This window comes from Lathyrus oleraceus, chromosome 1, assembly GCF_024323335.1.
Source record: "Lathyrus oleraceus cultivar Zhongwan6 chromosome 1, CAAS_Psat_ZW6_1.0, whole genome shotgun sequence".
NCBI classification, from domain to species: domain Eukaryota; kingdom Viridiplantae; phylum Streptophyta; class Magnoliopsida; order Fabales; family Fabaceae; genus Lathyrus; species Lathyrus oleraceus.
Window position 1 is genome coordinate 225,651,796 of NC_066579.1, and position 72,089 is coordinate 225,723,884.

General features: G+C 36.0%; 2 protein-coding genes, 1 long non-coding RNA gene and 1 other non-coding gene across 5 annotated transcripts in view; 2 read left to right on the forward strand and 2 right to left on the reverse strand.

Annotated features, from left to right (window-relative positions):
- Nucleotides 1-7,533: 7,533 nt before the first annotated feature.
- On the reverse strand, nt 7,534-7,640 carry LOC127115965 (small nucleolar RNA R71). Its single transcript, XR_007800961.1, has one exon. It is a non-coding gene; the product is annotated as a small nucleolar RNA R71 (small nucleolar RNA).
- Nucleotides 7,641-27,490: 19,850 nt separating this feature from the next.
- On the forward strand, nt 27,491-31,605 carry LOC127128640 (sucrose transport protein SUC8). The gene is made up of 4 exons (XM_051058012.1): nt 27,491-28,812; nt 30,773-30,836; nt 30,915-30,958; nt 31,238-31,605. The coding sequence occupies exons 1-4, from the start codon at nt 27,562-27,564 to the stop codon at nt 31,412-31,414; spliced, it is 1,536 nt and encodes a 511-aa protein (XP_050913969.1). The 5' UTR covers nt 27,491-27,561; the 3' UTR covers nt 31,415-31,605.
- Nucleotides 31,606-58,679: 27,074 nt separating this feature from the next.
- On the forward strand, nt 58,680-61,051 carry LOC127115628 (uncharacterized). 2 transcript variants are annotated; one of them, XR_007800815.1, is made up of 4 exons: nt 58,680-58,928; nt 59,416-59,757; nt 60,572-60,652; nt 60,761-61,051. It is a non-coding gene; the product is annotated as an uncharacterized LOC127115628 (long non-coding RNA). The 2 variants fall into 2 exon arrangements; XR_007800816.1 differs by lacking the exon at nt 60,572-60,652 and having other exon boundaries at nt 58,685-58,928.
- Nucleotides 61,052-64,853: 3,802 nt separating this feature from the next.
- LOC127100950 (uncharacterized) overlaps nt 64,854-72,089 on the reverse strand; it is an 11,459-nt gene continuing 4,223 nt past the window's right edge. The window contains exon 2 of the mRNA XM_051038262.1: nt 64,854-65,797. Coding sequence (XP_050894219.1) covers nt 64,854-65,797 — 944 coding nt within the window. The remainder of the gene's footprint in view (nt 65,798-72,089) is intronic.

Genomic DNA, 72,089 nt, shown 5'->3' on the forward strand with positions numbered 1-72,089 from the left:
TCAGTTGAACATTGCTTTACCAATTATTTCTATTTTTCTGCTTAATGTCGCTTTTTATTTTTGATAAGATAAAAACATTAAAATAGTGGAAACGACAAAGCTTTTAAAAACTTTAATTCGTTTTGATTTTGAAAGTATAAAAGGAATTTTTGTTGGTTTACAATAATGAATCTGGTTCACAAGACGTGGGACATTTCCTAGATCATTATAATCTAAAGCAAGTTTGAAATGGATTTTCTTCCAGAAGCAAGAAGTCCTCATTGAAGCCCGTTTGGCGGAAAAGCAGAAATCAGAATTTTTTTTGCAACAAAAAAATCATCTTCATGGTGACAAAACTATCCAAGACAAGGCGTTGGGGAATCCGAGCTTGATACCCACAAAATGCATAAACTAATATATTCATGCTTTCACATTCATTTTGCATATCATGTACAAAATGAGATCATGCATAAACCTCAGCCAAATTCAACAACCTCTCAAGAAAGTTCAGTGTAATCCTTAGCAGACGAAGATGCAAGAGGTGTTCTCAAGAGTAGAGCAGTTATCTTCTCCAGTACTATAGTACTTTCAGAATACAATCATTGTTGGTATTGATTCTTAAGAAGAGTTTCTTCCCCAGCAAGGTGATTGATTTTCTTCCGTTGGAACTTTGTTGTAAACAGAATTTCTGCTTGGTTTCCCCAGTAGATATTTCCACACAGAGTTTCTCCAACATTGTATTTTTCTCCAACAAAACTTCATGAACTTCCCAAGCAAGTTTCATAGCAGCAGGATTCCTTGAGAAAGGTATCCCCAATAATTTTATCTTCAGCAAGTCTCTTTGAAGTAGCTGTCTAAGATGGACATCTCTTCATAAGTTAGAAATCTCCCCAATGAGTCTAATGGACGAGAGTTCCATGAACAAACAATTTTTACTGAATGTTCCTCAGTATATCTCCAGCGAGCCTCCTGTGTGTTTATTTCCCAGAGAGTCTCTTGTATTCCCCGACAGGTTTCTTCAATCAATCCTCGGAAGAGTTAGTGTTCCATGTTGATCTACTATGCGATGGAGCATTAGGTTAGACCTGTCAGTTCGATAATTGAGAGTAAGGTTAATCCTTTTGAATATCATTAAATTTTCATCCCCAGCAAGTCTCTGGGATCTTCTCATTCCCCAAAAGAGTCTTCTGTTAGCCAAGAGCAGTTGGATATGCGGTTATTCCCCAAAGGAAGCATTTTGTTTATTTCCCAGCAATTTGCATCAACCAAGAGCAGTTGAATGCATTAGTTTCAGCCAAGAGCAGTTGAATACTATTTTATTTTCCAGCAGTTTACTTCAACCAAGAACAGTTGAATGCATTAGTTTCAGCCAAGAGCAGTTGGACACCATTTTATTTTATGCAGTAGTTTCAGCCAAGAGCAGCTGAACACTATTTTTATCTCCCAGTTTTGCTTCAACCATGAGCGGTTGAATGCAGTGGTTTCAGTAAAAAACAGTTGAACACTATTTTATTTTACAACTTTTGCTTCAACCAAGAGTCGTTGAATGCATCAGTTTCAGCCAAGAGTTGTTGAATATGACATCTTTAGCCAAAAGCAACTGAATATGATCATTTATTCCCCTAGGAGTATCTGCCTTCAACGAAGAATGTCTGAAGACCAGTCGAGCATGTTACCTTATAACAGATCCATCACAGAGATCTAATGTCAGTCAAGAGCAACTGAACATGATTCTGTCATCCCCAGTCATTTGCATGTCATCTGAGAAATCAAGAGCATTTCCCATTTACATTCATGATTAAGGAATCAAGAGTATTTCTTAATTCATCTGCATTTTCATGATTAAGAAATCAAGAGTATTTCTTAACTTATACATATTTCATTTACATTCATGATTAAGAAAACAAGAGTATTTCTTGACTCATATGCATGTCATCTGAGAAATCAAGAGTATTTCCCAGTTCATTTACATTCATGATTAAGAAATCAAGAGTATTTCTTAACTCATACATATTTCATTTACATTCATGATTAAGAAATCAAGAGTATTTCTTAACTCATCTTCATATCATCTGAGAAATCAAGAGTATTTCTCAATTCATTTACAGTCATGATTAAGGAATCAAGAGTATTTCTTAATTTATTTGCATATCTTATGAGAAATCAAGAGCATTTCTCAATTCATTTACATTCATGAATAGGGTTGTCATACCCTAAATTTTACCCTAAGTTTTTTACCTGCATCAGCATAGCATAATAGATCTATTTTGTCGCACATTTCATCAGTTAAAAGCATTCATCAGGATTTAGATGAAAAGTCAAGAATTCTGACATTTTTATCTAGTCTTGATGACATTCATTCAGTCATTTGTTGATTGAGTAATCAAAACATTTGATTTCTCAAATCTCAATGCATCATTCATTTTGTTGCATATTGTTTCAGAGGTTCAGAAGATGATAATCAAGAGTGTTGTCATCGTCTAAATCTTTATAGGAATTTGTTTGTGTTTGAGAATTAGCAGTAAATGGTCTAAGGGTGATTCAGTTACATATGATTGTTTGTTCATGATTATTCAGTCAGCAACTCAGTTCATTCACAATAAGTTTGCATTTTCTACTTGTCACAACATGCATTTTGTGTCGCACAGTGCTTGGAATATCAGCCAGATAAAATTTTCAGACCTACAAACAGATAGGTCGAATCGTTTCTTAAATAGTGCATCAAATTAGCGGGCGAAGAATTTCAAAATTGAGCTTTCAGACGTCATTTTTCTTAATCTACGGTTCACGTAGTTTAACCCAGTGTGCTCATTTTAATTTTTCGAATGCATTTTATGTCGCATTTTTATCCGCCTGAGCCTTTTAACCGGTCAATTTTTATTGCAAAATTTGATCAAAACATGTATGCTTTAGAGAAGCGTATTTCACGTTGATCCTTTTTGTGCATTCAAAATATTTTTCCAGGCACCTTTGCGTCCGATTTTTATTCATTTTATATGATTATTTCTTTTCTTTCTCTATTTTCAATATGTCTATGTTAATTATTATTTTAAAAAAAAATCACGCTTTTATTATAAGTTAATTATTTAAAATAGTTTAATTTTGTTTAAATTAATTTGTATCAATTATTAATTATTAAATATTATTTAATTTAAATTGTTTCCATGTATTAATTTAATTCCACTTAGTTTAGTATAATTTATCATTATTCATTAACTCAAAACTACTATCAGTTACATATATGTATGTATATATAATATAGACAAGTGATTATAAGAATTATCAACCACAAGAACAGGGCCACGCGGCCATTTATTGTCCAAGGAAGCAAGAAAAACGTTTTTTCACTTTCCACAATAGATCCAAACATGCCTTTTGGAAACACCACATGACCTATTTAGATATTTTCACACAGAACACTCTCTTGACAAAAAGCAAAGGCTCACTTTATCTTGAAGAAAAACACAAAAATATTATCTCCACTTTCATTCAGCAGATACTACACCCATCTACCTCTAACTTCCTCCACCATCTCTCCATCAAACACTTCATCTTTTCACTCACAAACAATCATCCACCATTCCTCTTTTTTTTTGCCAAACAACCATGGTTGCACACTCTTTCCGTCGCCGACAACAATGATATTACGAACCACATAAAATACCGGAGCCGACGAACGCCGATACTGGTTCAACTCCTCACCAACTCGGATTCAACAAACCACTATTCCACAACTTGATACCACAGTGCTCAACATAACCTCATCTTATTTCCGTCAAACACCGTCATTCCGCCATGTAAAAGTGTTTGTGCTTAACTTTTTTTCTTTGTTCTTTATATCTATGTTTGTGCTTTCTTCTTATTGATTTGTTCTTTTTGGGGTTTCATAATATTTCTTTTTTATGATTTTGCTCTTAGCTCATTTTGTAGCATATGCATTATGATTGTGAGTTTTTAAATATATATTATAAGTTTGAGTTTTATTTTAAGTTAAATATATAGTTTAAGTTTGAGTTTTAAATATGCATTATAGGTCTGCTACTTTAGTTTAAGTTTTCATATATTATCTTTTGGCTTTGAAGCCTTTATATATACATATACGTGTTTCTGGTACTTCTCCGTTAATTATTTTTATTTTTTATTTATTTTAATATTATTATTAATTATTATTCTTAAATTACTAATTATTACTATTATTATTATTGATTAGTACTATCATTATTATTATAATTATTATTGTTATTCATTATTTTTATTATTATCATTAATTATTATTGTTTATTATTATTTTTAGTCGTATTATTATTATTATTATTATTATTATTATTATTTACAATTGTTAATAGTTATTGTCTATTATTATTATTTTATATTAATATTTACTAATTAAATTATTGTTGTTATTACTATTATTATTTGTTTCTGTTTTTAACTATTATTGTTAAGTATTATTATGGATTATTATTGTTTATTGTTTTTATTTATTTATTTTATTTTTTGTGTCGATTATTTTTGTTAATTATTATTGATTATTACTATTAATGTTAAGTATTATTATTATTATTATTGTTATTTATATTTTTGTTTATGGATTAATTAATTTTTTATTTTAATTATTAAATAAAAAAAATGATTTATTTGTCCGATCGGTTTTTCACAGATGCCTAGAAATTTTGGAGTTAAAAATTCAATTTAACTTTAGAAATTGCTTAAGTGCATAGAGTCTTGTTGACCGACCTCAAATATGGTGATTTGAGTATGAATCACTTTACGATTGCTTAACATTACGCTAAATTATGTAATTAAAATTTCTGATTTCATTTCGAGTCCCTTGGCTTTCTCTTGGGCCTTCTTACAACGAGATTCTTTTATTTTTTTCAATTGTCTTTCAAAGCTTATATAATTTAATTATCGTGTTGTATCCCCATTCGATAAACTGTACCCCCATTCCTAAACATGTGTAATAAATTTATCGCTTCCATTTGCCTTACTGTGCTAGTTGATTGTTAACAGAAGATTAAAATCAACCCTTTTAGAAAAGAACAAAAACAAATACTCGATCCAACGTCGAGTCTTTTTTTTTCCAAATCAAATCCAAATTGATTGCAAAGTCGAGCACTACCCCCGCCACATCCAAACTATTTTCATAAAGTCAACTTCAGACGCTTGATCCAACGTCAAGTTGTCCCCCTATTTTCAAAAACTTTTCACAATAAAAATGGAAGAAACTGATTAAGTTTAGACTTTCTCTGTTTCGAATGTTAGGATACTGTTGTAGAGCTCAATGTTCAAACATTCGTCTTCCATATTAACATACAGTAATTACCAGAATTGGGTCATTTCTCTTATAGAAGAAAAAGATTGATTGGGTATCGACCTTCTCTTTCTCGATTATTTGGACACTGATGTAGAGCTCTCTGTCTGACTAATCGTCTTCCGTTAATGAACTTTGGCCTAATTTGCCATACATTTTCATAATAAATTTTGGATGAAAAGAGAGTGATTGGGCTTAGGCCTCTTCCTTTTCGAGCATCTGAGTACTGCAGTAGAGCTCCCTGCTTAGATGCTTGTCTCCGCTTAAAATCAACTCAAACTCATCAAACTTGTTTTCCGCCCTTGTGCGACTCCGAAAACATTTTCAGAAAAGAGTATGAAACATCCATTTTGATGCGAAACAAACAAAGACTTCAGCCTCCAAGAGTGAGCAGCAAGTAAAGGTTTAATCGCTCAAATGTGATCTAAGCATCAATCTCTTTAAAAGAAATCTACTCAGTAGTTCTCAGGGGTAGAACTACGTATGGCTTGAGTTCTTCATAGCACCTGGAGATACGTAGGAGCAGGATTACGAAATCTTGTCAGGCACATTAATATTAAAAACCCTAAGTCTTTCCTTTCTTTCTTTCTCTTTCCTCACCCGATAAGTAGAAGATCGCAAATGATATCACGCTAACACTCTAACACGAAACTAACTAGATGGGTCCCATCGAGTACGATGGATGTGAGGGGTGTAATACCTTCCCCTTGCATAACCGACTCCCGAACCCGATTTGGTTGCGACGACCATTTCTTTTTGATTTTTGTGGGTTTTATCGATATTTCCCCTTTCCCTCTTTGGGAATAAATAAAGTTCGGTGGCGACTCTGTTTCATTTATATTTCGAGCGTTCCTTACGCTCGGGTATTTTTCGCGCCACGACAAGGGTGTCCCATTGGGTTGAACATGGTGACTTGTAACTGAAGAAATTGCCATTGCCCGAGTTTTGAACTTCACTAATCTCAATGCGAAGCCAAATTAGAACTTTTTTGGACCTAAACATGTTTAACCAAGTCTCCATAAGTTAATTGACCCTTTAAACGCATCATTTGGCTGAGTTTTGATGAGTTTCAAGTCACACTTTTCACACACCGGATCAAATTCTTTTTGCATGAATTCTACATCATTGCACATGTATTTGGATCCAATCACATTCCCTATAAATAAAGGAAGCTATTACCTTCATTTGCAAGCTTTCGAGAGCCAAGAAATCCCTGCTGCAACTTGAAATTTTTCCAGAAAATTCAACTATCGTGTTTTGAGTTTCAATTTGTTTCAATCTAATTTCTTGATTCCATTAGCACCTTCGGCATCCTCTGAAACTTTTGCAACAATTCCCAAGCTCTGAGACCTCCTGAAGTGCTTTAACCAGATCAAGCTTATCAACTTTTGATCACCATTTGGACAAGGTAGTTTTGAGCATCATTAGAACAATCATTCGCCTTAGATTTACATAGTAACCTCATACCACGATACGTTCGATTATTAGTCTTTGTGGGTTCAATAATCTTTAAAACTATGCGATAGGATTGTGCACTTGCAGTCACGATTCACATAGACTTACCAAAGTCGCGATCAAGTTTTTGGCGCTGTTGCCGAGGACTAATTTAGTCGATATCGTAACTCTGGCGTTACCCAGTATAGACTAAGGCAAACAATTCTTTGTCCCTTTCTACATCTATTGAGTGTATGCCAAGTACTCGCTCTCAAGGCGAGAAATTAAAGCTATAACTCGACGAACCCGAGCGTTATCTTAGGTTAGAACGCAGGATACGAGACTTGATACGGGAACATCGTATCAAGCTAAATCTTCCTGACCTTAACATTCCTACTTCTGCATCAGTTGTTCAACTAGATATGGTTGAACCAGTGCAAAACCTTCCTCTTAAGTATTATGCAATCCCTTCACATGATGAACCTCATAACAACATCGTTGCCCCTGCGATCGAAGCCAACAACTTTGAACTAAAACCCTCACTGTTGTCATCCGTACAGCAAAACCAGTTTTCAGGTAGTCCCACGGAGGACCCGAACCTACACTTATTAGTATTTTTGCAATACGCAGACACGGTAAAAGCGAATGGTGTCAGCTCAGAAGCTATAAGACTCCATCTTTTCCCATTTTCATTAATAGATAAAGCTAGAGCTTGGCTCCAGTCTCTACCATCCAACTCTGTCACTACGTGGAACGAGTTGAAGAAAGTCTTCTTAGCCCGATATTTCCCACCTAGTAAGACGGCTATGCTAAGAGCCTAAATAAACAGGTTTAAACAAAAGGATAATGAATCACTTTTTGAAGCTTGGGAGAGATATAAAGACATGATGAGGCTATGTCCACATCACGGTCTAGAAGAATGACTGATAATCCACACCTTTTATAACGGTCTCTTGTACAATACAAGATTGACAATAGATGCCGCCACAGGTGGCGCATTGATGGATAAACCATACAACGAGGCCTATCAACTCATTGAAAGTATGGCCCAAAATCATTACCAATGGGGAAGTGAAAGAACCTCTGTAGAAAAACCTCAACCGAAGGGCGGCATGTACGAATTGAGCAGTCTTGACAATGTCAACGCCAAGGTAGATTCCCTGACTCAGAAGATAGACAGCTTGACCATAACACCAGCAGCCACCGTGGCTGCCGTAACACCAAACTACGAGATATGCGGAGTTCCAAGGCATACTCCCCCAGAATGTCAACTCTTGACAGGAACTTCCATAGACCAGGTGAACTATGCTCAAGGAAACCCCTACTCAAATACCTATAACCCAAGTTGGAAGAACCATCATAACTTCTCATACAAACACAATAATGCATTGTATGCACCTAATCAAGCACCTGATGTACCACCAGGATATCAAAAAGCTGCCACAAATACTCAAAATGCTCATAGGAAATCAAACTTAGAAATAATGATGGAAAACTTTATAGCTACCTAAGCTCAAACAAATAAGGATTTCTTAAATCAAAACATACACACTAGCGAGCAAATCAAGCAGTTAGCAAACAAGGTAGACGCTTTAGCCACCCATAATAAAATGTTGGAAACTCAAATATCACAAGTGGCTTAACAACAAGCACCTACCGCTTCTCCTGCAGGCACATTTCCTGGACAGTCGCAACCAACCCCGAAAGGTCATGAAAATGCTATTATACTACGAAGTGGGACAGAACTAGACGGACCGACCGACCCTAGAACTCAAAACCCATCCATGCATCAAGACCCAGGTAAGGTGGCCGAGAAGGAAGACGAACAAGAGGAAGATAAAAACGAAGAGACCGTAGAGAAAGAAGAACCTTATGTGCCTCCACCACCATATAAACCCCCTATCCTTTATCCTCAAAGACTTGTTAAATCTAAAAGTGTTGGGCAATTTAAAAAATTCGTAGAGCTTCTAAAACAATTGAGTATCACAATATCCTTTATAGAAGCCATAACTCAGATGCCCTCATATGCTAAGTTTCTCAAAGAAATCTTATCTAACAAGAAGAAGATAGAGGATAACGAAACTGTTATACTTACTACTGAGTGTAGCGCCATAATACAAAACAATATGCCTCCTAAGCTGAAAGACCCAGGTAGTTTCTCCATACCCCGCGTAATCGGAAAGTTTGTCATCGACAAAGCACTATGCGACTTAGGAGCTAGTATTAGTTTAATGCCCTTATCCATATGCGAAAGGCTAAAAATGGGAGAACTAAGACCTACGAGGATGACTGTACAACTTGCAGACCGTTCTGTTAGATTTCCCGTAGGTATGCTGGAAAATGTTCTGGTGCGAGTAGGACAATTCTATATTCCTACAGATTTCATAATCATGGATATAAAAGAGGATTCCAGCATCCCTATCATATTAGGAAGACCATTCCTAGCCACAGCCGGAGCTATCATAGATGTTAAAAGAGGCAAGCTAACCTTCGAAGTTGGTGAGGAAAAGGTCGAATTCATTTTGACACAATTCCTAAAGGCACCAGCCATAGACGACTCCTGTTGTCTACTAGATGTCATCGACGAATGCATAAGAGAGATGGAGAATGAACAAACATCATACTCCGAAATACGGAAAAATCCAAGGCCTCCTACTTATGAAGATGAAAATTTAAGCAAGGAATACCAAGATGACAACCTAAGCGAATGCCTAGCACTAATGCCCGATCATATGCCTTGCCCAAAGAAACCAGCCGTAGAACTTAAGACGTTACCAAAAAATCTAAGGTACGAATTCCTAGACACTGAACTTGAGCGACATGTAATAGTAAATGCAGATTTAGGGCAGATAGACACCGAAAAGCTTCTACACGTTTTGAGAAAATACCTAACCGCTTTAGGCTACAATATCTCAGATCTAAAAGGAATAAGCCCTTCCATATGCATGCATCGCATAATGCTAGAGGAAGACAGTAAGACCTCTAGAGAACATCAAAGAAGGATAAATCCCATTCTGAGTGATGTGGTAAAGAAAGAAGTGCAAAAGCTGTTAGAAGCAGGTATTATCTACCCGATATCCGATAGTCAATGGGTCAGCCCAGTACATGTCATACCAAAGAAGGGAGGCGTCACAGTTGTTAACAATGAAAAAGGAGAATCTATAGCACAAAGAGTAGTTACTGGAAGTAGAATGTGTATTGATTATAGAAAATTAAACAAAGCCACTCGAAAGGATCATTTTCCTTTACCTTTTATCGATCAAATGCTTGAAAGATTGGCTAAGCATTCTCACTTCTTCTACCTAGACGGTTACTCGGGATTCTTCCAAATTCCTATTCATCCGGACGACCAAGAGAAAAAAACCTTCACGTGCCCCTATGGTACATTCGCCTACCGACGAATGCCATTCGGACTGTGTAAGGCTCCCGCAACATTCCAAAGATGCACGATGGTAATTTTTGTAACACCCTAAACCCCACACATAATTTATCGCGTAAATTAAATATAAAATAAAACCATGTAGGGTGTCACACATTCATAACACACATGACCTGCTCCGTAACACGGGTTTAACAGTAAATTTCAATACACACGTTTGTAATAAGGATGTTTACACGACATCCCACTTATCTGAATCATACCTGGGATGTTTACACGACATCCTTCTCATCTGATCGGTACTATGTATTCACATAATAAGAGATTCACAACTTGTCACTACATGCTCACTTCCATTTTAAAGTATCATCGCAGCGAAATTATCATCACAGTTATGGAAGATAAAGCAAGTAATAACATTTAGTCTCAACTTCAATTTTAATAACAAAATAAGAGAGTTGTAATAAATCAACTCAACATCTTAAGAATTCTCAGCAACAAAATTAGTCTTATGACTTCAACATGATCAACATACGGAATAAAGTAAACGTTTAACCCAACCCGATGTTACATGATCAAAGCAAGGTACCACTAGTAAAAGCGACAAAATAAAGAAGTAATCCAAGAGCTACCTTTCACTTACTTCAGCAATACTACTCTTGAGTATCTGCATGATGCCCATGCAAAAGCAACATTCAAACAGAAGGGGTGAGAATTCATTTCAATAATAATGATATAGAATGAAGAATAGAGTACAACATCTACACAATCATGCACAACAATATATCACATTCTTACATCTAAATTATAATCAACATCATACATGACAACTTATCAATTATCATCAACATCCTACAAAACCACATCTCATTTATCATTAACATCATATGCAACAACATCTCATCCAACAACACATCAATAACAACCAATACAAATGCAACACTTATGCAATGTACTTAACACCGACTCAACATGCACATGGTACCAAAATGAACACTCGGGTTCATCTCACTCCATGATCCCCACCATAGGATTGATTCCCTCTTGGAACCGGAGCACACCAAAATCGCTACCATCACCATAGGTAACGCTTCACTAATCCCCTATAATAGGAATGAGCTACTCGCACCCGATCCATCATCATGGGATTGAGGCTCACCAAAATTCGTTACCATCAACATATGTAACGCTTCACTAATCCCTCATAATAAGAATTAGCTAATCGCACCCGATCCATCACCATAGAATCGAGGCTCACCAAAATTGGATCGAAGCCCGTACACCAAGATGCATGACTCTCAAATAACATGCATTAACATAATAAGGTTCACATAAAGGATCCCCACACACATATCATCATTTATGCATCACACCATTCATCATGCAACAAAAAATTCATGTTACCACATGAATAATATCAACAAATAACAACAGCTCATCAACATTTTAGCATCATCAACATAACAACATAATTATCACACAATGATATTACAACAATGCCACGATTCATCAACCAAACGTATAAACCAATATATTTATCAATACAGTAGGCATGTGAATATTATTTAAACATATCAACAATCACTACCATGTTTTAGGTCTAAGCATTATCTTTCTAACGCTTCAAACGCAATCAAAATCGGACTTACAAAATGAAAGTTATGACCGAAATCGTCGGGATGTGTCAACAATTCATTAACCGAACGTAAGAACAAAAACTTCACCAACATAGTAGGCATAGGAATAATACTCAATCAATTCACTTATCACCATCACATTATATCTCTTAGAGTCTCCCTTCTAATGCTTTAAACCCCAACCCAAAATGATTCACGAGTTTCCAACATAATTTTCATCTTCTTCAACCCCAAAAAAGTCCATGAAATAATCTCCAAAATTATTTTATTCCTGAAATAAAGTTATATCCCTCTTTTTCAAATATCCAACACTTCAAACGACACTCGATTTGGACTTACGGATCAAAAGTTATGACCAAAACGATTTCGACCGAAAAACATAAAAAAAATGCTCGCGATTGCGACGGGCAGAATGCAGAATTTTCTGCATTTTTCATCGTTTGAGGCCTTTTGAACCTCCGATTTTGATTCCGTAAAAAGTCAAACGCTCATAAAATTACAACCCATGTAATACTACAATTATATAAAGTTAATTTACACTTTTAACCCAATTAAATAATTTAATAACAACTTTAAGATTATGCCCAAAACCTTCGAAATTGCAACAATGGTGAATATAAGTTTAATCATCAAAACAGAAAACTACACACATGTAAAACACATGAAATTCATTATATCATCATCATATAATAATCACCATAACATCCAAATTCAAAATTATGAATCAAAACACTCAACCCTAAGGAGGTTAAGGGTTCCTCCATTCTATCCTTCTATCATATCATTTACTATTGGAACAAGTTCTCAGCCTTACCTTAGATTTTTCAACAAGATGCATACTTCAAGCTTTAACAGTGGAGTTTTCCTTTAGCCCTAACTCTTGCCTCTTCTCACCACAAAATTCTATTTTACGTAAAATCCTCCAAACTCTCTTACTAACCTTTTTATCATTAAGTTAATTCCCCCTCAATTAGGAACTTCCACCATTGCCCTCACTTATCATCTTATTTACCACCATATCTCTCTTGGCTCTAATTTTCTTTTAATAATATAATACTAATAATATTCTTCTTTTTCTCCATACTATTTCTACTCTTCTATTTTATTCCAACAAATAAAATAAAATAGTTATAGGATAATTATTAAAAATTCTCATTATCCCCATTAAATAAGTAAAATAACCAAATTTCATTATTTAATTAAGATGCTCATATTCTAGTTATTTTATTATTTATTTAATTAATTCGAATAAAACACTATTTATTTCAATCACTAATTAAAATTCTAATTAATTATCAACAACTATATCAAACTCTTACTCCCTCCATACTTCTATTTCAAGGATACATGCCCCCACAATCATACACAATTAATTTAAAATACTCATTAATCATAGAAAAATCTAAATAATTCAAATTATATAATTAATTAAATTCGGGGTGTTACAATTTTCGCAGATTTCATAGATGACATCATGGAAGTCTTCATGGAAGATTTCTCTGTATGCGGACAGAGCTTTGAAGGCTGCTTATCGAATCTTGAAATGGTACTAAAAAGATGCGTAAAAGTGAACCTAGTGCTAATTTGGGAAAAATGCCATTTCATGGTCCGACAAGGAATCGTGCTCAGACACATAGTATCCAACAAAGGGATTGAAGTCAACAAGGCCAAAATAGAAGTTATAGAAAACCTCCAGCCTCAGAAAACCGTAAGAGAAATACGAAGCTTCTTAGGACACGCCAGTTTCTACCGACAATTCATTAAGGATTTCTCAAAAATCACAAAACCACTGACTGGTCTATTGATGAAAGACGCTGAATTCATCTTTGATGAAAAATGTCTAGCGGCATTTGAACAACTGAAAACAGCTCTTATTACCGCATATATCATGCAACCGCCCGATTGGAGATTACTGTTTGAAATCATGTGTGATGCTAGTGACTATGTTGTAGGCGCAGTCTTAGGACAAATAAGGGACAAGAAACTTCATGCAATATACTATGCAAGTAGAACCCTAGACCCTGCACAGATGAACTATGCCACCATAGAAAAGGAACTTTTAGCCGTAGTGTTCACTCTGGATAAATTCCGTTCCTACCTAGTAGGAACAAAGATAATTATCTATACCGATCATGCTGCAATTAGATACATGTTAAACAAAAAAGACACCAAACCAAGACTCCTAAGGTGGATATTACTATTACATGAGTTTGACATAAAAATCAAGGATAAAAGAGGCACGGAAAACGTTGTGGCCGATCACTTGTCAAGAATGGAAGGTATTGAACCTAAACGAGTGCCTATAAACGATGATTTTCCGTACGAAAGACTCATAGCCCAATTGGAAAGCAATACAACTAAAGATGCGTTAACCCATAAGGATACCAAAACAAACGAAGTAGTGGAAGCAATTTACATCCAAACCACACTACCATGGTACGCTGACTTCGTCAACTACTTAGCAACTAGGGTACTTCCGCCAGACTTAACCTACCAACAAAATAAAAAATTCTTCCATGATCTTAAACATTACTATTGGGACGAGCCTATACTTTTCAAGAGAGGCGCCGACGACATTTTCCGCCGATGTGTCCCAGAAGATGAGGTAGAAAATGTAATTTCCCACTGTCATTTTTCCCCCTATGGAGGACATGCAAGCACCTCGAAGACTTGCACTAAGATCTTGTAAGCAGACCTCTTTTGGCCCACTCTGTGGAAAGATGTCCATATCGCGATCACAAATTATGACCGGTGTCAACACACTGACAACATATCTAGACGCGACGAGATGCCTCTTAAAGGCATTTTGGAAGTAGAAGTCTTCGATGTTTGGGGAATCAATTTTATGGGACCTTTCCCATCTTCTTTTAGTAACAAATACATCATTGTTGCGGTCGATTACGTATCAAAATGGATTGAGGTCATTGCCTCTCCAACGAACGACACACGAGTGGTAATTAGACCCTTTAAGCGAATAATCTTCCCTAGATTCGGAGTGCCGAGACTTGTCATCAGTGATGGTGGCTCCCATTTTATTTCAAGAATCTTTGAAAAGTTATTAGTTAAATATGGAGTCCGGCACCGCGTAGCAACACCCTACCACCCACAGACGAGTGGGCAAGTAGAAGTCTCGAACCGAGAAATTACACAAATCTTAGAAAAGACAGTTGCCACCTCTAGGAAAGATTGGTCCTCAAAATTACCAGAAGCTTTGTGGGTATATAGGACAGCTTATAAGACCCCAATAGGAACCACACATTTTAAGATAGTTTATGGAAAATCATGTCATATGCCGGTAGAATTAGAACATAAAGCATATTGGGCCATTAAGACCCTTAATCTCAATTATACTACCGCATGCGAGAAAAGAATATTAGATATCCACGAACTAGAAAAACTTAGGTTAGATGCGTATGAGAATGCCCGAATCTATAAAGAAAGAACAAAAAAGTGGCATGACAATCGCATATTAAGGAAAGAGTTTAAGGAAGGCGACAAAGTACTCCTATTTAACTCCCGCCTCAAACTCTTTCTCGGAAAACTTCGTTCTAGATGGTCCGGTCCCTTCGAAATTACCAATATCTTTCTGAATGGAGCAATAGAGATAAAAGGAGAAACGAGCGAACCATTCATAGTAAATGGCCAACGTTTGAAACATTACCACAACGGTGATAACAACGATTTCATTGTAAATCTTAAGTTTGCAGAGCCTCACGCTCATTTGAAAGAATAACACCTATCCTATTTTTGTCGAGCTTACGATAATAAACAAAGCGCTTGGTAGGAGACAACCCACACTCTGTCTTTAACTATTTAATTTAATCATAAATTTATAATTATTACTATTGTTTAATCTTCATTTCTTTATTTTCTTCTTTATTTATTTCTCTTAAAGTTAATCAGTACATTTCTGTATTATTGACCATTATTAACTTAATGCTATCATCTACTTGATTTTATCTAGCTACTGACTATCACAATGCAACAAGTAGATTACATGGATATAGTCTTCAGAGGCAGAGCTCAAAGGAGACGTTTTGAGGCTCTAGCTCAGAGAGAAATGACACTAACCTTGTACCCAGATGGACGCTCCATGACCAAGTTAGATATGAGAGACAGTGTTACGTTCCTAATTAACCAACAAGGCTGGGACACCTTCGCTATGAAGAGAAAATTTAGTTCCTACAGTAGGTTGACCTTAGAATTCCTAAGTTCCCTAGTGCACCTGCCAAACCATGGTATTGGACTTAACAAAGGCCTAATCACCTTTAGGTTGTTTAATATGGATTACCGCTACACCCACAGAGAAATGGTTGAACTCCTAGATTGCCCTCATGGTCCTGATACCTTTACCATTACCCAGGAAGACAGGCTAGTAGACCATCAATTAGATCTCTTCTGGGGTAGCATCACAGGAAACGACCACCCCGAGCCAGACCTTATGCATTCAGAGAATATCCATAACCCTGTGACTCGTTACTTCCATAAGATCCTAGCTCACACCTTGTTTGGAAAGGAACAGAATAAAACCTTTGTGTCCAAAGACGAACTTTTCATAATGTACTGTGCATCACAGGCCCGACCTGTTAACGCTGCTACATTTATGATAGCTAATATGTACCGTATGGCACAAGAGCACTATGGACCAATCTTAGTGGGAGGTTTAGAAACCATGATAGCAAATGCCATCGGACTGAGACAGCCACTTATTAGGCTCACCCCTTTAGGTGGAATACGACCAATGAATATTGACTTTTGCTTCAACACCGGTATCATTAGGAACCTAGGTCCAGACGTGTTTGAGTTTCTAATCAATCGCGAAGTGGTACACCTGTTTACCTTGCCAGACCCTAGGACGAGTGTACATGATAGGAAAAATTGGCTCTATGATTTGGATGGACCACCAGATGCACCACCCTCTCTACCAGAGACACCCAAATATACGACCACTATGACAATTATCTCTCTGATGCTGAATCACATGCCCCAGTTATACCTGTTGCACCTCTCACCGATCATGTTGTTACCATCGAAGCTGTTCAGACAAATGTCACCAATCTGAGAGGCGAGCTGAGCACCCTACGCGTGGAATTCCACGACTTTATGGATGTAGTGATAGAGAACCTGGATCACATTTACCAGCACTTCTACTCGTCCGCTCCTTCTACTAGCAGTCGCCGTAATGGCTAATTTATTATAGAGTTACCGATTTACTGACTTTCATTTTATTTTATTTTCATGTTGGAACTTTATTGTTATTTACTTCTACACATTGGAATTTATTTAACTATTTCATTTACTTTTATTTCAGTAGACAGATTATTTCACCTTTTCTCGTCTAACCGATTCTTTTATTCGTCAATGTTGCAATTAAATTCCATTCCAATGTAGCATGTTTATTATTTCCCATACACTATATTTATTGGTAAATCAAAAATTGCATGGTCAAAGAAAAATATAAAAGCACACGCATGGGAAGCCACACTACATGTGGCGCCTGCCACACGCAGTTGTGGCACCCATGTGAGGGTTGTGGCGCCCGCCACACACATGAAAAGTGGTGCAGGCTACTACACAAGCCTGCACGCACAAGTTGTGTTCTTTGGTCCATTCAACTCACCTTTAATGAAATGTTCCTTGCATGCAGATAATGCTTAATGTCATTCAACCAATTTTCAAATCTCGTGGACCAAGGCATTGAATATGATTAATGTTATTTATCTACCAATTAATTTTCCAACCACCTTAACCTCTATATAAACCACCCACATTACCTAAACAATTCACAACTATCACTCACATATTTCTCTCCTCTCTTGCTCTATTCTCACTATATTATACAAGGGGTGTAAAATCCATTATGGCACAGATGAGGGAATACGAAATAGTGTTCAAAAACGGCGAGTCGGGCGAATTACAAGAGGAGATGTACACGTCTCTAAGCGCCAGAAAGATTGAATCGACAAGGTATGCCGATGAACACTGTTTATATGCCTTAGGAATTCAAGATAGTGTTAACTATATGCTAGACATTTTAAATTTAAATTATTTTCTATCTCTCAAGGACCCTGTCTATGCTCAACTAACATTAAAATTCCTAAGCTCATTAATTTTTAGTCCCACACCCAACACAAACTGCTCTAGTGGGAATGTCCATTTTTATTTATTTAACGTAGAATACGCCCTTACATTTTCCCAATTAGCGGACCTGCTACATTTTCCCCATGGGGATGGTGTAGTAAGTGAGGTCCTAGATATTGAGGGTTGGCAACGCACCTTCCAACCATTTTGGAAGGCAATAACCGGTTCAGTAACCCATAGTTTTGAGGGAAACCGAATCACTTCAATTCAAAATCCAGCTATTCGATATGTCCGCCAATTATTGGGGTGCACCATTTTTGGCCGAGCAAATTCTAACAAGGTGAATGAAAAAGAACTCTTTTATTTGTTCGCCATATTTTTGCCACAAAAGGTGAATACCGTCCCGTTTATGCTATCTCACATGCAGGCCATTATCAATGCGAAGTGAGGCCCGATTATTTTTGGAGGTTTAATAATCTCCATAGCCAGAGTCCTAGGACTCGAAGAAAAAATCTTCAGACTAACCCCGCTCCCGCATCATGCCATTGACATTGACATGGCAACCAACATGAAACTAGTAAAACGAAGGAGTGACGGTAAATTTAATTTAATAATTGCTAATAATGTGTTACAAGAATTTATCCTCCCTAATCCAAATCGCACAGACGTGCGCAACCCGGATAATTATTGCTATACTAATAATCCAACTCCTAACCAAGTCCTCGCGCACATTTTTGAGAATGTAGTTGCTGGCGGGGACACCGATGATGATCACATTCTGGAGCAAACTGCTCCCGCTATTGACCAGCACATCACACACACTTCATTTGAAAATGTTGCAGGTACATCTTCCAGTCAGAGACCAAGAAGAAATGTGGCACCAGCCACTCTTGATGATATCTATGCTGAACTGCTGCGGCATAGAGAATTAGATGCTCAGTGTGAGACCTACAGCTTCAAACCATGGGAGCTCAGCAAATTGAAATGATGCAAATCCTTCGCCAAATGCAGCATGATCAACACGACTATGCCTTCAGGGCCGAACAGAACATGTCTGACTTGGTCGATGAAATGGCAACACTGACAATGCGTGTAGAAGATCTCCAGAACTACACGCCACCTAACAGCCAGGGAACGATGGACGTCCACGTACACGTGGCATAAGACGTCAGTAGCAGAATAAACTAGATTCTACCTTTCTTTCCTATCTTACGTCATTGCATTGGGGACAATGCAAGATTTAAGCATGGGGGGATGAAGCTTTACCGCTTTTTATTTACCGCTTTCTAGTTAGATTTATATTATTGCTATTTATTTTTGTTATTTTATAATTTTTATGGTTATTTTAATTTTTGTTAAAGTGTCAGTCGAGTTAAATATCAATGTGTTGTCGAGTCTTTATGCGTGGTTTCCATTGTTTACTAATTCTCATGTTTACTTGAGCCATACAATTTTTTTGCAAAAATCTAGACTTAGAAATACAGTGCATCTTTTGAAAATTCTGAACTATAAACCAAACTGAGGTTGAATTGTAGAGATTTGGAAAAGCTTTATAAGATCGGTGTCGCTTTAACACCTTAAATCTCCCAAGTATTAGATCGATTTGAGTACTTGTCATGCCATAGCCTTAAATTCTATCCTTTAATATTTCCTTAAGTAGTTTATCTAGCAGTCAACACCATCCTAAGCACACACTACGCAAGAAGTCGATGCAAATAAGTGCATGATTTTCAGGGCTTAAGAGAAGAAAAGATTACAAAATGTATGAAAAACGTTGTTCCCTCTAAGTTAGGTGACCCTCACCCGGTCATTTAGCCCAACGGTATAACCAACTTCAAATGTTATTTGAGCCAAAGTGCGAAAAAGAAAAAAAAATTATGAGATCATAGTCACTAACAGACTATCTTGCTATGGATGTGAAAGGATAACGGGCTTAATGTGTTTGCGCCAGAATGAAAAAGGATAAAAAGAAGGTTTAGTAAGGTAGGCTTAGGCATGACAACATGATTCAGATTGGTTTGTATATGAGGGAGACTTATGGTTGCAACATTGCAACTTTGTGTTTTAACGATACCCTTAGTATGGAAGTGAGTACCTGTTAATAGAAATTTGAACCAAAGTAAAGTTTATAGACTAGAATGAGTATCCGAATGCAACTGTGTTTTCTACGAGTCTTGATAATGTATGCTGCAAATACTTTACAACTTTTTCATGTATGCAGCATTTGCTTGAGGACAAGCAAAGGTTTAAGTATGGGGGAGTTTGATAACGCGAAAACGTATCGTATTTTTGGCCCTATATGCACTGCTTTTTACTCGATTAACACTATTTATTACACATTATTTTATGCTTATTTGCAGTTATTCATCGATTAAAAGGTTTACCGCAAGAAAAATGGGAAATAGCAAAAAGGAAAGAAAAAAGGCAAGAAAAGAGAAGAAAATGAACCATCCAATGGGATAATGGGCCACCAAAGCAAATGGGCTTGTGGCGCCCATTACCGAAAGGATGTGGTGCCCGCCACATTAGGCCAAAAGGAAGGTGGTGCCCGCCATCAGCCCTTGAAAAGTGGTGTGCGGTTGCTACAAGAGTGGCGCTCGCCACTCATCATAGATTTAGGGTTGTGGCAACCGCCACAACCAAGTCTCCCCACTTTTCCTAATTTTTCTCCACTCTTTTAGCCACGGTTTCCACTACTCTTGCTACAATTGAGGAATGTGAAAAGGATATAAAAAGGGGAACCATTCAGACTCGCCTACCTCTCTCTTCTTCAGTTTTTAGTTTACGCTTAATTTTTGTTCTGCTTTATTTTTCTTTTAGTTTTCTAGGCAGTTTCTTACCATTGTAAAAGTGATAGTTTCTCCACATCGGGGACTATTACGGTTTATTATTTTTCACGCATTTGGGATTCAGTTGTAAGGGGTATTCATTTCCAAAGCCTGCCGGAATTATTTAATCGAAGATTCAAGATTCAATTCCAGTTCTTAAATTGCAATCCAGGTTTATTATTGTTTACTGTTTTATTTATTTATGCCTTACTGTATGTTTAATTCCCCAATTGCCATGTCTGTCACCGGATCTATGTCCGGCTAAACCCTTAGGGATCGGTATGTAAAGACCGTCGAAACGACGGGATTCAATAAATAATTGGTGTTAGTTTTTATAAAATTTATTTTTCCAGTTTTAGTTTCTTATTTTAATCAAACTGTTTTTCGTACGAGAGTACAAAACAAACTAAGGTTACGGTCAATAAAAACGAGAGTTTGAGATTTTAACCAGATAGCTAAAACTAGGCATTGATCATAAATACAGCGAGAGCGCTTTAGGATTAATTAGACTTTATCTATATTCAAAAAGTACTTTTAAATTCAAAATGAGACCGCGATAACCAAACATTCTGGTTTAGGAGTATGGTCGAAGTCAATAAAACGAGAGTGTGAGGCTAAGTCCTTTCTATAAATAATTTCTACTGAAGAATATTTTAACCAATAAGATTACACCAACTATCTATCGAATCCCCGAGGATTGATGTATTACATACTGATATCCCATATATCTTATATCTTTATCTTTATTCTATTCTATAGTTATTTCTCTTCATCCCTTCAATCTTAGAACAATCATTCGCCTTAGATTTACATAGTAACCTCAGACCACGATACGTTCGATTATTAGTCCTTGTGGGTTCGATAATCTTTAAAACTACGCGATAGGACTGTGCACTTGCAGTCACGATTCACATAGACTTACCAAAGTCGCGATCACTCTTGAGAATTTTTACTTTAAATTCATGTCCTCCTTTTTTATTTTGGTGATGGTTGAAGGTGGATCCGGTAAGGTCCACCGAAAATAGCGCACTTTGATCCACTTGATCTGCCACCTCAATTAATGAGGGAGATCAAGTGGTCCACGTTTTTTTGTATTTTATGATTTATGTTTTAATTGCTTTATTTTTATTAATTCATATTAATTTTAATATTGATCCAAAAAATATGGGACTTTCACAATAAAATTTAAAATATTTTTCTCTTTCATTTTCTGAATTAAAATTATTTTTTGGATCAATATTAATATTTTTCATGATTTAATTGTTTTTATGCATATTTTTAATTGTTTAAGAATACTTTTAAGTTTCCAAAAATTATGAAATTTTTTCTTCAAGGTCCTTTGACCTTGTTTGACCTATGATAAATCTCTTAGTCATTTATTTGGTGTCTTGAAGAGGTTTTAGGATTTTGATTAACCATAATTTAATTTAACGCATTTTTAATTGATTTTTAATTGTTTAATTGTAAATAAATGGTGTTGAGCCATTTGTGTTGACTTGTTGAGTTTGACTATGTTGTTTGGACCTTGGTCAAGGTTGATTTGACTTTGTTGGATTAAAATCATTGGATTTAAGGGATTGATGAAATGTACATTTCATCTCCCAATATGAATGAATGATTTTAATTTGATAAAAGTCTTCCCATGACCAATTTGTATTTGTCTCATTTCCCCTCCTTCTTCATCTTCAATCCCTTTATATCCCATCCATTTCATTGACCTATGATATCTCTACATCCTAAGGCTAATTGGTTCATAAACCAATATAAGTATGGATGAGATTAGGTCCACCCTTTTGCCATTTTCTTTTAAGTGTGGTATGTTTTAGGAGTATGGTTCATTATACCATATCTCTAACATGCATTAACACTAAAATTTCTATTGCCCGACCTCAAATAGTTGTGACTTCTACATAAGTCCAATTACGATTGCTTAACATAACGCTAAATTTTGACCCAAAAGCATAACATTCTAGTAAGTGAGATTGTAAGTCTCCCCCCTTTCATGGTATTGTATGGAAACATGGCCTTTTTTCCTTCCTTTGGAAGATGTCTTGGTTCAAGGATCCATGCTTGTGAATAGAGGGTTGAGTGTTCTACAAAGAATGACTTAAACAATTGAAAAACAAAAGCAATACTAACTTCTAATTAACTAACATTTGACTAACTTTTAATTTCAATTCATTTACTTTATGCACTTTAAATTCAAGTCTTTATCATTTGCCATTATTCATACCATTTAACTTGTTTCTTTTAATGTCATTTTCACTTTGCTCACTTCAGCCATATCTTATGATTATATTGTGATTGTATATACTTGTTTGTGTATTTTGTTTGTGTTTGTGGTCTTTTGAACTTAATGTACATAATAATAACAAAACCCCCTAAAAATGTTTTGTGTGGACTGTTGGATTTGATCTGAGACATTGGAATTAGAATTAGGCAACCTTCCCTATGCAAAAAGGACTTGGCCAATGCTAATTTTTTTGAAGCCAGTCATTGTGAATTGAACTTTCATCTGATACAAGTATTGAGATCCCTTTTAAGTCCATCTGCTACATGGTCTTGATGTAAATGTTATTTTGAACCTGTGTCTAATGCCTTATTCTGAGCCATTTAAGGAGTATGTCATCTGATGCATGAGAGATTATGAAGAAGACTATGAAGTTGCTAGTTTGTATGGGGCTATCTTTATTTGATGCCTTGCTCTCCACCTTGCTACTTGTGTATTGATATTGCTTGATTTCTAAAGTCCAAGGGAAAATTGGGTTTCTATATGACATTCTTGTCTATTGGATTGCATCCCATTGGTCAGATCTTTTCAACTCTTAACTTTTAAATTTTTGCTTAGAATTAGTCTCTTCATCTCCTCCCACTTCTTTAATTTCAAATCTCTCCCCCCTTTTTAAAAAAAACTTCTTTGCTTGTGATTTCTAAACTTAGACTTTATTGTAAATTAGAAACTTTGGCCTTATGCCATTGCATTTTCAAACTTCTTTTTTCTTAATCAAACTTGTAAATGAACTTAACCATATTGACTTAAAATTTCAAAAGACAAAAAGAACTAACACTCATTCAAACTCTTTTAGGCCTTTTGTGCCTTTGTTAAACTTAAAATTTTGTTTAAAAAACAACTCACTCATTTTGAAATTGTTACCACGAACTACGAGGTTTTGATCCCTCATTTTATGTTGGTACGTAGGCACAAGTCTGAAGGTCTTGTCAAACACAAAAATATAATTAATGAATTATTTTCTCACCCCACACTCTATTTATTGCAAACATCATTTCATACCAAAAACACATGTACATAAAAAAAAGGGCTCCCTAGGAGTACCTAGGACACTTTGGGTGCTAACACCTTCCCTCTGTGTAACCAACCCCCTTACCTGTAATCTCTGGCATTTTATTAGTTTTGATTTGAAAACTTCTTATCTTTGGGTTTTGTTCGTACTTTTCCTTTTTCCCTTGGAAACAATAAAAGCGCGGTGGCGACTCTGGTTTTATTGACATTAAATTTATCCATAGCTTAATTGTTATAAATTTACCGCTACACAGACAGCCAATAAAAATTCCGCCATCCAAAACCTCTATGGAAAAATAAAGACTTTGTTTGTCCAACTTCCTTTTAAGCTCAATGAAGATGTTAATTCAACCAAGACTGCTTATCCAGGAATGAGTCTATAAGATAATACATTAGCCTGGGAAGAATGCAACTAACTGCTCAGACAAGGTTTGATAGAACCAACCAAATCAGAATGGGCTTGCCAAGCATTTTATGTAGAAAAGAGATCTGAAAAGTTGAGAGGAAAAAAAAGGTTGGTAATTGATTACAAACCTCTAAATCATTTTCTTAAAGATTATAAATTTCCCATTCCAAATGTCTCATCCTTAAATGTTTTCATCAAAGATAACAAGATCTATTCCAAGTTCGATCTTAAGTCAGGATTTTGGAAATTGGGTATCGACCCTGAGGACCGTTACAAAACAACGTTATGCATTCCTAAATTTGGGCTTAAGATAGCTCCATCATTTTTTCAAAAGTCCATGACTAGAATTTTTGAGCCCGTTCTCAATAGTATCCTCATCTATATTGATGATGTGCTATTATTCTTAAAAGATGAAAAAACCCATAAATAATTATTAGGCCAATTCCTTCAAATAGCCCAACAACATGGAATGACGCTCTCTGAAAAGAAAAGTTGATTGGGCAAAACATAAATTGATTTTTTAGGGATGTATTTCTCCCAAGGGAGATATCAACCCCCAACCTAATTGCTTAATAATTGTTAAACTTTCCTGATGAAAATCTCACAGTTAAGCAAATTCAACAATTTTTTGGTATAATTAATTATATCATAGATTTCCTATCAAAACTGACGAGATACACGAGTCCTCTATCCCAAATGCTGAAGAAAAAACCCCCACCATGGGAAACAAAGCAAACTGAGACAGTAAGGGCTTTGAAGAAGATTTCACAAACTCCACCTGCCTTAAAAATCCTAGGGAATGGTAAAATAATCCTACAAAGTGTTGTGAGTGATAATTATTGGGCAGCAATCTTGATAGAAGAACTTGAAGGAGAAAAATACTACCGCGGTCATGTCAGTGGCCAATTAAAGAAGCTGAAAAACACTATCACACCACCTACAAGGAAACTCTCGCCGTAAAAATGGGAATCCAAAAGTTTTACTTCCACCTAAGAGGTTACTAGTTTGAAGTCCAGATGGACAATTCCTCTTTCCCAAGATCCTTGAATTCAAAAATAAGATTCCATCAAATCCTCAAACCCTTCGCCTCAAAGATTGGTTTTCCAGATATGATTTCTCTGTAAAACATATCAAAGGAGCTCAAAATATGATCCCTGATCTACTATCCCGACCTATGAAACCTATCCAGATAATCACAACTAAGCACAATTTCCATCTAATTCTTATGGTCAAACCACTACCAACCCATGCATCCACAACCAAGAATCTTCCTCCAAGAATCATGGTATCTTCTTCACCGTCCTAGCTCAATCAATATGCTAGGAACAATCTCTTTTATTACATGACAAAAATCATATAAAAGAGAAATCAATTAAAACCAGTCATAGACAAGGTTAAAGAGAGAAGATAAGACTTAGAAGCTATTAGCCAACTCAAGACTGTTTTCTTTCTACACAAACCTTATCAAACAGATCCTGCAACAAAGCTACTTGATTCTAAGAGTTATGTTCACCTATGGGAAACCATTGATGATTATCCTCCTAGTCTAAAAAATCACAAAGAAATTAATGGAGCATGTTAAATTCATCAATCTCCATGATCCAAAGAACATAAATGATAATACAACTTGCATAAGTCATGAAAAGTCCAGAAGACCAAAAGTTGGAGAAAGCTCAACTCAAGCCACACAGCAGAAACCAGATTCTCCAATGAAAGCTGAATTTGCAGAAGGACATGTTGAAGAAACTCATAAAAAATTAATGGATCACACTTACATGATGGATGACATCTGGCAGCACGAGTCATCTCGCTTTGGAGATTGTTTTTTGATGAAAACTTATTCGATCAGAATATGTCTCCAATAACATTCTCTCAGCAAAATCATATGTGACACATGTTACATACTTTGTAGCGGCAGATGGAACCTCATGAAATACATATAACCGTATTGCTATTCAATTTTATAAAATAAATTTGTTATTTCAATAACAAAAACAACTTCATAATAATTATTCTTTTATTAAATATAAATATGTATTATATATTTCAATTTTATTAAATATTAATAATATAATTAATAGGTGATTTAATATATAAATTTGACTATGCTATCTTTTTTATTTAAATATATTTAATATTAATTTTTCATATTTTAAAATAAATTAATTATAAATCTAGTTTATCAACTACATGACTGACTTCTATAACAACAATACTTATTTTAAGGCTTATCGTACTTTTTTGCATTTTGGTCCGATATGTTAATCTCTAAGTTTTTTTTAGTTTTATAATTAAAAAGATATCTATATTAGTTTATTAACTATTCAAAATATTTTATATTATTCTTTTTTAAAATTAATAATAAAAAAACTTAAAAATCAATCAATAAATAAATTCACCATTTATTAGATAAAAATGATTAATATAGTAGGTTTTGAAGAAATAAGAAAATAATATGAACATTTTCAAAGATAATTTATGAAAATGAATTCAAGATTAACATACATAAATATTAAACCTATTTTCAATTATGTTATTGACTTTTAATCTATAATAAATATTTATAAATATGTTAATTAACTCTTTGACAAAAAAGAAATTAAAAAAAAAGCATATAAATTATTTAAATATTCAATATAACAAACAATTTTTTTAATTCATAAGATATCAACTCTTATATTTAAGGGGATGGTGATATAGTATTAATCAAGGTTTATTTTAAAAAGCAATTGCATATAAAAAAAGAACTTTATATTTTAAAAAAAAATTAATGAATTTTTTTTATAATTAAATAAAAGTAATTTCTAAATAAAAAATAGAAAAACAAATTGTAGATGTTGTTTTTCTTTTTTGAACAAGGTTTACATAAATGAAAAAGAAATACTGACAAATACGCTAAAAGAAACATAAAATACCCTTTCTTTGACTTTTAATAAAAATAATAATAAAATGTCACTTTGAATGCAATATTTTTCCACAAAGTTACTCTTGAGACATTAACACTATGGAAACATCAAAACCGATATTAAATGCATAGTTTCAATGTCTTCTACCCCAGTTACACCGACCGCACTAGAAAACCAAAAGGATAAGCATTGAGATCCCTTATTAGCCAAAAGACAATTCCATTCTCTTTTTTGGATTATAAATTCTCTCTCTCATTTTCAGCATAACCCACAAAACTTTCATCCTCTTTTCACCAATGGATAATCCTTCCACCAATGAAAGTTCCAACATTTCTTCTATTCATTTAGAGTCTGCTTCAAACCGAAAACCAACCCCTCTCATTAAGATGATAGCAGTTGCTTCCATCGCAGCCGGTATCCAGTTTGGTTGGGCCCTACAGCTATCTTTGCTAACACCATACATCCAGCTGCTTGGCGTCCCACATAAATGGGCAGCCAATATCTGGCTGTGCGGCCCAATTTCTGGCATGATCATCCAACCGATCGTCGGTTACTACAGTGATCGGAACCGTTCTCGTTTCGGTCGCCGCCGTCCATTCATCTTCTTCGGCGCCATTGCCGTCGCGGTCGCAGTCTTTCTCATCGGGTTCGCTGCTGATATCGGTCACTCATTCGGCGACGATCTCAAGAAGAAAACACGACCCAAAGCGGTTGTCATCTTTGTATTTGGTTTCTGGATACTCGACGTCGCTAATAACATGCTCCAAGGACCATGTCGTGCCTTCATCGGGGACCTCGCTGCTGACGACCATAGAAGAATGAGAACCGGTAATGCTCTGTTCTCATTCTTCATGGCAGTAGGTAATGTCCTTGGTTATGCCGCGGGCTCTTACCGTAAGCTCTTCATGATGCTCCCTTTCACAAAAACCGAAGCTTGCAACGAGTTTTGCGCAAATCTTAAAACTTGTTTCTTCATTGCAATATTTCTCCTTATCTTACTTTCAACCTTCGCTCTTCTTTACGTAGAAGACATCCCGTTACCATCAATAGAATCACAATCGCAGACGCAAACACAGACACAGTCGGAACCAGAACAACAGGTTTCGTGTTTCGGAGAGATACTAGGTGCATTCAACGGACTACAAAAACCGATGTGGATGTTAATGTTAGTGACAGCTATAAACTGGATAGCTTGGTTCCCATTTTTCTTGTTTGACACTGATTGGATGGGTCACGAAGTGTACGGCGGCAATCCCGGAGACGATGCTTACAACCGTGGCGTCCGTGCCGGAGCAATGGGACTCATGATCAATGCTGTTGTGCTTGCTTTAATGTCGTTAGCGGTGGAGCCATTAGGGCGTTTTGTGGGGGGTGCAAAGAGACTTTGGGGGATTGTGAATATTATTCTTGCAGTTGGACTTGCCATGACTATAGTCATTACCAAGGCAGCTCAGCATGAACGCCACGTCAGCAATGGTAATACGCCTTCGGCTGGTATTTCGGCTGCCTCGTTCGCTTTCTTCGCTCTCCTGGGAATCCCTCTTGCGGTATAATTTTTTCATTTTACTTCAATCCTATTTTTATTTTAAATTTGATAATTACGTTTTTTTTACTGTTTTTATTAAATTAATTGTTATTCACTGTCATCCGTCTGTATTACTTTTTAAATATTTAAAATAAAAATTAAAAAATTTAAATAAATTATTGGTTGTGATTAACTCATAATATAAAAAGTCTTTAGACTTTCACTATATATCAATTAATCTCATTTTTTATTATAATTTTATTTATATTTTTTCAATATACAATGTATTCAACTTTTTTTTTTTAAATCTTTAAACTATTATTAACATAATTTATTGAGTTTTTTCTTCAAAAAATTATAAGTAATTTACTGTCCATAGACCTCTTTAACTCTATTATTTAAATGAGTTTAACAAATATATCATCTTGTATTTTTTTTAAAAGTGATATTAATATTAACACTTTATCTATATTAATATATAAATATAAATAAAATCGCCAAAAATTAAATTATAAATTATCAATTTACATTTATTTAATTTAATTTAATATATCATCATGTGTTAGTTTACATCAAAATGCAATGCTTAGTTTTTTTCTTTTACACCAATGCTATTAGACTTTTATGAATAAAAGGGGATAATTTTAAGGTGGAATAGGAAACTTGTAGATAAGTTATTCCATAGTCAATGAAAAAGAAATACATTCAATTCAATGAATAAAACTTGAACAGTTTCTAATTTATTTTTTATAAATTAAAATATAGTCAAAATTATTTCAAATTCATTTTTTATAAATTAAAAGAATAATTTTAACATTCAATAAATTTTTTATAAAGTTTTATTTTATAAAAATATTTTAAATATAGTTTTATATTTAAGTTTTTTTTTAATATTTATAAAAGTCAAAACTAAATGATAAAATATATAAATTAATATTTCATAAGACATTATTTTAAATTAATTTCTTATTTGAATTTTCTTATAACATATTTGTAAATTTTTTATAATAAAAATATATAATATTGATTTTTTTTAAATTCTTGAACAAATCAATTATTTTAAATTTATCTTATGTGCTCAAAAGATTTCCAACGGAAATATGTTAATCCAAAACAAATTATATAAACAAAAAAAATATTACAATTTCTTTAATTAATCATTATAAATTTAGTTCAATGTTAATTTTTTCATATACAACACTTTTTTAAATTTAAGAGGAGGAGACGTCAATTGACATGACGTGAGATGAATTGAGATTCTTTTAAAATCATAATTATTTTAGGAAGTTTTTTAAAAATTTGAGGTATTTTGATAAAAAATTCTACTTCTTATATTTAATTTATTTTTAGCACATTTGACAAAGATTTAGTTTTTATACACTTGAAAGTGACCAAAATAATTTATTAAATTTTTAATAAAATCATTTTATTGGAACAATAATTTCATTGATTTATAATGAGATGATAAATGAAATGAATCACTATTATAAATAATACTAAAAAATCATTTTATTTGAACACCAATTTTATTAAATTATTCATATAAAAAATATTCTTATTAAACATTATAATAAAATAAAATTATAAATATGTATTTTCATCTAGACTCTCTCATCACTATAATAAATAAATTTTATATATTTTTGAATTTATTCAATATTTAGATTATATATGAATTAAATACATCAATAATTGAATTAAAGCAAATTCAAATTTATTTATAATATTTATCGAATGGTATATTGTTTTAAATGGTAAGAAGAAACTATGGCATCTTAAATATTTTATATAAGATGTCTCACTTTTTATTTATAAAAAAACTTGTAAGACTTTCTTTTTGTATAAATTAAATTTTGTTATTTTTTATATTAAATTTTGCTTAAAAAGTCATATATTTTTTAAGGCAACAAAACAATATCACATATATTTGTCTATTTATCAATTAAATCATAAACTAATTCACTTTTATGAATACTTTGCAGATTAATTTCAGTGTCCCATTTGCTTTAGCATCTATTTACTCCAGTGCTTCTGGGGCTGGACAAGGTAAAACAACTCCTATAGTTCACTCATTTTTAAAAACTACTATTATAACTTTTTTTATTAATGTTTCAAAATTTTCAGGTTTATCTTTGGGAGTTCTCAATATTGCAATTGTGGTTCCACAAGTAAGATTTCATTCACTTCTTATAAGTGTCTTATAACTGTCGCTTATCTTTTTTAGAACTTTGTTGGAATTCGACTCTTAAAAGTTAATAGAAGCGTTGCGTCCCTGTACGGCTACTAAATAAGTAGACTAAACTAGTCTTGTCGCTTCATTACTTTAGAATATTATATATATATATATATATATATATATATATATATATATATATATATATATATCATTTTTTTATCTATTATATGATTAGTTAACTTTTTATATGATATTTATATACACATTTCAGATGATAGTATCCGCATTGAGTGGACCATGGGACTCTCTGTTTGGCGGAGGCAACTTACCGGCGTTTGTGGTCGGTATCGGGGCGGCCGTCATCAGTGGTGTATTAGCAATTATTATTTTACCTACCCCAAAGGCAACCGATGTGGCCAAGGTTCCAATTGCGGGTGGATTTCATTAGTCAAGAAGGTTTAGAATTTTTTTTTAAAGAAAATCATCGATCATTTTTATGTTAAATATGTTGTGTACTGGGTATACTACAGAGTCCCACCAAATTCCATTCTGTGGCATGCCCTAAAGCATCATGTTAATTGTAAAAGGCTGGTGTGGTCCAAAAAAAAGTTCTTTTTATGGATTTGGATAACTTGGTTATGGATTTGAGCAATGAGTTATCAAAATTGTTTGAAATTAATTAACTATATGAATTATCGGAATTGTTAAATTTCAATTCAATGGCTGAAATTCTCTATAAAATCTAAATGTGTGAATCTTAGGTTAAGGTTTGTACTTAAAAGATACATCAATGCAATTTTTCTAATCATTTTATAAATAAGGCTTCAATTGTATAGAAATATGAATTGTTTGCCTTCTACCATGAGTATATATAAGTCTCATTAAATCATTGTCTATTTACGGTGGCCTTCTCCGACCTAGTTTCAAGTAACCCATAACTCGATTATTTATAAAGTGTATAAAAATGAAGTGTTTTGCATGGAAGAACATAATATTACACAGTACCTAGGCACGAGGCATGGGGACGAAATGTTTTAAGTGACAAGTCTATCATTCTCCTTGGTCGTGATCTTTTTATGGTCGAGCTTAGTAATTAGCCGTTATCCTCGTGTTTTAGATATCTGAACTATATTGTGTCTTTTGTTATACCTTTTGTTAGTTTCTAAGTATCTTTTTAATTTGTTGTAATGATTGAAGTTGCTCTGCTCCCTTAGAGTTTGTTGTTTAGAGTTTTGTTGTTTGTTTTATTGGTTTTTGCTTTATCGTTTTAGTAATTGAGTCTCCTCTCAACTAGATTATTACACATCTTTTTAAATTAAAAGTCTTTCGCTAAATCGTATTTTGCATGCATAAATTAAAACATTGTGTCTAAATTCGATGCAAAATGGTCCAAGTAATAAGTATACAACTTGGATCAAGAAACTCATGAATGCATTATTTTAATCCAACAAACTATTGACTCAATCATGCACACTTTACTTTTCTGAAAATTTCAAATCTAGAAGTGTGATTCGAATTAGAGTTATGTGTGATTCGAATCATGAAATGAATGTGTAAAACAAAATTTACTTCTATAAGTGTGATTTGACTCACAAGATCCCCTGATTCGAATCATAACCGAGATTTGAAATTTGGAGCTCCTCTTTGGTTGTATGGTTCGAATGATATTATTCTTTGACTAGAATCATGACTCGAATCAAAGGTGAAAATTTTGGTTTTTATATTTTGATTCAAATGATTCTCTCACTTTACTCGAATCATAATCTTTTCTCTTGACTCAAAACAATATTATCTAAGTAAGGTCTTCGTATAATCCTAATGAGGAAGGCTCCCTGCGATCCAATACTACACAACCTTCGACTCAAAGGTTCTAAAAGGTCCCTATAGTAATCAACCCAACTTGAAAATATTATCGTCGTGAAGAAGGCTCGTCACACAATAACATCTCCAAGAGAATCTACTCTAGGCGGGTTCTTCATATCGTCCCAACGAGGAACGTTATTCGCAGGCTAATACTACACAACCACCATCTTATCTCATGGTTTTCCTCAGATTTGGGTAGAGATTCTATCTCACAAATGCCAATAATCAGAGAGCCCCCAAAATGGTATCATGAGAACCAACAACAGATAACAGATAACAATAATACAATGAGATAAAAAGAATAAGATAGAAGAAAATAAGTAAACAAAGTTAACGTTCATCGCAAATTGAACTAAATTAGACTTGACTCTCTCTTGCATGGAGCAAACATCCTTAGCAGATTTGCCAACTGTCGCATCTCAAAAAACACGATTCTCCGGGAAGTCGTATTAAAATTGATTTGAACAGAGTCACCACCGAGCTTTATTTATTCCAAAAAAGGAAAGGGAAATTATTGATAAAACCTTTGAAAAGGAAGATTGTCGTCGCAGCCAAATTCGGGTTCGGGAGTCAATTACGCAAGGGAAATGTATTAGCACCCCTCATGATCGTTGTACTCAACGGGAACCTTTTAGTTAAACTTGCGATTGAGTGTTAACTTATGTTAAGTGTTTTCTTCGAATGATAAAAGTGCAAAAGGTAAAATAAAAGGGGCCACACAAATGTTTTTATTATGGTGCTTGACGAGATTGCAGGTCTCGCTCCTACATATCCTCGGGTACAATGAGAACTCAAAGCTTCGTAGTTCGGGGTGAAGGCTACGGTTGATTGGTTTGTTTGTTTTAATGGATAAGTGTTTATATCATATTCTAATGGTTAAACGTTGCTTGTGCTCACAATTGGAGACATAAATCGTTTGTTTGTATTCACATTAGAATAGACTAAACAATGTTCTTTCTGAAAAGGTTTTCGATCGCACAAGGGCGAGAAAAAGACATGTTTGACGTGTTAAATATTTTGTTGGATGATTGCTCGAACGGTCGAGTAAGGTAACTTGTATCCAAAAAATCGAAGAGAGGAATCAAAGACTCTAGACCATCTCCCATCTCCCTTTTCACCCTTAGTTGTAAAAGGATCTAGGTATTGTTTGTTAGAACAAGATTTGATTCTACATCTATACCTTGAGTTTTGATGATAAAAATATTGTATTTATGTGAGAACAATTTTGGTACTCTAATGGTTTGTTATTGTGTAGATTTAACAACCAGTTATGATTCTGAATATATGATGTGCAACATCATCAGTTTCTGAACTATGTGTTCCAAATCCGCTTCTGCGCCTGCTATTAGAAGTTCTGATCGAACCTAATATTGATGCTGCAATGTTCTTTATGCTTCCGTGTTATTTCACTCGTCAGAAGCTTCTGAGGAGACAATATGTTGTTGTTGCAATATTCTCTCAGTTCATGCTTCTGGATGTTACTCTAATCACCTAACTTCTGAAGAATGGAAAACTTTTGAATTTGTGTTATGAAGATGAAGATTCTGAAGATCTCAAGCCAGACGATTGAAGTTATCAAGGTTCTGACTGAAGATTCTGAAGACTCTAAAGATTCAGAAGATACTGAAGACCTCAAGCCAGACTATTGACGTTGTCAAGGTTCTGACCCAAGGTTCTGAAGTTTCTGAAGCAAGCTCACTATTTCTTCACTTCATGCTTCAATCAACTTTCATCAGAAGCCAATGAATTTGAAGATAAGATCAAAATGGGAACGTGATCAAATAGTACATGGTACAAAACAAACAACCTTTCACACTACCTGATTTCGTGGATAAGAACAGTACTATACATCACACCCGTCACTGAATTTGTGGGTGAAAGGACAGTACACAATATAATTCCTTTCCCATCCAACATTTGAAAATCGCTCAAAGGAGTTTTCCCTATTTTTCCCTCCAACGGTCACATGCTTATGCTATATTAGCATGCATTGGAGACTTGAAGAAAATGTTGGTTGCACAAGTATTTTGACAAGCTATTTTTCTTTGTGAAAAGCTATCATTCTTTGTATACAATTTTCTTTAAGTGTGTGTTATTCATTTATGTAAAAATATGATTGTGTAGAAGCATCTTGTAACACACAAAATATTCTTCAAACTATTTGTTTGAGTCCTTAAGGAGATTATCTTTGAGAAGATAAAGAAAATTGTTCTTTGTGAATCCTTGAGGAGACTAAGGTTTAGTTGGATCCTTGAGAAGACAAAAAAGGTTATTCTTTGTATTTGTTGTAATCTGTTGATTATAGTGGATTAAGTCCTTGTGTTTAAGTCAAAATCACCTTGGCGGATGTACTGGATTAGCTTTGAGTTCAAACAAACCGAGATAAAAATCATTGTGTTTTTATCTCTTTGTTATTAACTTGTTAGTGGTTTTTTTTGTTTTGGAAAAAGCTTTTGCTTGTAAAACCCAATTCAAATATCCATTTCTTGTGTTTTCACACCTTTAGTTGGTATCAGAGCTCCAGTTCTGATTGTGATAAAAAGTTTTATCAACACCTTACAGTTTTCAGTACCGATCCAGTTGTGTGAGAAACAATGGTTGTTGCTAAAGTTGCTAACCTTGTTAATAATAATGATAGAGATCATTACAGTGCAAAACCACATATTTTTTATGGTGACAAATTTGACTAATGGAAAGACATAATATATAGTTTCTTTCTTGGTTATGATGTTGATCTCTGGGATCTCGTAGTTGATGGCTATGTTCACCTAGTAAATGCCGAAGGAAATACTTTAGCAAGAAATGCTATGTCTCATCAACAGAAGAAAGACTTCAAAAATCATCATAAGGCCATAACCATATTGCTTAATGTTGTCTCTTATACAGAGTATGAAAAGATAATAAACAGGGATTCTGCCAAATCCATCTTTGACTCTCTGAGAATGACTCATGAGGGAAACACTTAAGTAAAGGAGATAAATGCCTTGACCTTAATCCAGAAATATGAGGCTTTCAAAATGGAAGATGATGAGAAAGTTGAGACTATGTTCTCAAGGTTTCAAATGCTTATCGCAGAGCTTAAAGTTATGGACAAAGGGTATTCTACAGCTGATCATGTCAAGAAAATTATCAGAAGTCTTTCCAAAAAATGAAGACTTATGGTAACTGCCTTGAAGATGACAAAGGATCTCAACAACATCAGTCTTGAAGAACTTGTTAGTTCTTTAAGAAGTCATGATATTGAGCTATAAGATGATGAACCTCGGAAGAGAGATGAATCAGTTGCTCTAAAATTCAAGCCTGAGAAGACTAAAGTATATCAAGCTGAGGAAGAATCAGAAGGATCTGATGAAGACTCAAAAGATGAAGATGAGATGTCTCTAATCTCAAAGAGAGTCTATAGATCTGGAAACACAGGCAAGGTGGTCAAGGTAAGTTCAGAGGAGTCAGAAGGATTGTTGGTCGCTTCAAATCTTCGTCTATACAAAAGATACAAGCTTCTAGAAAAGAAGTTATATGCTTGGAGTGCAAGAAGCCAAGCCACTACAAAAATGACAGTCCTAAGCTGAAGAAGGATAAAAGGCCCAAGAAGAACTTCTCCAAAGTCAAGAAGGGGCTGATGGCTACCTGGGATGAATCAGAATCTGAAGAAAAAGATTCTGACGAAGAAAAAGCCAACGTTGCACTGATGGCAACTACTGAGGATTCCATAAGCTCTGAGGAACCAGAAGATAAGGTATTATCAGAATCAGAATTCGACTCCGATTCTGAAGAGGTATTTTCTAACCTATCTCGTTCTGATATTGAATCACGTCTCTCTGAAATGCTGGAAAAGTACCAGAGTCTTCAGAGTAAATACAAGGACCTTAAATAAGTTCAAGTAATTGCTTCTGAAACTTAGAAAGAACTTGAGAAAGATATTTCCTCTCTTAATGAAAAGTATTTTCTTTAGAAAGTAACAACTCTGGTTTGAAAAGTAAAATTTCAAAACTAGAGGAGGAAATAACTTCATAAGCTTCTGGTACTGATTGCGTCATCAGATATGACAGAGCATTCCAGTACTTTCTGGCTAAAAGCATAGATAGAAACAAAATGTCTTCCTTGGTCTATGGAGTTAGCAGAAATGGCAGGAAAGGTTTAGGTTGTACAAAATCTATAAAACCTGACGAAAGTCAGAAGGTCAAACTAAAACCTCTCTATGTGCATTTCGTGTCTACTAGCATTGAGCTTGATACTTTTGCAGAGGCACAGAAGCATACTAAGGATAAGAACTTTGTTCTGAAACCTAAGTATCATGCATGAATCTCTCGTGATTATCCTTCTGCTAAAACACCCAAAGTTGTAAGAAACTCTTTGAAAACTAACAAAAGAAGACCCAAAAAGTGGGTACCTAAGGATAAAATAATTTATATTGTAGACATCCTTAACAACTCAGTTGAGACACCGGTCATGGTACCTGGATAATGGATGCTCACAACACATGGCAGGCAGAAGGTCTATGTTCCAAGATTTGGAACTTAAGCCTGGAGGCTTCGTTGGTTTCGGAGGAAACCAGAAAGGAAAGATCATTGGCTCTTGAACCATTGGTAACGGTAAACTTCCTTCTATTACTAATGTTCTTTTAGTTGATGGTCTGATGCATAACCTATTGTCCATTATCCAACTTAGTGACAATGGTTATGATATCATATTTAATCAAAAGCCTTGTAAGGCTGTTAGTCAGAAATATGGTACAATCCTTTTTAACGGAAAGAGAAAAAACAACATTTATAAAATTAGAATTTCTACTCTTGAAGATCAAAATGTAAAATGTCTAATGTTTGTTAATGAGGAGCAATGGGTCTGGCGTAGGCTTTTGGGACATGTTAGCATGAGAAAGATTTCTCAGCTTAGTAAGCTTGAATTAGTCAGAGGTCTACCCAAACTGAAGTTTGCTTCAGATGCTCTTTGTAAAGCATGTCAGAAAGGCGCGTTTTCTAAAACTTCTTTCAAAGTAAAAACTGTTGTTTCTACCTCTAGATCGTTAGAAATTCTGCACATTGATTTGTTGGGAACAGTGAAAACTACTTTTATCAATGGAAATAAGTATGGATTGGTCATAGTTGATGACTACAGTCGTTGGGCATGGGTAAAGTTCTTAAAGCACAAGGACGAGTCACATTCTGTGTTTTCTACCTTCTGCTTACTAGTGCAAACATAAATAAATTGCAAAATAGTCAATGTTAGAAATAATCATGGTGGCGAATTTGAAAACAAACATTTTGAAAATCTTTTTGGTTCAAATGGTATTTCCCATGATTTCTCCCGTCCTAGAACTCCACAACAAAATGAAGTTGTAGAAAGGAAGAATAAGACTTTGCAAGAAATGGATCACACCATGATTCAAGAAAATGACATGGCTAAGCATTTCTAGGAAGAAGCAGTTAACACATCGTGTTATATTCTGTCGCAACCTGAAAAATACAGTGTGCGAAAAAACAACCGGCGAAAGAAAATGACAGAAGAGTCGTCGCCGTGTGTTATTTATCCCAAAGGAGGGAAAGGAAACGCTCGAAGTAAACCTGAAAAGAGGAAAGGAAAAGACAAGGTATCGCAACCAAATCTTGGGTTCGGGAGTCGATTATGCGAAGGAAGGTATTAGCACCCCTACGCATCCGTAGTACTCTACGGGGTCCACTTTTGTAGTTCTTGTCTAAAGGGTGTGAGTTTATCTTGTGTTGTTTACTAAAAAAGGGGTTAAATGAAAATGACTCGCGCGGATGTCGCATCTACTGCATACGTATCTCATCAGAATATGAGAATCAGAGTCTTCGTAGCTCGGCTGACCTATGGGTTGGGGGGATGTGTGCTCGCCAAGACATCGCGTCTTATGCCTACGTATCTCATCTGGAATGAGAATCAGAGCAAGCCGTAGTTCGGCTAACTACGGGGTTATGGATTGGGTTTTGGATGAACGACGTTACTACGCAATCTACCAGATGCTCGACCTTTGGAGACTTACTCGCCTGTAGTAGAAGGAGTAAATGTGTGTTTAGGAGAAGAAAAATCAATGAGTTGGTAGGGTTAGGGATGCTCATGCAAAAAAGAGTCCTGGACGAAGGGACCTATAAAAAAAAATAAACACACAAAAACATTGCCTCCTATCGAGGTCTTCCAGCTAGGAAAGAAGTAAAATGCGGGAAAAATATAAAAGTACCACGCGGATGAAGATCCGAGGTAACAACAATTAAAGGAACGATAAACCATGAGATCCTTCCAAGCTAACATCATCAAAGAAAGTGGGTCAGTACAGGTAATCGGAATGAAACCTCCAGGCGGTATCCCACAAATAAAGTGGAACACCAGGCAAACCATCTCTGCAAGAGTCATATGAGCCCCTCACAAAACAAAACTCAACAAACAGGTTAGAGAAACAAAATAAGGTAACCAAGAGTTGCCCCCAAATCAAAATGTAACCACATGAATCATGCCATTAAAATTCACAAAAAGCTCACAAAAAGCAACCAAGGGTAGGAGGCCTAAACCTCTTGTCAAACACATGCATCAAAAGGGTATCAAATTCACCTATAATACCTCATGCATTTAGAGCATTAAAATTAAAGGCATAAAGATAATGGATATAGGGCAAACCTGATTGGAGAGCTTGATTGAAATTGAGTTGCACCCGTGAGGTTTACAAAATAATCTTTAGGGTTTATGTGAGGCAGAGGTGATTCTGTGCAGCTGAGTTCCCTTCAGGGTTTGGAGGCTGCTCTGAACTCTGTTAGCTCTTCTCTCACTATCTTTTTCCAGCCAGGGTAATAGGAATAGAATTGCCTTTTGTTTCACTGAAACTCTGAATTTATAACCTGATTTTTGTGGACCTGTGGGCTCAAATGAGAGAGGTCCAAGTCCAAGATTTTTTTCTTTTATTTATTTATTTATTTAATTTTTTGTTTTTCTTTTTTCGTTTTTTTTTTTGAAATTTTTTTCCTATTGCCATGATGAAATGCAAATGTTAAATGACCTAAAAATGAATGCATGCATGAGGTGTAAAGCGTATGCTTCCAGGAAAAATGAAGTGTAAATTTTGGGGTATTACAACTGCCCCTATTCAATCAACTGGAGACCTGGAAAGAAGATAGCAGCGGCTTTCGTGCTTTCGAGGTATCAAGGGATTGAATATAATAAAAGCCCGAAAATTTGCACTGAAGTGAAGTGAAGTAACAATGCCTGTCAGAATCGGCAAAGAGGTGGTCTTGAAAGAAGAATCTGTCTGGTACGGTGAGAGTCAGTCTGAATACTGAAAAAGAATGTTAACCTGGATACCAAAATAAATGGTAACACAGAAATAACCATGGCCTGAATGGCGCTCATCAGTCTGAATACTGGAAATGACTTCGATCTGAACATCGGGAGATATGAGATTATTAATATCGGTCTGAACACCGAGGGGCTGGCCTGAATGCCACAAGTTGCGTCGACCTGAACGTCGGAAACTTCTTCGATCTGAACATCGGAAAACTGGCCTGAACGCCACAAGTTGCATCGACCTGAACGTCGGAAACTTCTTCGATCTGAACATCGTAAAATTGGCCTGAACGCCACAAGTTGCATCGACCTGAACGTCGGAAACTTCTTCGGTCTGAACATTGGAAAACTGGCCTGAACGCCACAAGTTGCATCGACCTGAACGTCGAAAACTTCTTCGATCTGAACATCAGAAAACTGGCCTGAACGCCACAAGTTGCATCGACCTGAACGTCGGAAACTTCTTCGATCTGAACATCGGAAAACTGGCTTGAACGCCACAAGTTGCATCGACCTGAACGTCGGAAACTTCTTCGATCTGAACATCGGAAAAGCTGGCCTGAACGCCACTTCGATCTGAATACCGGAAACTTCATGCCTGTCAGCATCGGCAGAAATAGGGAACGATAATAGAGGCGGCACATGGGCCAATGACACTTGCTGGGGATAACAAAGGTAAGTCATGAACAATCTTCAGTTTGAGTACTGGAAACAACTTCTGGCTTATCACTTGGGATACCGAGAATGTTTTATGCTTATATGCGTATGTTTGATTTTTTCAATGGCGTAATGCTCCATGTAAATGGAAATGCTACGCAATTTGGGAGGATGCAATGCAATATGATTCTACATGCAGGGATGCGAAATGCTGGGTAGGATGCCAAGCTGAGGCAAGGGGATCTGCTGGGGAAATGATCACTATCTTCTGGACCCTGGCAAGGCTGCTGGAGATGCACAACGCAAAGAATTCTGTGGGGAAATGACCCGCCACACGGTGTTCTAACAATGACGAAATACCGAGATTCTGACTGGGGAGAGAACGGCACTGAAAACCTGCTGTTGGGGAAAGCGATAGTGGTTCTGGCAACCATGATCTGCGAGAGATTACTCAGTAGGGGAAGCAAACACCGATACGGTACCAAGGTTCTGCTTCAAGGAAAGAAACCATGGATCTGGCATTGGGATTATCGATTCGGCCTCGAACTCTGAGGAGCAGCCGCTTCTGCTGGGAAGATACAGTCTGGCACTGTCAACTCCGCTGGGGGTATATAGTCTGACACTGTCAACTCTACTGGGGAGTGTATAATCTGAAACCACCGCTTGAGGGGGAGGTACAGTGGTGAGAACCTGCTGGGGATTGAAGAATCCAACGCTCTGATCAGCTTTGCAGGGATAAGATACCGAATTCGTCTGTTGGGGAAAACATTCACGATCATCTGCAGGGGATTTTAAGGAAATGCCCCGAGGGTACCTGTTCTGAATAGACGATCCAAAGCACTTAAAATTTACAGCAATTTTAAATGTTTATTAAGCATGTACTTGTAAAGCTCTTATGTGTCATGATGCAATGTTTATCAAAAAATTCGGACGTCATTTTTGCAAACAAAACAGAAAAATGAAAATGAAAACAGAGATATACTGAATAACATGATTTTATTCATTGAACGACCTCTGAATAGGCATTTACATCAGGAAGAAATCCCTGGAAAGAGGTAATCGCACAACAGATAAAAAACATACATTAATCTAATGGCAATGTGAAATGGATTTCTATTGGGTTCCAATTCTGCTAGGACTTGCTCATCTTCAAGATCCTCCAGATGATCAGCTTTCTGAAAGAGTGATTGGACTGTTTCCTATCCTTCAAAAGTTTCCAGTCATTGACACAAGATGAGATTCAGAACTACTCAGAACGCAGTCATTCGCTTAATCCCTAACTTTTGCCGGGATCGCCCTTTTCGGGTTTTCAATCCACCGGGATACCCATTTTTGCCTATGTTGCCTTTTCAGGTTTTCAACTTACCGGGTGTACAATCTTTTCACTTTTAATCCCTAATTTTTGCCCGAACCTTTTTCATTTTCTTGGTTCGCCGGGAGGCCCATTTTTTCCTGGACTACTCTTTTTATTGTCCAGCGGGTCTATTTCATGCGAAGTATTTTTTAACTGCGTCTGAGTTCACTGGGGAAGTGAAGTTTTCACCATCCATCGTTGCAAGCATTAAGGCCCCACCACCAAAAACCTTGGTGACAATATACGGTCCATCATAGTTAGGAGTCCACTTGCCCCTGTGATCTGTCTGAGGAGGAAGGATCCTTTTCAACACCAAATCTCCGACCTGGAAGCATCGAGGATGCACTTTCTGATCAAAGGCTCTCTTCATCCGACTTTGATACAACTGCCCATGACAAATGGCTGCCATTCGCTTCTCTTTGATAAGACTCAACTCATTGAACCTTGTCCGAATCCATTCAGCTTCGTCTAACTTGACATCCAACAGGACTCTTAGAGAAGGAATCTCCACTTCAACAGGTAGGACTGCTTCCATACCATACACAAGGGAGTAAGGGGTTGCCCCGGTTGATGTACGTACTGAAGTACGGTACCCATGCAAGGCGAAGGGTAGCATCTCATGCCAATCTCTGTACGTAACGAACATCTTCTGCACAATCTTCTTTATGTTCTTATTTGCCGCTTCAACAGCGCCGTTCATCTTAGGGCGGTAAGGGGAAGAATTGTGATGCTGAATGTTGAAGTTCTGGCACAACTCCTTCATCATTTTGTTGTTGATATTAGAATCATTATCGGTAATGAATCTTTCGGGAATCCCATAGCGACAAATGATTTCTTTCTTGATGAGTCGGGCAACCACATGTCTGGTGACCTTCGCAAATGACGCTGCTTCGACCAACTTGGTGAAATAGTCTATGGCAACAAGGATGAAGCGATGCCCATTGGAAGCGGTCGACTCAATCTTTCCAATCATATCGATGCCCCACATAGCGAAAGGCCACGACGAAGACATCACATTCAAAGGATTCGGCGGCACATGCACCTTATCAGCATAAATCTGGCATTTACGGCACTTCCGAGCATATCTGAAACAATCAGATTCCATGGTCGTCTAGTAATAACCTGCTCTCAACAATTTCTTAGCCATTGCATGTCCGTCGGCATGAGTACCGAAGGAGCCTTCATGAACTTCCTGCATTAACATGTCTGCTTCGTGTCTATCCACGCATCTGAGCAAAACCATGTCGAAGTTCCTCTTATACAACACATCGTCTTTGTTCAAGAAGAAACTGCCTGCCAATCTTCTCAAAGTCTTTCTATCATTGTTGGATGCCCCTGCAGGGTACTCTTGATTCTTCAGAAAGCACTTGATGTCGTGATACCAGGGCTTGTCGTCAACTACCAGCTCAGCAGCAAACACATACGCGGCCCTATCAAGGCGCATCACGTTGATCTTGGGAGCATGGTTCCAACGGATCACCGTGATCATGGAGGATAGAGTAGCAAGAGCATCTGCCATCTGGTTCTCATCACGAGGTATATGGTACAGCTTTACTGTGGTGAAGAAAGTCAACAGTCTTCTCGTGTAATCTCTGTAGGGGACCAGAGTAGGCTGGAGAGTGTTCCAATCACCATTCACTTGATTGATTACCAGAGTTGAATCTCCGAAGATGTCCAAAGTCTTGATTCTCAAATCAATGGCTTGCTCAATACCCAAGATACAGGCTTCATACTAGCTTCATTATTGGTGCACTCGAAAGTCAGACGAGCGGTGAAAGGCATGTGGGCACCTTTCGGAGTTGTAATGACAGCACCAATTCCACTTTCTCTGGCGTTGACGGCCCCATCAAACATTAAAGTCCACTTTTCGTCTGGATTAGGTCCCTCTTCAACAACTGGCTCTTCACAGTCTTTCATCTTAAGGAACATGATGTCTTCATCTGGAAAATCAAACTTCATCGGCTCATAATCTTCAACCGGCTGTTGAGCAAGATAGTCTGACAGAATACTCCCCTTGATGGCTTTCTGGGAAGTATATTGGATGTCGTACTCTGTCAGTACCATTTTCCAACGAGCAACACTTCCGGTGAGAGCTGGCTTCTCAAATATATACTTGACTGGATCTATTTTGGAGATCAGTAAGGTTGTGTGAGACAACATGTATTGTCTCAATCGCTTCGCAGCCCATGCAAGTGCACAACATGTTTTTTCAAGCATTGAGTATCTCGACTCGCAATCTGTGAATTTCTTACTCAGGTAGTAGATGGCATGCTCTTTCCTACCTGTCTCGTTGTGTTGACCGAGAACACAACCCATGGAATTGTCCAGTACTGTCAAATACATAATCAGCGGTCTTCCTGGGACCGGAGGCACAAGGATAGGAGGATTCTGCAAATACTCTTTTATCTTCTCGAACGCCCTTTGACAATCATCATTCCACCTGATAGCCTGATCTTTTCTCAACAATTTGAGTATTGGCTCACACGTGGCTGTTAGGTGAGAGATGAACCTTGCAATGTAGTCCAACCTCCCTAAGAAACCACGGACTTGTTTCTCTGTTCTTGGCTCAGGCATTTCCTGTATCGCTTTCACTTTGGCCGGATCCGCCTCAATCCCTTTTTCGCTAACAACAAAACCCAGTAGTTTTCCAGATCTCACCCCAAAAGTACACTTGTTCGGATTAAGCCTCAGCTTGAATTTCCTCAAACGCTCAAATAGTTTCTGCAAATTCACCAAATGTTCTTCTTCTGTCTGAGATTTGGCAATCATATAATCAACATAAACCTCGATTTCATGATGAATCATATCATGGAACAGAGTCACCATCGCTCGCTGATATGTTGCTCCGGCATTTTTCAGACCAAACGGCATCACCTTGTAGCAGAAGGTGCCCCATGGGGTTATGAATGTTGTCTTCTCCATGTCTTCTGGTGCCATCTTAATTTGATTATAGCCAGAAAAGCCATCCATGAAGGAGAATACCGAGAACTGAGTCGTGTTATCCACCAAAACGTCAATGTGAGGTAAGGGGAAATCATCTTTAGGACTAGCCCTGTTCAGATCCCGGTAGTCAACACACATCCGTACCTTTCCATCCTTCTTAGGTACCGGAACAATATTTGTAACCCATGACGGATAATTTGTGACTGCTAGAAACCCTGCATCCAACTGTTTTTGCACTTCTTCCTTTATCTTGACAGACATCTCTGGTCTTGTTCTTTTGAGCTTCTACTTGACCGGAGGACAACCTTCTTTGAGCGGCAAGCGATGTACCACGATGTCTGTGTCAAGCCCTGGCATATCCTGATAAGACCAAGCGAAGATGTCAACATACTCTTGCAGCAATTCAATCAACCCCTTCTTCACATTGTCTTCCAAAGCAGCCCCTATCTTGATTTCTCTCTTGGCGTCCTCGATGCCGAGATTAATCACTTCAACAGACTCTTGATGCGGTTGAATGACCCTTTCCTCTTGTTTTAATAACCTGGTAAGTTCTTCATGGAGTTCACAGTCTTCATCACCCTCTTCTTCAGCTTGAAAGATTGGATTTTCAAAGTCGAAGCGAGCCATAGCAGAACCGTTATCAATAGGATCCGGTGATGTGCATCTGCATGAGTCATGGTATGTGCTTATGAGTGTGGAAAAAAAAGTGGAAACTAAACAAAACATTGCCATTTTTTTTGAAAAACTGCAAAAATAGAAAGACAGGGAACGAAATATTTGAATGCAAAAAGACGTCCTTTATTTATGATAAAAAATGCAAGTGTCACATAGATGAGCCCTACAATGAGTCATTACGCCCTGGCGGAACGTAAGACTTGGATATGCATGAATAAACAAAGAAAATTACTCCTCCAGACAAGTGGCTTGGACAATCTCCTCAGAAGACCAGTTGTTGAGAACTTCACCCGGGATCCTCGGATGCACCCAGTTATCGATGTCGCAATCACTATCCCCATCTTCATTGTTGACCGCAGAGACTAATTTGACTTCTCCTTCAACCATGTTAACGTTGGCTCCACCATGATAGGGCATGGGATTGTTGACGACATTAGGAGCTGGTGCAAAGTTAAACGACCTTTGAATCAATGAGGTTCTGAACTACGTGCTTAAAAGCTTTGCAGTTCTCAATATTGTGGTCAGGTGCCCCAGAGTGGAAGATACACCTAGCGTTGGCGTCATAACCCACCAGAAGCCTACCAACGGGAGGAGCCAGAGTGCGCAACTGCACAAGTTGTAGTTGTTGAAGACTAGAAAGCAACTGAGCGTACGACATTGGAAGAGTGTCGAAACGCCGGTCCATCGTCCTTGGCCTCAGTTGATAGGCGGGTCTGTTACCCGGTTGTTGTGGTTGGTACTGAGCTGGTTGACGATGTGGTTGTTGTTGTTGTAGTGGTGCTGCAGCTGGAATGGTCACAGCCGCAACATACGGTTGCTGATGATAGTTCTGAAAGTTATTCCTTCGGTTATCCCTGTTCTGATAAGAAGATATGGCACTTGTATCCCCTTCTCTCCTCTTCTGTCCCTGAATGAACGACTTCTTCACCCCTGATGAGGATCCACCTCCACTCTGGGTCTTGTATGTCCTCAGGTAATTCTCCACCCTCTCTCCGGTAGAGACTACATCAGCAAAGTTGGAGGCATTGCAACCCACCAGGCGCTCCAAATAAGGTCCTGGCAGAGTGTTCATGAACATGTTAGCTATTTCCTTCTCCAACATAGGAGGTTGAACACGGGAAGCTGTTTCTCTCCAGCGTTGAGCGTATTCTCTGAAGCACTCATTGCTTTTAAGAGACAGATTTTGAAGTTGAGTTCTGTCCGGAGCCATGTCTGCATTATACTGATACTGCTTCACGAAAGCCTCAGCCAAATCCCTCCAGCAACAGATGTGGGCTCTGTCCAGCCTCATATACCATTCCAGGGATGCCCCAGCTAGGCTGTCCTGGAAAAAGTACATAAGCAACTTTTCGTCATCGGAGTATGCATGCGGATTTTCATCTCGGCGAACTCTGCCTGTAGGCTTTCCATTACTCTCTGTTGGTTTCTGCGGGTACCGTACCGGTGAATGCCTGGGTCAGCTATCCTGATAATGGAACACCAAACAAACTGAGAACACTGTGGCGGTACCTGTTATGCAAGACATGCTAATGAATATGTAAATGAAATGACATGTTTATCAATTCCAAAGGTATTCTACCCCCTTGATTCCAGTCTCTCAATAGATAAACGATGTAAAAAAAAGACTAAGCTGTTGATGAGAACCAAGAAAATTCCGACTAGAATCAAGTAGAAGATATAAACCCCACAGAAATGGATAAACATGTGTGAATGATTATGAATGCAAAATGATGTGATGCAAAATGATGTGAATGCAGTATAGTGGCATGGGAATCAGGATCGCTGTATCTGCTTGAACATCTGTCAGGTTGCACTGTCTGGAGAGAAATTAAGAGCACACCAAACAAAGGTTAAGGGATGGATCATGTTATCCTTAATATCAACCACCCATTTTGGTGGATTATGGTTTACACCTTATCAACACCCAAGTTTCATTGATATTAAGGATACCTGATCGGATCAACCATGAATCAAGGGTTTGTTGCAAGTCACGAGCATGGAGTTTAGGTTAAGAACCACCCAAAAGGAGTGTACTAAGGTTTAAACCTGCCAAACAAGTTCTACAAAAGGTTCCCATAGTCATAATCCCATCTTTCGGATATTATCGGAGGAACGACTACTCGTATTCCAAAAATATTCTCAAGAGAGACTCTTATGAGTGTAGTATCACGTAACAATCGTATCAAATCTTACACTTGAACGACTTTCGCGCTACGTCCTGCGAATAGGCCAAGATGGGTTTGGTAAACTAAGGTCCTCGGCTTCTAAGGTCTATATTGGAAAAAGTAATGTCTAACCACAACTTACTTGTGTGACATTATTGATCTCAACATGACCTCCACCAAGTGAATGGGCTTGCAAGTCAACTTGCTAAGGAATAACTCCACACAAGTCGACAAGACTATGCCATTCTCCTATCCTAAGTGCACTCGAGTTTGGGTATAGAACTCATCTCACAAAGATCACCAAGCAGCCATAGCCAGCCAACAGATACAGCAATGATATGTACACAATGCAATAAGGTAAAGTAGGTAAATAAATAACTGTACAAAAGCATGAACACCCAATAAACAAACAAACTACAAAAGCTAGGAGGGACTCGCTTAGGGAAACCGGGTCCCCAGAAGAGTCGCCAGCTGTCGTAACCTGAAAAATACAGTGTGCGAAAAAACAATCGGCGAAAGAAAATGACAGAAGAGTCGCCACCGTGCGTTATTTATCCCAAAGGAGGGAAAGGAAACGCTCGAAGTAAACCTGAAAAGAGGAAAGGAAAAGACAAGGTCTCGCAATCAAATCTTGGGTTCGGGAGTCGATTATGCGAAGGGAAGGTATTAGCACCCCTACGCATCCGTAGTACTCTACGGGATCCACTTTTGTAGTTCTTGTCTAAAGGGTGTGAGTTTATCTTGTGTTGTTTACTAAAAAAGGGGTTAAATGAAAATGACTCGCGCGGATGTTGCATCCACTGCATACGTATCTCATCAGAATATGAGAATCAGAGTCTACGTAGCTCGGCTAACCTATGGGTTGGGGGGATGTGTGCTCGCCAAGACATCGCGTCTTATGCCTACGTATCTCATCTGGAATGAGAATCAGAGCAAGCCGTAGTTCGGCTAACTACGGGGTTATGGATTGGGTTTTGGACGAACGACGTTACTACGCAATCTACCGGATGCTCGACCTTTGGAGACTTACTCGCCTGTAGTAGAAAGAGTAAACGTGTGTTTAGGAGAAGAAAAATCAATGAGTTGGTAGGGTTAGGGATGCTCATGCAAAAAGGAGTCCTGGACGAAGGGACCTGTAAAAAAAAATAAACACACAAAAACATTGCCTCCTATCGAGGTCTTCCAGCTAGGAAAGCAGTAAATGCGGGAAAAATATAAAAGTACCATGCGGATGAAGATCCGAGGTAACAACAATTAAAGGAACGATAAATCCTGAGATCCTTCCAAGCTAACATCATCAAAGAAAGTGGGTCAGTACAGGTAATCGGAATGAAACCTCCAAACGGTATCCCACAAATAAAGTGGAACACCAGGCAAAGCATCTCTGCAAGAGTCATATGAGCCCCCACAAAACAAAACTCAACAAACAGGTTAGAGAAACAAAATAGGGTAACCAAGAGTTGCCCCCAAATCAAAATGTAACCACATGAATCATGCCATTAAAATTCACAAAAAGCTCACAAAAAGCAACCAAGGGTAGGAGGCCTAAACCTCTTGTCAAACACATGCATCAAAAGGGTATCAAATTCACCTATAATACCTCATACATTTAGAGCATTAAAATTAAAGGCATAAAGATGATGGATATAGGGCAAACCTGATTGGAGAGCTTGATTGAAATTGAGTTGCACCCGTGAGGTTTACAAAACAATCTTTAGGGTTTATGTGAGGCAGAGGTGATTCTGTGCAGTTGAGTTCCCTTCAGGGTTTGGAGGCTGCTCTGAACTCTGTTAGCTCTTCTTTCACTATCTTTTTCTAGCCAGGGTAATAGGAATAGAATTGCCTTTTGTTCACTGAAACTCTGAATTTATAACCTGATTTTTGTGGACCTGTGGGCTCAAATGAGAGAGGTCCAAGTCCAAGATTTTTTCTTTTATTTATTTATTTACTTTTTTTTTTCGTTTTTTGTTTTTTTTTTAGTTTTTCGTTTTTTCTTTTCGTTTGTTTTTTCAAAACACGTGGGCTTCGCCTAGCGAGCATAACAGCTTCATGAACAAACCTTTCCTCCTTAACGTTTTGACTGACGAATAGACCCCTGTTGGAAGTAACTCAAGTCTTTCCCTTGTGTTGATTGATCATCTAAATAGAGCCCACAAAGTGTCCTGCATGATGTTCAAGCTTCTTGGATCCGATTTCGATTGCCATGATGAAATGCAAATGCTAAATGACCTAAAAATGAATGCATGCATAAGGTGTAAAGCGTATGCTTCCAGGAAAAATGAAGGGTAAATTTTGGGGTATTACTTATTCAAAACAGGATTTCTATCAGACCTATTATGCGTAAGACTCCTTATGAATTGTGGAAGAGCAGAAAGCCCAACATTTCTTACTTTCATCCTTTTGGATGTGAATGTTTTATGTTAAATATGAAAGAGAATCTTGGCAAGTTTGACTCTAAAGCACATAAGTGTTTACTGTTACGATATTCTGAACGCTCTAAAGGCTACAGAATCTTTAACACAAAAATACGAATCATTGAGGAATCAATTCATGTTAGATTCAATGATAAGCTTAACCCTGAAAAGTTAAAACTAGTTGAGAAATTTGCAGATCTAAAGATCAATCTTTTAGAATCCAAAGATACTGTCTTTGGAGAAAAAGACTCAGAAGGAAAAGCAAAGGAATTTGAAGAATCGACTCAAACAGAAGAAATCATTGATCCAACTCATCAAAAGAAAAGTAGATCAAGAACTTCTCATTATGAAGAACTGATTCTGGGAGACAAGAATTCTCAAGTCTGAACTAGATCTTCATTCAAACCTTCTAAAGAGACTCTTCTAGGTTTGAAGTCTCTAATAGAACCCACATCAATTGATGAGGCTCTTCTGGATAATGAATGGATTATGGCTATGCAAGAATAACTGAATCAATTCACCAGAAATGATGTCTAGGATCTTGTTCAAAAACCAAAAGGCTTCCATGTCATTGGAACCAGACGGGTCTTCAGAAACAAACTGAATGAGAAAGGAGAAGTTGTCAAAAACAAAGCTTGACTGGTAGTACAAGGTTATAGTTATCAAGAAGGTATAGACTATACAGAAACATTTGCTTCAGTTGTTAGGTTAGAGTCTATTCGTCTTTTAATTTCTTTTGCAGTCAATCATAATATCATCCTTTATCAGATGAATGTTAAGAGTGCATTATTGAATGGATATATTTCTGAAGAAGTATATGTGCATCAACCTCTTGGTTTTGAAAGCTCTCAAAATCCTGAATTTTTTTTTAAACTGGAAAAATCTTTGTATGGTGTAAAGCAAGCTCCTAAAGCTTTGTATGATAGACTAATCAACTTTCTTTTGGAAAATGATTTTACCAGAGGGGAAGTGGACACAACTCTCTTTTTTAAAACCTTCAAGAATGACATTCTGGTTGTGCAAATATATATTGATTATATTATTTTTGGTTCGCTAATGCATCATTATGCAAGGATTTTGCTAAGTCTATGCAGACAGAATTTGAAATGAGTCTGATGGGAGAACTTAAGTTCTTTCTGGGAATCCAGATTGATAAAAGATCAGAAGGTACTTATATTCATCCGAGAAAATACACAAAGGGACTTCTGAAGAAGTTCAACTTATCAGAATGCAAGCAAGCCAATACTCCAATGCATCCTACGCGTATTCTGGAGAAAGAAGAGGTAAGAAGTAAGGTAAATCAGAAGCTATTCAGAGGTGTGATAGGTTCTCTTCTATATCTAACCGCTTCTAGACCTGATATTTTATTCAGTGTCTGCTTATGTGCTTGCTTCCAATTAGATCCTAGGGAAACTCACTTAACTGCTGTTAAGAGAGTCTTTAGGTATCTGAAAGGTACTACTAACCTTGGTTTGTTTTATAGAAAATCAAGTGAGTATAAATTAGTAGTCTATTATGACACTCTATGCTGGAGACAGAATTGAGAGAAAAAGTACTTATGGAAGTTGTCAATTTCTGGAAGATAACTTGATATCATGGTCCAGCAAGAGATAGTCAATAATCGCGCTCTCAACAGCCGAAGCTGAATATATTACAACTTCTATATACAACAGTCAGATACTCTGGATAAAGAGTTAGCTGGAAGATTATCAGATATCTGAGAGTAACATTCCTGTTCTCTGTGATAATACTTCTACTATTTGTTTATCTAAGAATCATATCTTGCATTCTAGGGATAATCATATTGAAATAAAACATAATTTTTTACGTGACTATGTTCAGAAGGGAATTTGTCACTTAAAATTTGTTGATACAGACCATCAATGGGCTGATATATTTATAAAACTCCTTGGTGAAGATAGATTCATATTCATTATGAAAAACTTACTTATGAAACTATGTCCAAAATGAAAAGATGTATTTCATAATGTTTAAGTCTTCAGAACTCTAGATTAGATTATGAGATTGTTATGCTTTCTGACTCTGAAATATGAGCTTTCTGAAGTAAGGAAGTTATCATGAATCAGAAAGGTTCTGATCAGAAGAAATCTTATCAATTTGGTTTCCTGATTCTGAACAGTTGCTACATTAAATGGTTGTCTTGTCATTTAATTTCATGTGGTTCTTAGTGGCGACAATTGTTCCACTTTCTGAGCATGCATGATAAAAGTGTGACACGTTGGGTTTAATAATTCTTAGAATTAGGTCTAAACTCTTATGCTTCCCCCTATGGTTGTGTATTCCCTTTTTGTCATCATTGCAAAAAAATTCTATTTAAACCCACTTCACTCACATTTTCACACTACGCGCATATTTCTCTCACACTTTTGATTTTCAAACTTTAAATAACCTTCTCTCTCTAAAACTGTTCTTCATCTTCATCTTCATCTTCTTCAAATGGTTGGACAACAACAACAACAATCTTCAAGCTCTTAAAAATCAACTAAAAGTAACACCATTTTGGAAGGGATTCCATAGTTAACCCTTCATACTCCAGTAAATGAGTTAATGGTGTCATGTGAAACCATTGTTGATTTCAATAACTTGAAGGAAAACAGTTTTGTTTTACTGAAACTTTGGAAATTCAAGGCTGGAAAAGTTTCTTCGAGAGACTCACAGGCCCAGTCTACCCCGTGTTAGTGAAGTAGTTTTGGGTTCATGTAACTGCTGAGAAGGAAACTATTACTTCCTATGTCATGAATAGGAAAATAGTCATTATTTAGAAGTCCATTGCTGATCTCATTGCTCATGATGGTAAAGGGAAAAGGATTCACAGTGCTAAGATCACCGTTAAGAGAGAAGATGCCATCTCTCCTGTTATCTTCAAGGAAGAAACCAACTTTGCTGATGAAAAAGGTCATAGTGCTAAGGACTTAACAAGGAACCTAAGAGTTAGGTTCAAGATTATTTTGGGTTGTATTCACCACAAACCAAGTACAAATAGTTTTGACTACATTAGCACGCATCAGAAATTCATGTTATTCTTTTTGGAGAAGGGTGTCAAGCTGAGACTTCCTTCAATTTTGTTTAAGTTCGTGAGGGATTCTATCAAAGAATCTAGAACTGGTGGCTTTTCCAAAAAGACAGAGAAAATTCATTCCCAACAGCAGATTAATTTATGATATTCTTATGGAAAGTGGTTTAGTGGATGACCTTCTGGTCAGTGGTTTGACAGAAGAGCTGGTGAAGGATGATGGTAAAGTCTTCTGAGGGATGAATCTGAAGAGTATGGGTCTCATCTCATGAATTCAAAGGCCAAATTTCATTCTGTCTAAGGATGATATCTGTGGTACAAGGAATCTCATTGATGACAACCCACTCTTCACCAAAATTGATCCTCTACAGGTTCTGATGGCTTACTTAGAAAGTTGTTTGAAGGATGGAGCCTTTGGTGGATCCTTTTAACCTTCCAGAGACTTGCCCTGATGTTCATGGGAAGAGAGAGAAGGAATTCAGAGGAGAAGGATCTTCTAGGGCTCAGAAGAAGAAAAGATTGTTATCTTTCAAGATAAAGACGAGGTGCCTCTAAGTGAGCGCCAAAAGGAAATGATTCTAAAGGATACTTTTATAGTAGTCCAGTCTTCTTCAAGAGCTTCTGATATAGCATATGGTAAGCTTCCTTCTGATAGCACTCCATTAATTTATGATTCAATTTTCTCTCAAAGGATCTTACCAATCCCTCCTCCATCTCAATCCATTATTTCTGAACCAATCCCACTTCCACCACCAGAATCAACTTTTATCAATCCTATCATAGAAAATCCCATCATATAAAGTCCTATTATAGAAACCCCTATCATAGAAACTCCTTTAGTTTCTTCTCCTTTGTTAGAACAACAACAAATACCACCACCATCGTCTCCTCCAGAGTTACAAAATTCACCAATCTCACCACTAAATGTTAATGTTCCCCAACCAACAAATCCAAATATAACAACTTCTAGAACATCTCCCTCAAGAGTTTCTGTCAGACACGTTTATGATGGAACTCCTGAAGGAATGTTCAATTTTGAACTAGAACCCACTTCACCAGAATCACCTCCTGTTATTCCACCATAAAATCCATCTGTATATGGTCATGACTTTGATGAGTCTAGAATCAACCTTACAGTCAAATACCCCAAACTACCAACAAAATACTCCCCTAACTGTGGTAAGGCTCTGAGGAAATTTGAATCGGAATCTAAAAGTCGTTTGCATGAGGCAATGACTGTCAGTCATTCTTCTATAAATCCTGTTGTGAGTGATTCAACATAGGAAGAGTACAAAAGCTGGATGAACTCCAAGATTTCCAAGCTGAAGGATATTGGGTATACTCTTGATAAAAGCAAATTCCGTTATGGGTTCGTGCCCTTAATGGAACTCTGGAAGCTAAGAAACTCCCAACTCTGTCTTTCAACTCCATAAATCAAGGAAGCTTCTCCTGAAGCTATGGAAGAAGAAGCTGCTCTAGAAACTGAGACAGTCCAGCACATTGAGTCTACTAGAGAACCTGCTGCTACTTATGAACCTCAAGATTGTGTTATGGAAGAAGCTTCTACTCAGATAATCGTCTCAGAAGCTTCTGCCTCTCAGCCTATCCCTGTTTCCCTTCTAAAGACAATCGAGGAAATCAAGGTTGATAATGCAAAGGTCAATGAGCATCTGAACATGAAAGATCTCATGTTTCAGCTGATTCTTTCAAGGCTTCCCCCTCCTCCTCCACCTCTTCCACCTCCTCCCTAGAACCCTTAGTTTTTATCTTTTACTTTCGTTAAAATTTTCCTTTGCTTTTTTTCAATTGTACTCTGCACTGCCTGTTGGCATTTTATCAATGAAAAGTGTTTTGTTTCTCTTTATTTTTTTGTCTTATGTCTTTTTGATTGATGAAAAAGGGGGATAAAACATAACGTTTTAAAGGGGAAGAATTATAGTTTATTTTGATATCTAAATTCCTTGAGTAAAAACCCAAATATTGTTTAATGCTTCTGCTAATAAATACTTCAAAAAAGAGTTTGTTAAATATTATTGCAGGGTTATCTCTCAAGAATCAGAATGGTTCTGAATATGCTCTTTTTGAAAATCATGGATTTGGAATTAAGATAAGAGAGATTTTCTGACTTGAAAAGTCAAGGTTTCAATAAGAAAACCTGCTCTTTTAAAATCTTCTGAAGTGAAGCCTATCAGAACGATGATGCTATCAACCAATGCTATGGACAACATCAACTAACTTCTGAAGATAAACCAGATTCTGATTGAATATTCACTTTGGTACTTCAAAAGGTAAATCAGGAAAGTGTTCTTTCATTTTGATTTTATCTTTATAGGATTATACATCTGCAATATTCTCTCAATTCATGCTTCTGGATGTGACTCTGATCACCTAACTTCTGAAGAATGGCAAGCTTCTGAAGTTGTGTTATGAAGCTGAAGATTATGAAGATCTTAAGCCAGACGATTGAAGTTATCAAGGTTCTGACTGAAGATTCTGAAGACTCTGAAGATTTTGAAGATACTGGAGACCTCAAGCCAGACTACTAATGTTGTGAAGGTTCTGACCCAAGGTTCTGAAGTTTCTTAATCCAACTCACTATTTCTTTACTTCATGCTTCAATCAACTTTCATTAGAAGCCAATGAATTTGAAGATAAGACCAAAACGGGAACATGATCAAATAGTACATGGTACAAAACGAATAGCCTTTCCACTACCTGATTTCATGGACAAGGTCAGTACTATACATCACACCTGTCACTGAATTTGTGGGTGAAAGGACAATACACAATATTATTCCCTTCCCATCCAACAGCGGACAACCACTCAAAGGAGCTTTCCCTATTTTGCTCTCCAACGGTCACATGCTTATGCTATATAAGCATGCATTGGAGACTTGAAGAAAATGCTGGTTGCACAAGTATTTTGACAAGCTATTTTTCTTTGTGAAAAACTATCATTCTTTGTATACAATTTTCTTTAAGTGTGTGCTATTCATTTGTGTAAAAATCTGCTTGTGTAGAAGCATCTTGTAACATACAAAATATTCTTCAAACTATTTGTTTGAGTCCTTAAGGAGGTTATCCTTGAGAAGACAAAGAAAATTGTTCTTTGTGAATCCTTGAGAAGACTAAGGTTTAGTTGGATCCTTGACAAGACAAAAAAGGTTATTCTTTGTGTTTGTTGTAATCTGTTGATTATAGTGGATTAAGTTCTTGTGTTTAAGGAAAAATCACCTTGGCTGGTGGACTTGACTAACTTTGAGTTCAAGCGAACCAGGATAAAAAATACTTGTGTTTTTATCTCTTTGTTATTAACTTGTTAGTGGTGTTTTTGTTTTGAAAAAAGCTTTTGCTTGTAAAACCCAATTCAAACCCCATTTTCTTGTGTTTTTCTTACCTTTATTATTAACGTGTTTTGGATGAACGACGAATACTTAAATGGTCGAGTAAGGCAACTCGTATCCTCATATTCTGGGAAGAGAATAGAAAGCTCTAGACCACTTCCTTTTTCGTCCAAGTAGTTACGAAAAGGAGTTCGTGTAAGTCCAGATTATGAGTTTTTAATGGACGACTATAACTCGAATTGTCGAGTAAGAGAACTCGTATTCAAATAATCGAGGAGAGAAATCGAAGGCTCTAGACCATCTCCCTTTTCATAGTTAATTGTAAAAGAATTTTGATAATGTTAATGTGTTTTTATTGGACGATGAATACTTGAATGGTCGAGTAAGGCAACTCGTATTCGAGTATTCGGGGAAGAGAGTAGAAGGCTCTAGACCACTTTCTTTTCCGTATAAGTTATTGTGAAAATGGGTTTGATTTGATTTAATTGTAAAAAAGATTTAAAGTGAATCAGATTAGAAGTTTTTAATGGATGACGATTGCTCGAATGGTTGAATAAGGGAACTCATATCCAAACAATTAAGGAGAGGAATCGAAGACTCTGGACCATATCCCTTTTCGCCCTTTGAAATGATGTTTAAGTATTTATTAAGTTTTTAAATTTGATTTAGAGAAAAGCACTCGATATTAATCGATGTTTTAATTTGCATTGAGGCGAAATGCGGGAATTATTTGAGAGAAAATCACTTGGCGTTGGACCAATGATTTTGATTTTATTTAACATAAAAGTTACTTATCGATTTATGATCATGTTTATTATCTTTATCATTTATTGATTTGTTATTATTAATATTTATTTAATTAATTTTAACAAACTAAAAAAATAAATAATAATAAAGAAATAATTTGATAAAATATTGGAGGTGTAAGAGTGATGAAAGGATCATGGACATCAACCAAAAATAAGCATGTGGTCTAAGATCCATATAAATTTTACAAATTAAACACTAATAGAAAAAGAAAAATATAATTTTAAAATTTACACAAGTTATACTAAACACGGGTGTAAACAAGAAATATAGTGACAATTTTATAAATAAAGTGTCATTTTAAATATTAGCACATGACAATAGAGACTATTTAAAAAAAAACGGGTGTACATTTAAAATATTATTATAATCAAATCTCTATCATTCTCGTTAAATTTTAAACCAGTGTAAATATAGATGGACAGAAAAAAATTGTTTTCTCAAAATTTAGATTTATAATTTTTTTAATCAAATAAAAAAAAAGAACTTAATTAATTAAAAAATATGATTTCCAAAATATTTCATGTCTACTAAAAAAACTCTCTTAATAAAAAATAAAAGTAAAAAAAAGTATATTCTGAATAAAAAATAGGTTCTTCCAAAGGTTGCTATAATTTATCTTTGATATTAATTAATAAATGTCCCCTTAAATGCTTACAAAAGGTTACATTTTTCAAGTGTTTCATATAAATTTCAATAAAAACAAAAAACAACATTATAATATTTTATTTAACCTTTTCTTTAAATATTATAAAAATTAATTAATTTAATAATGAAAAAAATATTTTATAAAGTTAATATATATATATATATATATATATATATATATATAATATATATATATATATATATATATATATATATTATATATATATATATATATATATATATATATATATATATATATATATATATATATATATATAATATATATATATATATATATATATATATATATATATATATATATATATATATATATATATATATATATATATATTATATATATATATATATATATATATATATATATATATATATATATATATATATATATATATATATATATATATATATATATATATATATATATATAATGAGGTTCTTAATTTAATAATCAAAAATGTATATTTTTTATTAGGTTAAATTATTTATAAAACAAACATTCAGTAAAAAAATTCAACTGGACCATCCAAATTATGTAAGGCACATTATACAAGCCTCAACTGGTTCACACGTGAAATATTGGGAAAGAAACCCTAACTGCGAAACCTATTCTCACGAACGAGAGAAACGAATTCACGAACGACTAAATAAAAAGTTTGTTGTTGTGCGCCGTCGATCATGTTGCTGTCCTCCGTCAGTCGTATTGACACGAGTGTGTTGCTATGATTGATTCTCGTATTTCTGGTTGTTGTGAGTGCTCCGGTTGTATTGTTCGTTTCTTATTTTTCAATAAATATTTATGTGTGACCGTGTTATTCTTTTGATTGAGGAATGAGTTGCTGTTGTATGTGTTTGCTTACATTATTATGTAGTTCTTCATGTTGATTATTCACTATATTTGGTGAAACACTTTCATTAGATTGATTATGTTCCTTCACTAAATTATGCTGCATCATACCATTCTCCTCGTGTAAACTGATTAATGTTCTACTTTTTGTACCTCCAGTATCATTCAAAAAATGTTTCATTAAGAGAAAGGATAAACTTTCATTAGTTGTATATATTCTCACATCTTGTTTAGGGGTATGAGTGAAAAAATGTTTCTATAAGAGAAAGGCTAAACATTCACCACCACATTTTATTAATTCTTGATTTGTTTAAATTACTCATTGCTGTTTGATACCAGGTTGAATTTCTGACATTTGATCATTGTTAATGTTGTTTTGGTTCATTGTAGGACATTATCGACGAATTTTCATGGAGTTCTGCTAATGAAATTCATCGGATATTTCGGACCTCTAAAATATTTGGAGTGACTTTGTTTCAGTAGGAGACTTGGAGTAGAAGACTGGTATTTATGTTGTTTACTTATGTACAGATGACATATCAAGTTGAGTGCATTTTTGTTTCTTATTGGAGATGAAGTTGAATAAGAATGAGGTTGCAGAATGGTGTTGCCAGATTTTATGACATAATGGATAAAACCTCGTGTGGAATTAAAGGCTTCTACTTCACTTCACAATCCTTACAATTACCTACTCATGATAAGAGGAGCACATGTTTACTTGGCTGTCAGCAGGTTGGTGAAAATGTTATACTTTGATTTTCTTAATAAAGTATGGAAGTGTTTGGCATCATAAGTTTTAAAAGAAATAAAGCCAATTTAGTAAATAAGAAACCACAATGAAATGTTAGGAATGACCCTTTTGCTTTGCATTTTTATGTGTTTATAGATTTAGGACATTTTGACTATACATTTATATTTTTATTAGAATGTGATACATTTATATTCATGCAAATTGAAATTGATAAAATGTGCATATATTTGGATCTCTTGATCATTATTTTTTAATAAGGATCCATCTCTAAGGTTATCTGGCTATGACTTTCAAAATGGTATGACCCTTAGAGGATGAATAAAATGTACATTGGATAAGGATTATGTAGCAATGTTAACACGACTCTTATCATCTTTTATAGTTGCACATTTTGGTCTTCAAATATTATAAATAGCTTGCAGTTTTATATTATAATCTAGATAATAATTTATTTAACATGAGGCATTCATTACAACACCAATAGAAGACTATTGTAACATCCTGCCATAGTGCATAATTTTACAATTTTATTTCCTGCAAAACGTCTGAAACATAGCAGTAGACGCTTGCCAAAGCCCATTTTTACAGGCCTTCGATATAGACCACCCCTTTGTTCTTCATCCAAACATTACCCTGGATAAGCTCTGCAACTGTAAACTTCCTTGCCTTTGCAGTATTTATGACATGATAACCAGACCAATTCACTCTTTTGCCGGTACCAACATCCGGTCACTGTTCATGTACACCCGTAATACAATGTTTTGAGAAAGCCCTTACTCACGTCATCCCATTCAGGTCATCCCTTGGGTCAATGTGGTTGCCTATTAAGGACTGAATCACAACTGTCCTAGAGTGGTTTTTCCACTGGCGGCCTAGGTATGTTTTGATGGAGCTTGAGACAAATTTGAGATTCGTGCTTGGTATTATGTCACACTTATGAATTGTCCAGTTAAGTATTTTGTTTTCATTTTCTTATGTTGTAAGGTATCTATGAAGATGATAAAGAGGGCGACAATGTAAGTGAGGAATTTTAAGAGGACGACAGAAGTGATGAATATAAGGTAGATGATGATTCAAGAGAACGGTATAAGTGATGAACTTCAAGAAGATGACATAGATGAAGAGGATGATGAATTCGAAAAACTTAAATGAGTTGGATGATGCTCTTTTAGGTTTGTACTTAAGTATTAAATTACGTATTTTGTCATTTTTTTTTACTTATATTAATAAGTATTAAACGTATAATATTAATTAATGTTAGATATTTTGTGTCTATTGAGTGTATTTGAGTTAATGTTTGAAGATTTTATTAATACATTTTTGTGGTACATGCAATTTATGTTTGGTGCAATTTTTCTTTCTATCTTTAACGACACAAGTGTGAATGTGAGTGTATTTATAAGGGTTATGATAAGTTATATAATTGTTACTCATTTGACTCATTTCATCAGCGATTGAAGGTGTGTTTTGGATGATAATAATTTGTTTATTGAATGTCCCGCGGTATATAAAAATATTTGGTTGAATGAAATAGGACGTAAATGAAATTAAATATAATATAATTATCAAATATTTTACACCCATGATAACTAAAATATGGTGTAATATACTATATTTTTACATCTTATTTTAAAGAAACTAATGTGTAAATTTGTTGACATTCATAGTAAGCATTATTCAGTTTACGCACGATTTTTTATCAAATGAGGTGTAAATTCGTTTGATTTAAATGTATATATATATGTAATAATTTATACCTATTTTTTTAAATGGGTGTAACAGGCTATATTTTTACATCTACACACATTTTAAAACGGATGTAAATTCGTCACATTTCTCACCCTTTAAATTTGCACCCTCTAATAACGTGTGTAAATTCCTCTTTCTGCACTAGTGAAAATAGAAACTAAATATATGAACAACAGTTGCAAAAATAATAAAATGGGCGTGCGTTTAAGAATTGAGAAGAAAGTATCAAGGGCCCAAAGTCTATTAGCTTTCATAACCCTAGTGTCATACCTCAATTTGTTTCCTCATTCAATAAATCGATACATTCATCGAGCCATTAAAATCATTTGTATATCATAGCATCCATTTCATCATGCATAATGCCTAAAATATCTATAAGAATAAATTTTCGGATCTATAGACCGGTTGGACTAATTCACAAATGTAAGTGAAATTAACGGATGGAAAATTTCGAAATCGAGCTTGCAAACGTCAATTTTGTTACTCTACGGTTCACATAGTTTAACTTGTCGTGCTCGTTTTATTTTTTTGGGTTTTTTCTGTCACATTTTAATTAGCCTGAGCCTTTTAATCGATCATTTTTTACTTCAGAATTTGATCAAAACATGTCTATTTTCTAGAGGTTCATTTCACGTTGATCACTTTGGTGCATTCATTTTAATTTTTTGAGCATTTTTACCCTATTTTATTTATTTTACGTCCTTTAATTTTTGCATTTTTGTCATAGCGTTTAAAAATAATAATTAGAATTATTGGTATTTTTATTTTGGTTTTGTTTTAATTATTTTTTAGTGTTTAATTTTATTTTCATTTGTCTCTAAAATAAGCATCAAGGATATTTATGGATTTTCAAAATTACTAAAAACCCTAAAGTGACTTGATATATATTAGTAATGCTGATTGGGAGAGACCAGAAAAATCCACCAAGCGACGACTGAACATATGTGTCCTTTTTCTTCATTTGTTGATTCGGAATACAAAATTAAGAAGGAATCAGTTTGGACTTAAAAGAAAAAAGTAGAAAACTTAGAGTAAAAAAAAGGATCTTCTTTGTTTCATTTGTTTCAACCAACATTGCTCTTGAGTTCTTCTTCTTCAAATATGAATCTTATCCCTCCACATATCATAACTTTTTACTGTATGTGCTTCTTTCGATGTTTTCTATTATTCATTTATTTATTATTTTGGCGCATAATAACATAAGGTATTTGTTAACCCAGTTCGATGCAACGCCACCTACATCTGGGGGCATGCAAGCCAGGAAGAAAATCCACTATAATAGTATTAGTTTGAAGTCCTATGTAAGCAACCTCCGGTTTACAGACTTCGCACCTAATTGCTACCAGTGATATTTCTATCTAAGACTCTCCTAGATATGAGACCTCTCTCTTCCTTTCAATCACACAACCCGTGATAATAGAGAAAATAATCAAAGAGGAAACACACTCCAATAAACAGAATTTGCTCTTGCTTAAAAGCTTATGAGTGATTCACAAAATACAACTCAACTATCAGTCCAGCTCTAACATCAAGGTGATACAAGAGGGGATCACAAGCAACAAACAGACTAAACCTAATTCACACTCTCACGCAGGACGCCATACCTACTTAGGTTTAGAGTCTTCCTTTTTAAATAGCCTGAGAGACGCATGGGCTGGATGAACAATTCGGCCTAAACAAACAACAAATCCAAAACAATCTTCAGCGCAAATCAAGGAATAAAATATAATGTTTCCTTAAATGTTTTGACATCCATTCTCAGGAAACACGACAAACCTTGAACCGAACTTTGTTGCTTTTAGAACCATACACTTCTTGGACCGCAGAATACATGAATCATATCTTTAGTGATATCACGCTTGAAACAAAACTTCCAATAATGCGAAACAAGGCACGCTACGATGTCGTACCAACCTGTCAAGACGTCTTGTCCAACATCTTTCTAGAACACTTGTTTTAACAAAATGCGGCCAATCATAGTACAACCAACCTAACAATATCCCCCTTTAGCAAATTTTGGCTAAAATAACCTTTGCATAACTCATCTTGCATAAACCAAAAACTTGCACAAACAACCAAGAACAAGAGGGATACACTAACATACTCATCTTGAAAGAATGTAAAAATTTTAGCATTACCTTAATAGAATGTCTTCAAAAAAAATAATGCACAGAAAAAAACACTTCACTAAGATACATCAGATGCATACGCAGGAAAAAAAGATAAGACTCAATCTCACAGAACACATCATTAGAGAAAAATAAACCCTCACAAAAGTGAACCTTCTTCAGAAAAAATCTTATAGACAGGATGTCAAGACATTAGGTATGACCCCTCATGCAACCTTATATCAAGCACACAAACTAGAACTAAATTATCATGGCATCATCAAGCTAGATTATCATGACATCATCAAGCTAGAAAAGAGAAAACATGCTCCCCTTAAATAGTATATCATAACCAAATAATACTCCCCCTTAAGGGAAAAATGCTAAATAATGAAATCTACCAAACTACTTCCCCTTTTTAGCCATAATTTTGACAAAACACCCATGCATGCATTTATCAGGACAAAAAAATAGTAGCATATGATACGGAGATATAAGTTACAGACCAGATGCAGTCAAGGTGCACAAATATCTAGGGCATAACCTAAAAAAGAAAAAAGATACAAAAAAACATAACACATCAGATGTAAGAACTAACATCTGTTTCCTCATCTTTGTCACCATCAACAACATTTTCTTCATCCTCATTTCCCTCTTTCTCATTACCATCCAAGTTTTCATCAGCATCCACTTCAGACAAGGCTTTGATCAGGCTCACAAGTCTTATTTTTTTCTCAGTACAAGACTTGATGGTCTCATCTAAAGCTTTGCAGGTATCCTTTAGCTCAATAATGTTTCCTACCCTTGAAGTTGAGCTGGTAACATCCTTCCCAGATGTCATAATAATGTCTGAGACATGTGTCCCTGCAAACAACCTATAATGCAAAGATAGAAGAGATCCCCTCTTACTTGCAACATTAGAGTTGACCAAAATATCAGGATGCTGACTGAGAATTATACCACAAATAAGAGAGGGGAATGCAATGGGCATCTTCATAACAAAAGAATTGGCATGTTTCATGGTTTGCTCAAACACATAGGACCCCAAAATCAAACTTAGGTTTCGTTCCAACAATGTAGATAAATTTTCCCAAACCTGTAGCAACGGTAGAGGTATGATTGGTGGGAACCCAATTTACAACCCCAATCATATGAAACACATCGTATTTCACACTCAACCTACTAGCTGACAACTTACCCTTCCTTGTCCATTGTTTAACCTATTTTCTAGTGATCTCCTTATAGACAACATTATCAGTTACTTCCACCTCAGCTTTCTCCTCATCACTCCTACCCATAAACCTGTTGATAACTTTCGGAAAAAACTCCACACACTTACCTCTAACATAAACCTTCATGTACTCCTTGCTCATCTTACTTTCATAATCATTAGAAACATTCACAATGATTTCCTTCACCAGCATCTCATAACAGTTACCAAAACCAACAATACTCTTCATCAAACCAACATCCTCAATAAGATCCACCACTTCCTTGAATTCAAGAGCATCCTTACCAAGATTTCTTTCCAAAGCTAGTCTTCTTTGGTACACATATTTCCATTTTTCAAAATTTTCCACATAATGAAAAGAAATGTTGTTAATGGGGACTTCATGCACATTTGCAGGGATATTTTTCCCAGCAACTCCCTTCTTAGCTAAAGGCATGATGTCTAGAACATTTTGTTCGACATCATACTCAGACTCACTTGAGGAAACCTCATTCCTTTTCACTAACCTTTTCTTGGTAGTCACAACTTTTCTCCATCCTTTTGCAGGTCCAACACCAACACTTTTCTTGGATGCCTTAGAAGGCTTACTTGCAGACACAACAACCTTCCCTTTCCTTTTCTTTAATCTTTTATCAATACCAGGAGCCAATTTCTTACCTATATATTCATCATCAGAATCTAGATCATCTATATTGACAATATATGTAGACTGATACTTCTTCACACCAACACTTTCCTTCTTGTCTTCTTTATCAGACAAAGCTTTCTCACCTTCAACATACATACTTTTATCATTCAAATCATCTTTCTCACTACTAACTGAATTAGCTTCAGTCACATCCTCTTGGGAGTTCTTATCAGACACATCCTCTTGAGGTTTTTCAGGAAACTCAATAGAAACAAACTCATTGTCAGACTCACCATAAGAGTTTTCTTAAGTGGTTTCGATAGGATGATCAGGTTAGACCAAAGATGTTCCGACATCGGGCACAACACCAGACTCAGGGTCAACAACCAGAGTTTTAGAGAGTGATGTAACAACCCAATTTTAGTAATTATTTCTTATATTATTATTACTATATTTTATTTTATTTATTTGGAGTGTTAATTAATTAATTGGTTGTTAGGTAGTATAATAATCGATTATATTAATTAATTTGGTGTGTTAATTAATTATTTAGTTGATATGAGATATAATGAATAATTGAATTAACTAACTTGGTGTGCATATGGTGTTAGTTTAATTTAATTAAACTAATTAGAGATATTTTAATATTAGGTCTTATTGGGCCTATTAATTAAATTAGAGATATCATTCTCTTAAGGCCAAATATAATACTATAAATAAGAGGTAGGAGAGTGAGAAGTAGGATTCATTAGCTCATTGAAGGCAATAGAGAAAGAGAAGAGGAAAAGTAAGGAGAAGAGGGGAAGAACAAGAGAGGAGCTAGGGTTTTCAGAAAATCGAAGAGGTAAGGGGGAGAATCCTTATTATTATGGGTTAGTATGATTAGGGCAATGGGTAGAAGTATGTTAGGTTAAAATCCCTAATTTTGTATGGTTGTTTGAAATTGTTAGGTTTGATGAGTATTCGTGAATTGTGGTGATTTGATTGTGTTAAACTGCAAATTAACGTTATATACTTAGAGTATTGTATGAGTTATAATTTTCTGAATGTTTGGCTTTTTACGGAATCGAAATCGGAGGTCCGAAAGTCCTCCAACGATGAAAAACGCAGAAAATTCTGTATTCTATTTTATGTTAACCAGTTACCCACCGAGCGTTAACCGGTTACTTGCTTAAAAATCTGCATTTTGTTTTATGTTAACCGGTTACCCACCGAGCGTTAACCGGTTACTTGCTTAAAAATATGTTGATTCTGTTTTTGTGTTAACCGGTTACCCACCGAGCGTTAACCGGTTACTTGCTTGAAAATCTGCGTAGAAATTTAATTCTGTTTTATGTTAACCGGTTACCCACCGAGCGTTAACCGGTTACTTGCTGTGAAAAATGAAAAATTGAGATTTTAAAAGTTGTATTCAATTTGGAATGAAATCTAAGTGTGCGTATTTGATAATTAGCCTGTATTTATGAATGATATATTGTTATGAATGTGTATATGTACCATTGGTGGATAATTTATAGAGTTGAATTATGGTGATATGGGGAATGTTAAGATGGTAGAGATGATCTTAATTGCATATGTATTGATATTTGTACATTCATTCATGGCATGGTCGGCTTCATAGTGGAAGCGGTGAAACCGTGGGTTCACATGGTATTAGACGTTGATCCTTGAATGGAAATAGGCGTAGCATACATTGATCCTTAATTGGAAATAGGTGTAGTAGTAGACGGTGATCCTTAATTGGAAATAGACGTAGCATACGTTGATCCTTAATTGGAAATAGACGTAGTAGGCTTTGATCTTGTCCGGATCGGAAGCGTGGCTTGGATTCTAGATATTGAATCGGAAAGCGGTGAAACGTTGGGTTCACATTGAGGTACCGCATGCATAAAGTCACATGTCTTGCATTGAGTCACATTAGAGTTAGGTGATAATTGAATGTATGCATTGATGTGATTGTGAGGTGTGTATGAGACATGGTAATTGAATTGGGTGACGTTGGATACATAATTTTGCAAAATATGTGATTATGTGATAATTGTATTTATGTGTATATTTGGGAATATAGTACTGGATTTTGATATTGTACCCCTTGAGTTTTGATGTATGTTCGAAACATGTGAACTAAATGTTGGTTAGTATTATTCACATGGTTATACGAAGTGTGATGAATTCCTTTAATTGTTGATTTAATCATTGTGCCTTGTTATACTTCTTCATAATGATTTGAATTCTCACCCTTCTGTTGGAATGATGCTTTACACGGCATCGTGCAGATACTCCGGAGTAGTATTGCTGAAGTAAGTGGACGGTAGCTCACTCGAGATTAGCTGGAGAGTTTTCGTATTTTAGTTGAAGACTAGGTAATGAGTCAATGCTCTGGTCATGTAACACTGGGTAGATTAGTAGTATTGAACTCATATCTGATTTGGATGAGTATTATATTATTACTTGTGAACATGTTTATTTGCAACTGCTGTTTGAGAGGCCATAGTGCCAAATATTCTGGTTATGGTTTTATTTTATCTTGAGGAGATTACTGAGAGATGATCATGGTATGGGACATGGATCATTTTATGAAATACATGAGTATTCATTATTTTCCGCTGCGAACGCATATTCTTGAATATTCATGATGATTGAAATGTGTTATTTTAAATGACCAGGTGTATTATATATTGATGATGAATGATGTTGGTTTTTGAAAGCTTTTAGTTTTTGAAAACGTCGATGTGACGCCCTTTTGTTTATATGCGTACTTATTTACTCTGATTATATGTTAAGTATTTTGGGGTAGAAAAAGGGGTGTTACATTAGTGGTATCAGAGCAGGTCGGTCTGTCCGGCCAGGTTGTTTAATTATGGTTGTTCCCTAGTATGCGACATGTGTGTGAGAACACTGTCGATGCTTGTTTTTATTCTCCACTGCAGGTTGGGAATGAAATAAGTGTGTGAGAAGCGTCTGCTTCTCTTGGATGTTCCAATTGTATCGAGCTTGGACATTATGTTGTTGCATGCAAGAGTGCAGTGTTGGCCAGTTAACCTGTTTTGAGAATGTTGTGCTTTTCCTGAACCCGAAGAGAGGTCGGATTCGAGGATGGTGTTGGTTAGAAGTTAATCGGGTGTATATCAACTGTTTCGAGAAGACAATTATTTTCCTGAGGTTGGTGCTAAGGAAGATTGGTTTGTGTCTGCTAAGCAAGTTGATGAATCGGTGCAAGATGGTGCCGAGTTGTTTATGTTGTTGGCAACCTTAGATATTCGTGAGAAGAGGACGATTGAAGAATTGCCAATAGTTTGTGAGTTTGCGGAGGTATTTCCGGAAGATATAAGTGATTTACCGCCGGAACGTGAGGTTGAGTTTTCGATTGATTTAGTTCCTAGAACTAGTCCTGTATCGATGGCTCCCTATAGAATGTCTGCTTTTGAGTTGAAAGAGTTGAAGAGTCAACTTGAAGACTTGCTTGAGAAGAGGTTTATTCGTCCTAGTGTGTCGCCGTGGGGTGCACATGTTCTATTGGTCAAGAAGAAAGAAGGTTCTATGAGATTATGTGTTGATTATAAACAACTGAATAAAGTGACGATTAAGAACAAGTATCCACTTCCGAGGATTGACGATCTGATGGATCAACTGGTTGGAGCTTGTGTGTTTAGAAAAATTGATTTGAGGTCTGGGTATCATCAGATTCGTGTAAAGGATGGGGATATTCAAAAGACTGCTTTTCGGACAAGGTACGATCACTACGAGTACTCTGTGATGCCTTTTGGTGTGACTAACGCACCTGGTGTATTTATGGAGTATATGAATAGAATTTTTCATGATTATCTGGATGAGTTTGTTGTTGTGTTCATCGATGATATATTGATTTACTCCAAGAGTAAAGAGGATCATGCCGAGCATTTGAAGGTTGTGTTATCGGTGTTGAAAGAGAGGAAATTGTTTGCTAAACTCTCTAAATGTGAGTTTTGGTTGAGTGAAGTAAGTTTTCTTGGACATGTGATTTCGAGTGGTGGTATTTCTGTGGATCCTACGAAGATTGAAGCTGTATCTCAGTGGGAAGCTCCTAAGTCTGTTGCTGAGATTAGAAGTTTCCTTGGTTTGGCTGGTTATTATAGGAAGTTCATTGAAGGATTTTCTAAGTTGTCGTTACCGTTGACGCAGTTGACTAGGAAAGGTCAAGCTTTCATTTGGACTTCGCAGTGTGAAGCGAATTTTCAAAAGCTTAAGAGAAGATTGACTACAGCTCCTATTTTAATTTTACCAGATCCGTTAGAAACTTTCGTTGTGTATTGTGATGCTCCTTTGTTGGGTTTGGGAGGTGTTCTGATGCAAAAAGGGCAAGTGGTAGCTTATGCTTCAAGGCAACTTAAAGTTCATGAGAGGAATTATCCGACGCATGATTTAGAGTTGGTCGCCGTTGTGTTTGTGTTGAAGCTTTGGAGACATTATTTGTTTGGATCGAGATTTGATGTGTTTAGTGATCACAAGAGTTTGAAGTACTTGTTCGATCAGAAGGAATTGAATATGAGGCAAAGGAGATGGTTGGAATTCTTGAAAGAATATGATTTTGGTTTGAATTATCATCCTGGAAAGGCGAATGTTGTAGCCGATGCATTGAGTAGGAAGGCATTGCACATGTCTATGTTGATGATTCGAGAATTTGAATTGTTGGAGCAATTTAGAGATTTGAGTTTGGTTTGTGAAGAGACGCCTTTGTGTGTTAAGCTTGGTATGTTGAAGCTTACGTGTGGCATTATTGACGAGATTAGAGAACGTCAGAAGTCAGATTTGAAATTATTCGATGTTATGACATTGATTAATCAAGGCAAAGGTGGTGACTTTCGGATTGACGAGAATGGTATCATGAGGTGTCGTGATCGAGTTTGTGTTCCGGATGTTGCGGATTTGAGAAAGAAGATTCTTGAGGAAGGGCATAGTGTAACACCCTTCTAACATACCCCAAAATTTTAATTACAATAATAAACATATAATCAGAGTGATAGTGCACCAAGGGTGTCACACAAACATTCCACACCATTTAAACAACATAACCATCATGCTCTTTTATTTAAAGTTAAATATAAAGTATTTGCACAATTACGCAGCGGATAGAGATCAACTCAATCATGCAAAACATGTAACATCACATGTAATTTAGTTCAACAACAACAACAATAATAGTCAAAGTTTTCCCGCCCGATGTTACATCTATCAGAGCATGACCCACTAGGGAGACTACACTAGACTCCAAGCATTTGCTTCTACTCAACTCATTTCTCGTTACCTGAAAAATAGTTGTAAGGGTGAGTTCCTCAATCAATATAATAAGCATTATAAAACAACATGTAATGCCAAGTAATTAACACATCAATCACCCTAATTGCAATACACATTCAGTAATAGCTCATTGGCTTAAACATCATTCTCAACATCAATATACAATACCAGTATAATCTCAAATCATACTTAACAACAACACAACACACGTATAATATTGGAACACATCCATTCATATTATACGCCATACATATTTTTATGCAATGAGACTCTAAACATGCGGTACCGACTATCCTTGAACATATAGTTCAAGCTCACCGATCCCTCCGGATACGGCTACTAAGCTCACTAGTCCCACTCATTGAGATCTAATGACTCACTCACTAATTCCTCACCATGGGAATTAGCTACAGCCCCAAAGGCTAGACTATGCAAGCTAATCATCTAGCATGCAAACATCAACAACAATTCACAACGATTCACTCACCAATTCCTCACAATGGGAATTAGCTACAGCCCCACAGGCTATGCCATGCACACTAATCATCTAGCAATGCAGCATCAACAACAACTCACAATGGACATATGCTCACACTCTAAGCCATACGACAGTCCATTCACAAATACATGCATAATATATACATTCACAACATTTTGCATATCATCATACATCATCAATACACGCATCAACACTTCATCAACACATATATAAAACACTTCCTCAACACATGTATGAAACACCTCAGCAACACATGTATAAACACTTCTTCTGCCTTGCTCGCTAGGCGAGGCAGTGGCGAAGCTCTGGTTCGCTAGGCGAGCTCAAGGCGAACAGCTCCAGGAAATTGGTAAATTAATTCGCTAGGCGAGCTCAAGGCGAAGGTAATAGCGAACTCATTCTGTTTTGGTGAAAAACACAGCTAGCACTCACTCGCTAGGCGAAGCTCCAGCGAGTCCACAGCGAACATTACAGTAGCAAAACCTCTCAATCTCGCTGGGGCGAGGTTGAGGCGCGTTCCTTCGCTAGGCGAAGGTTATGTTCGCTAGGCGAACATGACAGTTCACCAGACGCGTTTTCTTTGGGCAGGGATCTCATGTGCCCATTCCAGACCCTTCCCACTCAAACTTACTCGTCGCCATTCATCACCAATTTATCGGTTTGATTACACACACAATTATCAATTTGATTACGGTTTTCACTCAACCTATTCATCACAAATTTTCAGCATTCCAAATCCCAATTAGGGTCGATTCAACGGTTTCTCACTACCCATTACATATTATCCCATAATACCCATTAATCGACGATAAACCCCCCTT

Excerpts from the sequence above, each read along its gene's own strand:
- LOC127128640 (XM_051058012.1), top strand. The coding sequence starts at position 27,562 with ATGGATAATCCTTCCACCAATGAAAGTTCCAACATTTCTTCTATTCAT. Across the intron at positions 30,837-30,914 it reads TGCTTCTGGGGCTGGACAAG|GTTTATCTTTGGGAGTTCTC; the intron begins GTAAAACAACTC and ends CAAAATTTTCAG. Across the intron at positions 30,959-31,237 it reads TTGCAATTGTGGTTCCACAA|ATGATAGTATCCGCATTGAG; the intron begins GTAAGATTTCAT and ends TACACATTTCAG.